General features: G+C 40.2%; 2 protein-coding genes across 2 annotated transcripts; one reads left to right on the top strand and one right to left on the bottom strand.

The window, feature by feature from the left end:
* Window positions 1-7,626: 7,626 nt before the first annotated feature.
* htra4 (HtrA serine peptidase 4) lies at window positions 7,627-36,075 on the top strand. Its single transcript, XM_033620341.2, has 8 exons — window positions 7,627-8,065; window positions 22,116-22,215; window positions 22,316-22,520; window positions 26,276-26,470; window positions 26,585-26,617; window positions 28,630-28,744; window positions 28,861-28,918; window positions 35,017-36,075. Exons 1-8 carry the CDS (start codon window positions 7,642-7,644, stop codon window positions 35,174-35,176), a joined length of 1,290 nt encoding a protein of 429 aa, XP_033476232.2. The 5' UTR covers window positions 7,627-7,641; the 3' UTR covers window positions 35,177-36,075.
* An 11,551-nt stretch (window positions 36,076-47,626) lies between these two features.
* tm2d2 (TM2 domain containing 2) lies at window positions 47,627-55,031 on the bottom strand. The gene is made up of 4 exons (XM_033618548.2): window positions 54,663-55,031; window positions 54,076-54,163; window positions 53,874-53,989; window positions 47,627-48,732 (listed from the first exon to the last, which is right to left on the bottom strand). The coding sequence occupies exons 1-4, from the start codon at window positions 54,926-54,928 to the stop codon at window positions 48,519-48,521; spliced, it is 684 nt and encodes a 227-aa protein (XP_033474439.1). The 5' UTR covers window positions 54,929-55,031; the 3' UTR covers window positions 47,627-48,518.
* Between the last annotated feature and the right edge of the window lie 17,058 nt (window positions 55,032-72,089).

Genomic DNA, 72,089 nt, shown 5'->3' on the forward strand with positions numbered 1-72,089 from the left:
TGGCATCCATTGAAGGCGATTTACAAGGGGGAGGGAATTTGATTTTTTCCCTAACCAATCAGTAGAGATCAACGACTCACCCAGAATCTGACGTCATTAGTATCCATGCCTCGGGGGTGCCGAAAACAAGCGAGCATTGCCCGCTTAAAATGTCTCCGTCGTCCTGCACGCCCAGCTGCATCGCCATTAAATCCAGTTTAGCAGCTTCCTTAATTTGGTCCTCCATTAACGCGAGTAGTGGCGAAATACCTCGATAGCATCGTTAATGTGGTCTGTAGGATCTGTAGCGGTCACCATTGTTGCTATCCTCACCAGTTACCCACCGGCGTACAGCTTGACATCAGCATGGCGCTGACTGGCTAATCGCTAGACCCCCGGCATTCATTGGTCCGTCCAGCGTTTGGACGAGATAAATCGCAAATTCATTGCAGTATGCCAGACCAGTAATGCAAGCCTACTCAGTTGAGTGGGCGGGGTCTATGGTCTGGAACCAGTCTACAGGTTCTCTGCTGGTACACTGGAGACGGGGATCAAGCAGTTTGTCTCACTTGGGATAGATTGTGCTTTTTTGGTTCATAGTTTTTGATTAACGTGTGATTTATTCGACTTTCCTTCCTTTCCTTCCAGGGTTCCTTACAGGAATCATCAAATATGCAATATATAAAAGTAAATAGGTGTATTAGTTACATCAAAGAATAAGTACAGTACACAGTATTCACTGTAGTTAAGCACAGAAGTTAAATTGGGTTGGTTATGACCTTCATCTCCAATTCAACTCTTTTAAATCATATTTTATTGATTTAAATTAAGGAGTTTTCTGCCATTTGTCAAATTGAATTTCAGACATCCACGGACTTGCAGACAAATTTAAAGGTAGTAGCAACAGTAACTCATTTCTACTGTAGCAGTTGTTGTCATAGCATTGGTTTTGGTAATATTTCAGTCGATACATGCTGTAGTATTTATTGACACCATCGTGCATACACCTTACTAAATCATTAGGCAAAATAATTTTATGGCCCACATTTCATTTCTTTCTTTTCTACTTTAAGATCACAGTGAGTGGAATCAAAGAGCCTGCACTGAATATATTACAGTATGTGTCAAACAGACGTTAACACTGCTATACTAAACCTGGCTGCTTGTCAGAGACTATTGAGCTATTATTCAAGATCTCTCTTACCGAGCAGAATGAGCAGACTCACACTGCGTGCAATCACAGTGTCACTGACCACAGTGATGAGAAAGTAAACACACAGATGGACAATCTATGTGTTTTCCAATCAACACAAAATAAATAGAGTCATCTTAAAACCATTGAGTGGCCACCACTGCCACAGTGACTCATATCTTTGCCATCACGACTAAGGATAATGTCAAGGGCTTAAAAGTTGACTTCACTTTAACAAGAGGTGAAAAGTAATAAATGTCATTTCAACATCCACTAGCTTTAAGGACAGTGTAGGAGACAAAACATTTCCTGAGTGATTGTCCATATTATCAGAAACTGATCTACACATCATGTCAGCAGACAGACATAACTTCAAGTATACTGTAGAGTGGGGTTTTTTAATAGTTATTCAAATTCACCCGAGGGAAGAGTAGCCATTTCGAGCAGTGCACTCATTTATTTATTTATTTATTATAATTATGTCACATAAGGAAGTCGTTTCCCTGATCATTGCCTCAGTGCAAAATGTGGTAACAGTTGGTAGTGAGCCTGTCTGTTTGAGACCAAAATGAGGGCAGAGTTTGAAGATGGGTGTGGTCTGAGGAAAGCGGCCAGTAGTAGGGGGATAAGAAGTAGGCAAGGAGATGGCCATTCCCCCCAAGCCCCAGTTTTTACCCCTGGCCAACATTCACTTTACAGGTCCCATATTATGTTCACATTCAGGTTCATGCTTGTAGTTTGGGTTCCTACTAGAATATTTTTTGATGCTTAAATGTTCAAAAAAATACACGATTCTTCTCATACTGTCTGCCTGAATATACCAGAAATCACGCCCTGTCCGAAACATTCAATTTTTCTATCTTTATAGTCCGCATCATTGTGACATCACACTTCCGGTTGGAAAAATGGCAGTTGATTTGAATTGTGGAGATATGTAAAACTGGCAGACTTGTTGATATCTGTTGTCTCTTTTCAGCCATAACTGTGATGTTTAAAGATACATAGTTAAACACAGTGGCCTGACCTATCTGATGTTTCTGATGTTGTTATCTCTGCCTCTGACTCTCCTTCTTTGCCTGCTCCCTGGTAAACCACTCAGCCTTCTGTCCTCGACCAAGAGTTCTGCTTTTACGTTGCTGGTTTCTGTTTGCCTGTTTGCCTGTTCCCCGTGGCTGTGTGGAGGCACTGCCAGTCAGCTCTACGCTGTGACTTTACCTGTTTTGTGTCTGTGCTGCAGGATCCACTCGTCATCACCGCTGGTCCCTTGACTCCTTGCCAGTTCCAACCTACCTACAGTGCACACAGGTGTGTTGGCTTCCCTTGTGTGTTCACTTGATGTTGGACCCTCTGCTCAGCTGACTTCGTCTCCGTCTGCTCCCTCACCACTTAACACATTGGAATTGTTTGCTGTTAGTGTGCATTCAGCAAACGTCACTGACTCACCTGCTCTCTGCTTCAGTGTATCACAACTTGTGCTTGGGACTGAACACGTGTCTTGGAAGGCTCCAAGTCACAACTTGGACTTTCACTGTTGTTTCACCTGCCTGCTTATTCTGTATTTGACAAGCAAGATATTAAAGGACATTATGAACTTTCCTGTCTGCCTGTGGTGCAGCAATTGGGTTCTTTCCATACCCGTGACACTCCCAGCCCTCCCATTTACTGATGGAAGCTGACACAGACCCTCAATTGTACTACAGAGAGAGCCACATGTGTGTCCATGTGATCATGGTTGTCCCCGGATGAGCCTTAAAGCATCGCACATGCGCAGCACACCATGGCGTGCAACCTTACTTGTTTAATTCAACACATAATACCAGTGATGGCTTGATGAAAGAGTAAAAACAAATTACAGCTGCTGCGCAGCAATGGCACACACACTAAAACAAAGCATATCACAACATAGAAGTTACACAATAGATTTAAATGTACAAAAGTTTCGTCAGTATTGGAACTACATTTTAGTGAAAGTTGCAAATCTGTAGCACATATGGTTGATTTGTTGTGAATTTTCAAAATTTTGAACTTTAGAGGCTTGCTGTAGCGCCACCATCAGAACTATTGGCCTGTTTTTGCAGCTGAGGCAATCTGGCATGAGACTGGACCTTTGTGCAAAGTTTGGTGATTTTTCACGCATGGGAAGTAGGATTTCCTTGGAAGAAGAAGAAAGAAGAAGAACATGCAGGATAACAATAATAAAGAAGAAGAACATGCAGGATAACAATAACATAAAAGAGAAGTTGGACCTGCAACAAAAGAGACGAGAGGAGGAGAGAAATGCCTCAGCATCCAGACCTCTGATACAGAAATAGAGCTCACTGACAGAGTCTGTTCAGAGAGGCTCAGACAAGCAATATCCTGATAGTAGTCTTGTAAATTAATATTTTAGTCAGATCAGATCCTCAGCATTGGTTAATGTTGCATTTTTAAAATCGCTATCGCTATTGGTGAAATCTGGCCATGAAATACTTGGTATCAGATTGAAACTTAATTCTGTGATATTACCCAAGCCTAAACCATTCTGTTTTGTTCTCTTTATCAGTCTCGAGTTGGTGCCGCTCCAAACACTTTCAATGAGCGGGATACTTGCCTTGACAGACAAACTCCTTCGGTCAATCAGCGTAACACCTGGAACAACTGTATCACCAATGGAGCCGGTTGATAGCTTTTGCCAAATCCAGCTGGAAGAACGTCAAAAGCATCTTTTCCCCTGAGAAACTCTGCCAGCGCTTAGTCTTGTTCTTGTTTAATTGTTGTTATTGACTCAATTTTCAATAACTTCACTTATTGCTGTGTCAACTCTAACATTAGAGTTATTGCTTGTTGCTTCAAAAGCCGCCATTACTTTTCTGCAAACTGCAGCATGCATCTTATATCATCAACTACAACATTGTCCCTGATTGGTTGCTTACGTTGTCAACTACGGTGTGAATCCCTAATTAGCCCCAACTGGATTTTGATTTCTGGAAAGTGTTTGGGGCAGCATCGAATCCAGACTGATATGGAGAGCCAGAGTTAGTAAATACTTTCCATCAGTGGATCAAACGAAGGCAATACCCTCCAACAGGTGTAATTAAGGTGAGAGAGATACCAGCCTCTGATCAATAGATAGCTATTCTCTCAGTCATAACAAGAGCAGACAGTTAATTATAACATCTAAAAGCCCAAACAAAGACAATCAGGGGCTGAGTAGAGTAGAATGAAGCTGGCATCTTTTGAAGAAGCTAACTTATATCTCAAGTGCAAGCAAAGTACAAAAAAGAAAAATAAAGTGTGAGAGAGAAAGGTTTGAGGAAACCCTGTTGACAACTACAACTGACCATTTTCAAAACATGAAAATTCCAAAAACTAATAAGTACTTAAGGTTTCACAAAAAAGGCTTTAGAAAGGACCCTCCGTCATTTGAAGATCTCAGATCTTAAGTAAATGTAAAGTACAAAGAAGAATTGAGAGTGTACCTGAATAAATGGGTTATAAGTTGTGACAGAAAACCAATGGAGGAAAAAAAAAATCCATGTAAGGCATCATCATAATTGGGTAATTAGCAATTATAAATATATGCTCCAATGCTTGTTTGATATTACATTCAGTTAGATGCTAATTATCAGTAGGATATATTCTTGAAAGAAAAAAAAAACAGTATTTCTGAAATTCAGCCCCATTCTTTATTTAATCCAAATGTAAAATAATTCATCACATTCTCGTCTGGTGATATGTATTTCAATTCAATTTCAATTTCAATTTTATTTATAAAGCCCAATATCACAAATCACAATTTGCCTCACAGGGCTTTACAGCATACGACATCCCTCTGTCCTTAGGACCCTCACAGCGGATAAGGAAAAACTCCCCAAAAAAAAACCCCTTTAACGGGGGAAAAAAAAACGGTAGAAACCTCAGGAAGAGCAACTGAGGAGGGATCCCTCTTCCAGGACGGACAGACGTGCAATAGATGTCGTACAGAACAGATCAGCATAATAAATTAACAGTAATCCATATGACACAATGAGACAGAGAGAGAGAGAGAGAGAGAGAGAGAGAGAGAGAGAGAGAGAGAGAGATGCAGGTAATGACAGTAGCTTACAACAACATTAATGAAAGTAATAATATTATAGTTATAGTTCTGGCTACTGTGGTACAATATGTTGAAAGTATGTATTAATATCAGACAGCATACTTGTGTGACAATAGTCATATGTGTATAATAACAGTAGAAGTATGACTAATGACTAATGATGGCAGCAGCAGCAGGAGGCATCTGGCAGGACCACGGCAGCAGCACAACCACACACGTCACACTGTCCAGGCACCGCTGCGATATGAGTTAATCTGAGAGACAGTGGAGCACAAAGGCTCCGAAGAAGAAGCCGAGTTAGTGACATCCAGAATGGCCGAGTTAGCAAGATGCAGTAATAGGATGAGAGTGAGAGAGAGAGAGAGAGAGAGAGAGAGAGAGAGAGAGAGAGAGAGAGAGAGAGGGAGAGAGAGGGAGCCCGGTGTATTATAGGAGGTCCCCCTGCAGACTAGGCCTAAGTCAGCCTAACTAGGGGCTGGTACAGGGCAAGCCTGAGCCAGCCCTAACTATAAGCTTTATCAAAGAGGAAAGTCTTAAGTCTAGTCTTAAATGTGGAGACGGTGTCTGCCTCCCGGACCGTAACAGGAAGATGATTCCACAGGAGAGGAGCCTGATAGCTGAAGGCTCTGGCTCCTGATCTGCTTTTGGAGACTTTAGGGACCACGAGTAACCCTGCGTTCTCAGAGCGCAGTGTTCTGGTGGGATAATATGGCACTATGAGCTCTCTAAGATATGACGGAGCTTGACCATTTAGAGCTTTATAAGTTAACAGTAGGATTTTAAATTCAATTCTGGATTTTACAGGGAGCCAGTGCAGAGAAGCTAAAACAGGAGAAATATGATCTCGTTTCTTAGTTCCTGTTAGTACACGAGCTGCTGCATTCTGAATTAGCTGGAGAGTTTTTAAGGACTTACTAGAGCTACCTGATAATAGAGAGTTACAGTAATCCAGCCTTGAGGTAACAAAAGCGTGGACCAACATATGAGACTTTTTCCTGTTGTTAATGTGACCACAACATGACAACTACAGCTATGGCTTCATGTCAAGATTTTATTAGCATATGTTTGAAGCTGTGTTTCTGGCAACCTGATGAGTGTAAAACTGATATTCTCTCTCTTCTAGCTCATTTTTGTTTTCCATCAACTCCTGAGGGAAATATCTGGCTCTTTAGCAGCAAAATGCTCTACTGTGTTCACCAGCTAGTCCCTACCTGTGTCTGTCTGTTGTGTGATGCTGAGTAGGTAGCGTACAATGGGTCAGTCACAATCTTTGGGGTAAAAACAGCAGCATGCCATGGCTGGAAACGATGTTGAAGAGAGTGGTGAAAGTGAAGTTGTGAGCTGCAAAACCAAAACAATGAGCTGACAGAGGAAAAAACGCTCTGCAGAACTGGCAGGAAATGCAGAGCCAGGTCAGGTGATAATTCTTATGGTTTGCCATTACAAGTGACCACTTTTACATTTGATTCATGGTTATTATGAGAAATAATAATCAATTAAGCTCTGAAGTATCTTGAAATGGTATAATATGGATTTTTACCATTGTATGGTGTGTGTGTGTGTGTGTGTGTGTGTGTGTGTGTGTGTGTTTGGTAGCTTAGTTGTTCTATATGATTTGTCTGTAATTCACTTGTATTCAGGTGTTAATTGCTGTGCCAGGAGAGGTATACTCATTTATGTTTATAATATGCATTGTTATAAAGTTTCAATAGGAGAAAAGTAGAAAAACTAATACTAATTGAACCTGTCCAGTGTAAGTACAGCACAGGGTTGATGGGAAATGTGATATAAGCCTACATAATATTGTATTCTATGGTTATAAATAAAGTGATTTTAAGTGACATGCCATGACAACTCCAAAAATATGTTTTTCACATATTTATGAAGAATACAATAAAACACCATCTGCACTGGGACCATAAATGTCAATTAGGCATACTGAGAATGTGACAGTGTTGGCCCCCAGGTTCACCTCAGCACTTAAAGCCAGTTCTTCGATTGTAAACCACACAGTAAAAAGAAAACCTAGGCTCCACCTATCATCACATATCATTTTGTCTCCATTTTGTCTCCATGACAAACATGTTCGAGGAGACAGTTCATACCCTTTGGGTCTCAACATAAAAATGTATCATAAATTCTGATGCAATTGCATTCCATACAGCATACAGGAACATGGCAGAGAATCCATCCAGGACCGGCATGTTGCTACTAGAAGATAATTTATTGCACTTAACCTGTTCTATAGGTTGTGAGATGTTATTGCGTGGAGATGGAAGTGGTGTGGGTTGTACCTGGAAGAACTTGATCAGTATGGACACGTGTAGAGGGACACCATAGCTACACCTACAGATTTGACAAGAGGAAGCCTGCTGTGAATAGATTTTCTGCCAGGATGAAGGTCGTGGTTTATTTCACTCTCCTCACCTCTGCAGTTCATGCTGTTGTGCTGAGAAAAAGACAAAGTTGCCCGCAGGTTTGCGATACCTCTCAGTGCCCAGCCCCGCCGCAGGCCTGTTACTACGGCCAGGTGAAGGATGGATGCAGCTGCTGCTTGGTGTGCGCAGCCGGGGAGGGGGACGCCTGCGGGGATCTGAGCGGTGGCGGCCTCTCCTGCGGTGACGGGCTGCTGTGCGAGTCTGTCCCGGGGAAGCTCGATAGGATCCACAGCTCCTGCGTGTGCGCCTCCTCCGGCCCGGTGTGCGGCAGCGATGGCAGGACTTACCCCAGCATCTGCCGTCTGAGAGCCGAGAACAGGAGAGCCGAGCTCGATGAGGCCCCCACGGTCATTTTGATCCAGAGAGGTTGGTGTGACTCAGGTGAGTGGTTTAACTTCTTTCCTTTGAATAATATGAATGTTTTTACCTGTTCTGAGTTATTTAAGATGACATTATCAATTTGCTGTTTGAATCAGTAGGCTGTTTGATTAGTTTATGATCAATATAGGTATAGGTATAGGTATATAGCCTAGCTACATATAAAATGTTACAATTATGTAAGGGTACTGTTGCTTTTGCTTCTACTAGCCTACTTCTACAAATAATTGGCCCAATGTAATAATAATAATAATAATAATAATAATGATAATGATGATAATAATAATGATAACTGAGGATAAGGTTATTATAGCAACGTATCAAACCTCGGTAGGCTACCAAAGCACATTTTAAGTGTCAGATAGTGAGCTTTAAAGGTGTTGTTATGTGGATTTTGGTACCCTAGGACTGAGTCAGGAAAGCTGTTCCCAGTCCAGGCTGTAGTCTTACTACACAGATAATTAAAGTAGTATCAAACTTCTCATCTAACTCACAGCAGGAAAGCAGAGCTGTTTTCACCTGTCAGTGGCACACCCAGAAGGTGGCCAGGGGGGCCATTGCCACCTGATACAATTGCTTGGCCCCCACTGGCCCCCTTCATGAAAATAATTGAAAATAATTGGAGGCAGAAATTGCTGCCTTTAAAGCTGTAATTAGTAACTTTTATAAAAAAATTTTTAAAAAAATCATATATTTGTTGAAACTGTCATCATATTCACACAGCACTGAATGAGATGGATAACATGTAAAAAATAAATAAAAAGTCATATTCCTCTGCCTACTCTTGCCTTGTAATGCTTCTAAAGCCCAGTTCAGACCAGAGATTCGTGACAAGACGAAACCATTTTAGAACGTTGCACAGAAAAGTTGCAGAGGCGTGAACTGGCCGGTCTGAGCTTAACTCAGGCCTCCCCACACACACACACACACACACACACACACACATTCTCACTGACTGATTAACTGACTGGATTTTGATATCACTGTGGTGTATCTATGAAAACAGTCTATCTGATGGTTCATCACTACTACACATTAAACTGTAGCCAGTATAGAATCCTTAATAATATTTTAAGAAGCTACTAATTATATTCAGTCACAAAATAAGCCTGTGAAAAGCTGGAAATCAGAAGGGGAGTTCAAGGGCTTGTTACATAGAGATGATACACCGTCTCATCTAGTTGCATTGGTGTTAGTCTGTATATACAGACTCTACATTCAATGAATGTAGAGTCTGTAGGCAAGTCAGTCAGACGCCGAATGCAGCCGATGGGTTCCGAGAATGCATTGGTGTGAACTGTCAGCTGGTAAACTGCAGTCAAACTGTCAAACTAGGCAGCACTGATCCAATATGAATCAATATTCTGTTACTGCATTGCCTATTTCTCACCTCAAATGTGTTCAGAAACATATCGTAGTGTACTGTTTAGCCGTACTGGGCAGTGCTTGGTACTCTGGTCGACTATTTCCAACATTTCGGTTGGGTCACAAACTTCCTCATTTTTTTTGTGTACTAAACAGTACACTACAATATGTTTCTGAAAACATTTTCAAATATGCAAATCAGTAACAGAATCTTGATTCATATCTACGAGTTCCCACTAGTGGGTGTACCGAGCCCAAGCCTGACAGGAGCCAATGGGAGCATTAACTGTAAAATAAGAAAATAAAGTATATCAAGTGTGTGATTTCTTGACTCTCATATTGACATAGCTTTCAACCTGCCTTTATAATATAGCAGCATAATAGAATTTCTGAAGTTCAGTAATGGCTTTTGGTTTTGGTGTGCCACCCTAAGATTTTTGGTGACTCCATCTGGCCACCCCTATAAAAAAAATTCTGAGGGTGCCACTGGGTACAGAAGCTGAATAGATCCAGAGCCACTGATATAAATCCCAAATATCCCACATTCAGGACAGAAGCAACTATGTTGCTAAAAAGAGAGTCACTGTGCTCCATATACATTTACTGAACAAATTAAGGTTTAAAATATAGTCAGGTTTTGTTTTTATTTCCCTGGCGTGTGTCACTCCAAAAACCCCACTCATCATCACCATTCTTCTTTAATATGACTTTAGAGGCTCCATTCTTCATTCTGGAGACTGCACAAGACTCTTGAAAAGGAAACATATCTGGAAATATCTTCCCAAAAATCTATCTATCCATTTTTATAATGTGCACTTTCTTATCATAGTTGTCCACAGAGGAGAGAATACTCATTACCCATCAGATCTCCCAATGCTTTCCTATACAAACATCTATGCAAAAGCTCACAGACATATAATGTAGAGGCGGCCATAAAATATAGAATAAATAAGAAACAGAAAAATGTTGTTTTAATAAATCCTGGTTACAAGTCGTAGCAGTCTATCTGAAAAGAAATTTTGTGATGTGATCAAAGTGAACTGAGATAGCCAATGGATAAAGCTGTAAGGGATGTATGTAAAAATCCACATTTCTTTTTCTAGTTGGGAAGAGTGGGACATCTCGTCACAGAGGTTCTCCTGAGCTTAAGGCCTAAGCACTCACAGAACATTTGTGCACAGTAACAGGTAGTGCAATTTCTGTCTAGCTTATGTATAAGGTGTCTAAATATCTATACTTTAAACACTAAGCAGCTGCTACACATACCCATTCACATTTTACATTAATTATTTATTTAAATCAGGCAACAACAAAGAAAACAGTGCCACATTGTGCACGCTTTAGGGCTCTATAAAATAAATAATCATCACAATCAACAAATCTTTACACAAAATTGAAACATGCTGTTCTCTGAATTAATAAAATAATAAACCAACCAACCAATCTACCCTCCAAACTGCATGGTAGGCTTATGTTCATCTGCAGCAATTAGGCTAAGTGCTCTCCTCTCCTCTCCTCTCCTCTCCTCTCTTTATTCTCCAATCCTTTCTCAATTTGTTCCCTTCTCTCCTCACTCTCTTCTCCTCCTTTCTTTTAAAAACAGTCACGTACTAAATCTTATTATTATCCTCTAAAACAGATTTAAATATTGTTTAAGAATCCCAGAGAACAGAACCGAGCAGCCCTGCACTCCTTGGCACTCTTTACACAGCGCAGCCCCAAACTGCATGTCATTTTTGTTTAAATTAATTATCAGAGACACGACGTGGGAGACATAAACTTTTTTATCAAGTTGAATTTTGGTTTAAAAAGATGTGTAAGTGGGAAAGCAATTCACCATCTGTCTCTGCTCGCACTGGGCAGTTGGTGAAAACAAATCTGGCAGAGCTGTAGGGAGATGCTGTTGTTTTACGCCAGGCTTGCTTGTTGTCAATGGTGGGTAATTGCCTAAGTTAGACTGGCTGTATTGAGACATTTTGATAGTGGTTTCATTTCACAGCAGTGACAACCAATGCCGAGACTTAGGGCAAACACTATTGTTACCTGTCTGTCCATGACAGCAGATGAGGGAGACGCGATGCTGCTCTGCAGTGATTTGCATGCGGCTGGCACAAGTGAAGTTGAAGAGGAAGGGGCAGGGACTTGACTCAAATGCAGTTGTCGGGCATACAGCACACTTTTAATTAGGAATTGATGTCATGGGCCAAATTTAAAAACTAAACTATAAAATTGTTGGGTTTTTTTAAAAGGCACTTATCTAGTCAGAGGGCAAAAGGGCAGGTGCTTGAGCACCACTTGGGGTCTATCTGTGCACGTGCCTGGTGCTATCTACAAAAAAATCTAACAGTTGCATGAGCAACTTACTGTTCATAAGTAATTTTGCTCTTGACATGCAGTATGTCACTGTAATCTGAGGTGTGAACAATCTTTATATTTTTCAACCATGAAAGTAAAAAAACTGAACTGCACTATTTATGTTCTAAAACACTGATAAGTATGTTGCATTATATTATTTTTGGATAGAATAGAGGAGGAAAAAAGCTGTATTATGATACCTAAACCAAAGTCCTGTACTGAAGCTATCAGCCTTTATGCTAAAATAAGCCAGACACAACCTTGTATTCAGAGATGGGGTGTTGTAGTCCCAAATCAGCAGCACCAGACTATGGTGCGTACAGCAGAGTTGCTCAGCATGCTCACCAATGCAAAAACAAACTAGGATGGGGAAAAAAGAAATGATCTTGCTTGTGTGGCAAATAGCCTGAAGTGTCCTTCATTCTGTGTACACCACTGGAGTTGATCCCTCTTGCGTCTGTCGTTCAGCGACTGAGATACAGCTGTAACTCATCTTTAAGGGGGGTGTTGGGTCCTAGCTAGACTCACAAGTCAGTCTTTAGACGCTTTGCTTAACTAAAGATTGATAACTTTCTCCCTGATTTTGTGTTTAGATGGGCGGATACAATTTCAGAGTTTAAAAAAACTCCCTACGTTGCAGAACCAATAGTAAATCTGCAGGGTGGTCCTTCGGTGGCTCGCTGAACTCTTGTGCTTGTAAACATAGTCCCACTAGAAACACGTGTAGTGGTACAAAATGGCTCAGCCGTGCTCGCAGAAAACTCCGTCAAAGTTAGTGGATGTGTGTCGCGTTTGCGGCGACACATTCTCGCCAACTAAAAGAAACAAACATAATCTTTTACAAGGCCATGACTCATCCGTCTATAGAGGGAATCGCCTTGTTATTTACAAATACTTCCGGGTAGAAAACCAGCAGAGCTTTTAGATATATATATATATATATATACATATATATATGCGTATGTTAATTACATTTTTCACATCACTGTATCACCGTTTAGACTAATCCGATGTTTGTAAAGTCTATAAACACAATGATTGAACAAACATTACTAATTCTTAGCTGTTAGCGGTGTCTGTAATAGGTAATAACTCAACAAACGGTCCGTGAAAAAAATATTTTTTCCAGCAGATGTCTTAGTTACAACATGATTGAGCTAGCAAAGCAGTTTTGTGTTGCTATGTGTGGTATTTATTTTTAGTTTTGGGAAATCACGATGTCTAGAAAGCATCAGTGGCTGCAGCTGACAGGGACAGCTAACAGCAGCAGCAAAGCTAACATCAGGATGTCATCTGTTAAAAGCCTCCTGTTGTCGGATACGACATGAAACTACTCCAGTTAGCTCAATCATGTTGTAACTAAGACATCCGCTGGAAAAAATATTTTCTTTATGGATGAGCACACGTTTGATAAAACGGAGTTTAATCACTCGGCATCAATTTTCAAGCTCTCTGTGTGTTTGTTTCCTTGCGGACAAGAAAAGGGGGAGTGCACATTTACGAGAAGGCGTGTCCTTTTCAAAAATGCAAGAGGCGTTGCTTTGTTGCCGGCCGTTTTCGCCAGTGTGTTAAACACACTTTAGAAAGGAGTGTCCCCAGACTATCAGAAGGCGGAGATCTCTGATTGTCTGGTGGCGAGACTAGGTCCTAGCAGAACACTGAACATCTCATCAGTACAGCCATGACAAGATGTTTGTTCTGTTGCCTTTTGGGGTTTCTGTCTTTTTTATGGGCCCATCTGTTGCAACCTGCTCTTCCTCAATGGCTCCCTCTGTAGCAGCATACTCATCTTGACTGGTCTCTTGTGTAGCACCTTCCTCATCCTCTTTCAGCCACAGGAGAATGCATGATTCTTATAATGACAATGACACATGCCAGCATCATTTTTTATTCCTTTAAGTTATGAGAAACATTTGATCAGGCTTTCCCTCATGATTTGCCTCAGCGTCCTTGTGTCGAGAGCCCTTCATCATCTTCAAGTCGCATCTACAGCACGGTCAATGATGCAGGATGCTAATGAATTGTTATGGCTGAATCAAGTGTTATATTTGGCTCATCAGTGACTCTGTTGATCCAGACCAACAGTCTGTAATGAATGAGAGTTAGTAGCCAGTGTTCTTTGGTTGGAACAAGGCTTTAATCTTGTCACCAACCTTGTGGTGACCATCATGCAGCATTTTGGTGTGGTAATACTTCTCACTTTTCAGTGGGTATGGTGGTTCAGCTGCAGCGACAAGGTGCCAAAGTCAACATCAGAGACCACTGTGAACAGCTGACTGTCATCTCTGTAATTAGTTTCTCTATTAATTTAGAGCTGTCGTTGTTGCCTGCTGAGATTCGGTGTCCTGTTTCTTCTGTGCAGCCCCTTTCCCACTGCATAAAACACCCGCTAACAATTGGCTTTTTAATGCAATGGGAATGGTTTTAATTGGCATTCACACCTGGGTCAAATAACTCTGCAGTAGTTATGGGTATTTATCCCCGATGGCCGGCTCCGGCGAGATGCAGTGACACGCCACCACAAACCAACCTCTGTCTCCACCCAAGCAGCACTCAAACTTTAAACCAAATTAGTCTGCACTGAGTTTGACAGAGAGACTGCATGAGTACAATTTATATAATATGAAGTAACCACCATAATCTTCTCATAGGCCTTCATGCTCCTCTCTACTGTTCACCTGTTTTCCAGCCTGACCAAAAAAAATGCCCCACACACAGAGAAAGGCATACACATCTACTGCAAAGCTGTGTACACAGCTCTGGTCTGCTGGCATTGGGAAAGGAGTCTTTCGCCTATTTTTAGCAGGTTTTTAAAAAACCTGTGTACACACTAATTTTGTTGATAATATATATATAAGTTTACTGTATATATACATATATACTATATATATATATATATATATATATATATATATATATATATATATATATATATATATTTTTTTTTTTTTTAAAATGCAGGAAAACCTCACAAGCACGCCAGAAAACAGGTTAGTATACAGTAGTATGCATACCAAGATACATATCGTAGTCTGTCAATTTACTCTAATTTTAGCTAACACTAATGATATTTACAATCATTATGCCCAGTTGACTGTGTACGCTTAGGGTGAATGGAACATAAGCCAAACTAAAACTCACGGTTCACGTCAAATAAATTGATCCAAAAGATGGTTCTTGTCATTTACGGTAGTCCCTGATATTTGTTCAAGTGTTCGTTTTTCTGATAAGTTTGGTTTTAAGTAGTTACTTAAAGCTATAAAATGGGGATTTGATGACATGGTTGATACTTATGTGCCAATCAGTGTGCTCATATTCAATGGTGCTGCTCGCAGTTGGTCAGACGGGTGTTCGGGGGGGAACTCATCCACCGAGGAGATCACTGCTATGCAGATAAAAATATAAAAAAAGATTAAAAAAAATAGTTCCCATAAAACAGTTGACAGTGGGTTCTGTGATGGTGGCATTGTGTTTCCAAAGAGATGTTGATCTTTTTGTTTTAAGTATGTTTTTTAATGTTGTGAGCACCACAAATAATAAATTCTATTCACCTCCATTGTACTGGGACAGCAGCAGGGAAAATGAATAAGAAAACCCAAACCCATGTAAGCCATGTTACCAGCATAGTGAAGGTAAACTGAGGACAGTGTGGCCTTGTGACTCACAAAAAGCAACATGAAGAGGCCTGTCAGTACGTCTCATCACATTGCACTGCCACACAGTAACCAGGGTGATGAGGACCAGATGAGCCAAAAATGTTGGCATATAAGCCTATACAGCCACTCTGTGTGCTTGATGTAAGACGTGTGTGTGCGTGTGTGTGTGTGTGCAGGGGCGGACTGGGACTAAAAAACAGCTCTGGACTTTGACGCCCACAACAACCGGTGCGCATACGGTATGCGCTTCCTGCTTCTTCAATTTGATTGGCGGCCGGCCGGCTCATAGATATCTATGGGCCGGCTGGCATCCAATCTAAAGGCTGCCACCTAGTGGACTGGACGTGGAACAGTAGATTTTCAGGGAGAAAAAGGGTGATGACTGCGTGGTGACCGCTGGCCGTCCTGGAGTACCGGCCGTTCTGTGATTCTCCAGAACCTCCAGATGGCCAGTCCGCCCCTGTGTGTGTGTAAGAGAGGAGGGAGAGAGAGAGAGAGAGAAGGTAAATCCTCATGTGTCATGTCTTGTGTTATTTCCTGCCTTTGCGTGTTTTCCCGCCTTTCTGATTGTCTGCTCGGCCCTGATTTGTCTGTTCCTCCATTAGCCCTGACGTCACCTATCCCTCATTAACACTCTCCTCCCTGTGTGTATTTAGTCTGTTTGTTTTTTCCCTGTTTCATTGTCATGATGTTTGTGTTTCTGGCTTCATTCCCTGGTTTGTCATGCGTTCCTCGTGTCATACTGGCTAGTTCTTAATTTAGTTTTGCTTCTCCCCCTATGTGGTTCCTGGATTTACCTCTGCTGACTACCTCAGTATTTTGTTGCCCGCCTGGTTTTGATGACTGGAACCAGCTCTTGTTATTAAACCTTCCTGCCTTTTTGAACTGAAACATAACAAAGCATACCTGCTGATGTGCATTCAACCTGCACTGGACCTGTTGATGAGTCAGACCTCACTCTGTCACTGTTAAGAGAGTTCAGTCTGCAGTGTAGTTCACACCCTGATAAACCAAAGAATTAAAGAGTAACACTGGACTTTATGATCAAAGAAAGTCTCTCTCTCTTTCTGTGCAAATAGTTTTGTGTTTTGGTAAACTTTATTTTGAAGTTTACTTTATTTTATTTTGATTTTATAAGGGGAGACAGGGGATGATTGTAACACTTCATGTCCAAGCACTTGCTGAATTTTTGTTAGAACTCTCAAATTTTGACACAAAGTTCTCATACTTGTCTACTTCAAATAAAAATGTTTCCAACTTCTCTTATGCCGGGTTCAGATTACATGATATCAGCCTGATTATAGCCCAACGGTGTCTGTATAGATTGTGAGCAACAATAATAATCCATTGTTTTATCTTGTGTAGTGTGTCGTAATAGACGACAACCAACGCCATGTCTAGGATGCCTTATGACGTCCCCGACAGAAAGTCTAACATGTTTGATTTTCTTTTTGTCTTCCATGTCTTCTCCCGTCACAGCCATCATGATCTGCTGCCCCTGACAACTGGCAATAACGCCCCAGTCTTTTTGATATTTCTTCTAGGGATGTTACCACAATGGAGTAAAAGGGAAAAATGATGGTGTGAAACAGCAGAGGCACTTAAGCAACCTGCTGAATACTGTGATTAGCATCAAGCTAGCAAAGAATGTTATTTCTTCATAATGAAGAAGAATGTAAAGGAATAAAATTCACAAATAGTGGTGGGGCTTTACTTACCACAACTGCAGAGGCTACCAGCTTCATTTAAAACAGACCACATTAGAAACAGATCTCATTTTATGACACAGGCCTTTATTTCTCATTCCCTCTATGTTTTTCTATTTTTACTTTTGATCTGCTCCCATTCGGCCTGTTAAAGGAACTCTTATCTTTCTTGCATTTCACACAGCACTTAGAAAAACATTTGAACATCCACAACTCCACCTCCCTCCAAAGTCCCATCCCCCTCCTCCTGCAACTCCACCTCCTTCCAAAGGCCTACTCCCCCCTCCTCCATTACATTCTCATTACTTCCATGATAGACGTAGGTGTTGGCAAGGTAACGTTATTCGGAAGAGGAGAGCGAGTGTAACGTTACAACCAAGACAGTCAAACGCAACCCCAGAGTTTTAAAACTTAACTGCAGTCAGTGATGACTGATGAGTTTTAGAATAAGGTTACAGTGCTAACGTTAGATAGTAGCGTTAACGTTACTAGTAAGTGGAAACACACAAGGAAGATAACGTTAATGTTTCAGAGGCTATGCTACAGTAGGCTAACGTTAGCCATTAGCAACTGGATGCTGTGCTGTCATATAGAACGTTATGAACTGAACTGAACTTCTTTATTTGTCATTTTTATGTGCAGCACAAAATCAAAATGAGCATAAAGAAACAAAACATTTAAAAACAATTTGTGCAACATATAAGAAAGAACATATAGTGCAATAGTAAGATGAAGGGTCGACATTTCACAGTCAAAAACTCCACATCCTGAGAGCAGAACTGGGAGATTCTCTTCACATCACAGCACCATGAATTGTTTGTGTATATTGCCAGACCGCCCCCACGAAGCTCAGCAGACGATGCAGCCTCTCTGTCTGCTCTATGTAGTGTTAGCCCCATTAGCTCAACACCAGAGTCTGATATGTTACCATTCATCCATGTCTCAGTGAACACAAGGACGCAGCAGTCCCTCACTCCTTGGTGAGTGGACCTCCACATTTGGATGTAATCTATTTTCGTGTCTAGTGAGCGGACGTGTGCCAGAAGGCCGCTGGGAACAGCTGGTTTGATGGGGTTAGCTCTTAGCCTAGAGCTGCCTAGAGGTTAACTTTTAGCATAGAGCTAACCCCTCCGCGCTTCCCCCACTAAGCGTCCGTCACAGCCTTGCCGGCGTCTCCACGTCGGGGCAACTCCAGGCGAAACCACGGTCATCTCAGGGCTAGCTCGACGTAGAAGGCCAAGCTTGCTACACATCCTGAGCTCTCTCGGTTGTAGCGTTAGATCTCTCCAGCGGTTTCTAATGTCTGTTAGAAACTCGCGTATTGCACTGAAGAATTTACTTCGCCGGTGTACACAGAGGCTGCCGCAAGCATTGGTTGTGCCGCCATGTTGATTCAGACTTAGAGGCAAACTAAAAATACCTGTCCAGCAGAAACTCTGCGACCATCTCGTCCCTTTTTTATATCCACAAGCATCCCGTCACTAGTTTATATCCACAAGCGTTCTCGTTACTAGTTTATATCCACAAGCGTCCCTAATACTAGTTTATATCCACAAGCGTCCCCGTTACTAGTTTATATCCACAGGCGTCCCTAGTTTATATCCACAAGCGTCCCTGTTACTTGGTCGTGGACCATCGTGTAGTCTGTCGTGTCTGTTGGCCAAGTCATTTTATGTACACACGGAACACTATTTTGTAGAGCATCTTCATTTCGAACACAGTAAGGCGTCGCACAAGGTCAGTAAGTTGGCATTGGTGCAGGCTTGCTGTTGGAGGGTTTTATAGCCCACCTCTCCTCCCTGCTAGTTGGTTTGGGACGGCACTCAATGTGGCAGACCCTCTGCGTGAATGCGGAAACAGAGTGGAAGTAGGTAGTGACAGTGTGTAGGGGGTGGTTTGAGAAAGGACCTTAGTCTAAAGAATATTGCTCCATAGCACTAGTAGCCAGAAGCTCAACAGGTTACCTTTAAATACAACACGTTTCAACAAGATATCGCAACTAAAAATGTGCTCTATATGTTTGAGAAGACCATTAAATGTTAACACATGTAACACTGAAATGACCCACTGTGATGGAAATGCTGAATCCAGTGTGTGATCTGCACAGCATCCTACAAGCAAATCTACACTTGTTTTACAGTTTGGAAATTTGACAACAGATTGACGACATGTCAACTATAAGTTGTATTCATCTGATGGATGATTCACAATTGCACAAGTTGGCATAGCCGCACAGTGTAATTAAGAGGATAGGGAAAGCTACAGGATCTCGCTGCCAGCAGGGAGCATAGGCTACTGTTGATTTGTTGGTAGAGCTCTCTGACAGGCAAAAAAAGTTGGTGTTCTGCCAAAGTAGCTCTTGGCAATAGACACCCTGGCATTTGCATTTAAGGCTGTTTCTGCAGAGACAAGTTCATTTGTGCAACTCTGTAAACACAGCATCAGTCAGAATGCGGTGGCTTCAGGAGAGGGATTGCCTGTTTGCTTAGAGAGCAGAGAAGGAGAATTTTGAAGATATTATCAGGGAAGAGATTGCACTGCCCTTAGGTGACACAAACACAGGTGTCCACAGCAGATTGCATTTTAAATGAAACCCAACCCGTTACAAGCTTTAAACTGTTGAGGTTTGACCTTCCATTTTCCTCTTGTAGGCACTCAAGCCTTCAGCTCTATCAGATATAAAAACAGCTAATAAACCGTATAAGTAAAGTGGTGGCAAGGTAGCAGAGATGAATAGATGGCTTTGGCACAGGCTTGTCTATAATCTGATCTTTGTTTTTATGAAGAGATTTGTTTGTGCTGAAGTACATGATCTCAGTTAAATTAATACCAATAAAATCTGATGATAAAAACAGTAGACCAATGATATGCCATTACTTGCCTGAGAAATAAGATATGTGTGAAAATGCAACCTAGTATTTACTCATATGATAACAAATCAATGTCAAATCTGAATCTATCTAACCTCTTGCTGTTTTCTGTATATTTTATACATATGCTGGGGAGCTGATTGGGAGATTGGGAACAGCTGTACAGGTAGGGGTGGGACTAATGTCCAAAGGTGGGAAAAGGACAGATGCAGAGCAGCCAGGTAAGAGCAGGCTGAGAGATGAGGAGTAGAGGTAAACGCTCTTCTGTCCAACTCCACATGCCCAATTTAAAAAAAAAATTAACTTGTAGTCCTTAGACCCAAAAAACGCTAACTTAAGGTCCAGTGTGTATGATTTAAGGGCATCTCTTGGCAGAAATTGAATGTGATATTCTTAACTATGTTTTTATTAGTTTATAATCTTCTGAAAATAGAAAACCTCTGTGTTTTCATTGCCTTAGAATGAGCCATTTATATCTACATACAGAGTGGGTCCTCTTCCACTGAGTCAGCCATTTTCTTTCTACAGAAGCCCAAAACAGACAAACTGAACACCGGCTCTAGAGAGGGACATTTGCATTGTTGTTGGCCGCTGTAGTCTTACACTCTTGGAACTCGGGAGAAGTTGTAAGTTCTGCAACCTCAACACTAGATGCTACCGTTGTAACAGGAGTGGTTTGAGCCCAGTCGCAGCACCAAAAGCAGTGCTGCTTACAGTTTGTCCAACAACCTCAAAACTCTGCTGAGCAGACTTCAGTTGCATTAGAGTCTCCTTGAGGCGCCACCGACTTTTTTTGACTTTCACAGGAATTGCAATCATTCTTTGTCCACTCTTATACATTTACAAGGAGGCATAAGTGTGTCAGTTGGTGTTGTTGTTGGGCTGGATGAATGGTCAGAGAATGCTGTGACATTGCTACTATGTCTTGGTAGTGCCTGAGGTCCGCAAACCTCTAGCCCCTCTTATGTCCCAGTCACAGGGAAGACCACATCATGTTGCCTTTCTAGACGGTCATCTATCTCTGAATAAAACTGAAAGTATATTTCTAGATTCAGATTTTTTCCATCAATACCAATCATGTATGAGCAATATTGGATGATGCAAAGCCAATACCAAACATTTTTGTTGTTGTTTTGACTTGTTATAGCAGTTGATATAGTAGTTGGATTATGCTATGTGTCAGTTGGACTGCTTTGTAGTCAGTGTTGATAATAATGAGTGTTTTAGGGTGAATCTCACCAAAATATGTGCTTTTGTAGGCCTTGATGATCTCACCTATTTCTGTTCTCACCTATTTAAAAAAACAACAACTTATAACTTTTTTTTCTACTTCCAATTAGGGTTTTTTTTCTTCACAGGCTGAAGGAATTAACCCTTGTTAGCAAATTGGACAGTACTGTGTGTACAACCAATTTGATGAAACACAAATAAGACATAAATGGTAATTATCAGTTAATTACCATAGCTGTCACTTACTTTGATGCTTGGAGCAGCCTTCTCAGATTTTGAGGTCAGGGTTGGTGAGGCTCTTCCAACCTCCCGACTTGGAAATCCGATTCCGAAATTCCAACTTCCCAGTTTGAATGGAATGAACCATAATACTCTAAACCAAGAGGATACCATGGTGAACGCTACATATTAGTGTGTCACTATTTTTACTGTGAGCATGTTAGTATGCTGACATTAGCATTTAGCTCAGAAGAAAAAGAAAGCATCATGGAGCCGTTAGCATGGCTGCAGTACACTTTGTTGAATATGCCAACCTCAGTGGCCAAAGTTCTAAAATATTTCACTCAAAACCAAAACTTTCAACATCATAGTGGCACTACAGGAAAAGTCACAAGATCACCAAAGTCAGTAGGCCTAGGATTCATCCTCTGGGGACCATGAGGAAATCCATCAAAAACTTGAGACATTTTAGTCTGTTCCAATGGTGGGGGGGTGACCAACTAATAGACACCGCCATCTGTAGAGCCACACCGCTAGCATGGCTTAGAATAATTTGAATGATTTATTTATTGATTTATTTTAATTGAAGATTTAACCCATCACATTTTAGAGAAGCCGTGACCTAACCTGTTATCATCCTGCATCCTCAAAGGAATGCAACATCAAGGAAGTATGCGCTACAAGTTCAACTTCATTGCAGATGTGGTAGATAAGATTGTCCCAGCTGTGGTGCATCTGGAGCTTTTCCAAAGGTAAAACCAACCACAGCAAGAGCATTAAAATGATCACCTTTAACTATCATATACCTACAAATGGAAAATGAGGTTATGTCTTTGCCTTTTCTCTTGCCAGAGTGCCATTTTCCGGTGAGGAGATCTCTGTGTCAAGTGGGTCTGGGTTTGTAGTGTCAGAGGACGGCTGGACCGTCACTAACGCTCACATACTTACCAACAAACAGAGGATAAAAGTCGAGTTGAAAAGTGGTGTGCACTATGATGCTACAGTCAAGGATGTGGACCAGAAGATGGACATTGCACTCATCAAAATCGAACCAGATGTGAGTGCCCACTGTTTTCCCTCAACTCCCCAGAGGCCTTCGACTAAATTCTGTTTTGTGTTTTCCTCTGGCCTGGTTGCTTGTCATCGCTGGCTAACATCAAAGTGTATTAATCCTGCACACAAAGTTATTGCATGGATATTCTGTGGAGAAAGTCAACAGGGGCCTCTGCCCACCAAAATTAAACTCCATTTCTTAACATGGTCAATTTGTTGACTGGATTCCTCTGGGGTGGTATTTGGTCACGTCTCATAAATTCAAAGCCTCAGTATTTTTTGGCGAGTTCTGAATAAAACATGTCACTGCGCAGACATGCTCTAACACAACCAGCTGCTTTGTATGGTAGAGGGGACTCTACTCCCACCCTCTTCAGTCAGACTCCACTCAGCATGAAGCACATGATTAGCATTTTTAGTACTGATCTGAATACAAGAATACCTCAAGATCCAAATGAGTAAGCCAGAGTAATTTGACTGCTTTATAGGTGAAGGACTGTGTAGAAAACACAGCTGTACCATGCTGTAACTCTGTGTTACATTTTTGGGAGAGGGAGTTCTAAAGCTTGCCTAAAAGGCAAATTTGTCATGACATAACACTCGATGCCCCGGGAGATGTGGCTATAAATTCGACTGAGCATTACAAGCCCCCCGAGAGAAAAAAATGGCCTCATCCTGGAATAAGAGGAGGCAGGCAAAGACAAATCCGATGTTGAGATTGGTGGGGGTTTTTTTAAAAAAGAAAAACAAACACTTATTTCCAGTGTATTGCTTCATCTCAGGAGCATGGGCAAAGATTTAAGCAGAAGAGCTGTTATTACAAGGGGTAGATTCAGCTTGAAAAGAAGCATTGAAGACTTCTTGAAACTTAGTAATTTTAATTAATAATGTTAACAACATTGTTTAAAAAGCACAGAGCTTGTTTTGTTTTGATGCTAGAGATTTAGTGGCTACACATGTGTCCTAGAGACATGATGGAAAATTATGTAAGACTGAGGACCCTAAATTAGACTCACAGGTAAGATACAAGCACTTCTGAGAAAAACAAAAAGTACTATTGTCTGATTAAAATTCCAGTCCAATGTTCCACAATTCTTTCTCAGAGGCAGAGCTGCAGGCAGAAATAATTTCACAGATGGAAGACAAAACCTTATTTAAAAAGTACTCAACATTTTTAGCATGTGTCTGCAGCACTGTCGGACTCTAGATGGACCTCTCAAGATCAAAATAAATGCAGCATAACCAAGGATTTTTTTGTATTTTTTAATTCCATACATTCTTCTTTCTTGTCAAAACCTGCTGCCTACATTACTCCACTCTAGGATCACTGACAGTTCGGCTTTAGATTCAGGTGTGTTATGCTAGTAGCAGCTAATGTAGCCTTAAGCCACTAGCCTCAAGCAGAGATGAAGAGCCTGCTACAGAGGTCTGGTAAGCTCTCATCAAACTTGTAGTACCCAGATGCTTCAATGTCGACACAAGTGACATTATTGGAGGACATTTTAAGACACCACACAGCTCCCTCTGACACAAAAGACTTTATACTTTTTTTCCACATGTACAGTAGTCTAGTACTCCTCAACAAACACACTTTGATGTGTAAAACTGGTGGAGTGAGCCTTAAATGGGACAAACTGTTCCATTAAAATACTTCAGGATCAAAGTTATAAAGTATTTCGCTGCTGGAAAGATGGTCTTTCCGTAAAACTGGACTGTCTATGCAGTGGAAAGATGCAAATACTTTTGAAATTAATGCTACATTACCAGAGAGAAGGGCAGTGAGCTAAAATATGTTTATGAAAACATTTTAGGTGAGAAATAGGAAACTCAGCAACAGAATCTTGCTTCATATTTGATCAGCACTGCATTGTTTTACTGTTTGATTTCAGTTTATTCAGCCTCGTTTTTACAATATAGGTAATGGTATGGCGTCCACTTTTCTGTTAACAAACTCTGGTATTACAGCCAAACAGGGCACTAAAATCTGTTTCTGACAAAACAAACAAACAAACAAACAAACAAACAAAAAACATTTTAGGTGAGAAACAGGCAATACGGTAACATAATATTGGTTTGTATTTGATCAGCACTGTCCACTTTTACAGTGTGAACTGAGTTTGGTTTTGCAGTTTGATTGGAGTTTGGGCTGAGTTTGAGAGAGTGGGGTGGCGCTCTTTCTTGATCTGCTTCTATACCCTTTTGTGTCAGTGGTGGCAGGCATATGAGAATGCAGAAGTACAATCTGTAGTTCGAGCAACAGCCATGGATGTAGAAAGAGAAATACTTACAGTGTTGGAGGTGGGGCCCTTTTGATTCCTACGGGAGTTGCTCAGTGGCTCTTGACACCAAAAAAGCTCATTTCCAGGGTATGAAATTACCTGGATCTCCAGCTTTGAGGGGCCCATAGAACAAGGGCACTAGAGCCTTCGGCTGGCCTAGCTGGACCCACCCTCCATTTCCCTTCCCTTCATCCATTATCTTCCCTACCTCATCCCAACCCCATTCTTCCCTCTGCTTATCCCTACCAACATTCCTTTATCCCTTCTTCCCTTCTCCCCTCATCTCTTCTTATTCAATCTCATGCATACCTCTTCCATGTCTTATTTCAGGTACCATCTGGGGCGTGTAATCAGCTCGGGCAAAAAAATCCCCACACTGAGTCTCCCTCTGTCCGATCTTCAGTATATTCTCCCAGACCAACCTAACAGAAGACTTCCCTCTTCCATCTCCCCCCCTGCTACATCCATTCAACAGTCCTCAACAACTAACACCTACTAAATTACAATTAAACATTTTAATCTGTCTTTTAAAGGTTTACAATTAAACCTTTATATTGTTGTGGCAATATCCTTGCTAGTGAAAAATGCTTTAGTCATGCGACTAAATGTTATCGGACCGAATGGATCAAATCCTGATAGTGAAACTAATCATTTTGTGAGAGTTATGATGCTCAAAAAAAATCTAAAATCTATAAATCTACTGATTTACAGGCGTTGTTTTCACAATCGAAGTGTGTGGGAAAAAGTCTTTCTGGGCCCCATTGAATCACATGATGGACTTCGACGTTGTGATACCAGATTTGGCCACTATGTAAAATTGGCTTCAAAGCCCAGCACTGTTCCCGTGGGCTTGGCAACAGCTGGGGAAAGAGTGAAAATTTTAGATTTGAACAGGATAGATTTGAGCTGGGAGATGAGCAGGGAGATCTGGGTGAGGGAAATTTACCATAGTTCATTGACATGATACAAAGCTGGATGAACACTGGCAAAATATTCCTTTAAGTGTTCCAGTTTGTAGTCTTAAAACAGAATTTAATCTGCACATTTCTTTGCCCAATACTTTGTTTGTCACCACAAAGTTTTATCTAGAGGTGCTGAGTCAAAGGAAACTGTACTTGCTCTAGGTTCTTGCTTAGATTTGCCTCTCCTCCAAAAGCCCTCTTTCAGTTCTGGAAAAAACCAGAGAAATGTCTTCAAGAAGCTACATCAAGCAAGTCTATTGGAATTCTGTAGAAACTGTGAATAGACCAGAATCTTTTGGCTCTTAAGAAAATAAACAACAAAAACCTCACAGCTCTGATTGATAATCAAATCTTCCTTGACCATGACCTTCCAGTCAGTCTATACAAACCAGTAGTCCCTGTATCTTGGACCTTAAACTTGGTTAACCATGGTTAGCAAATTACTGAAATAATGACATTATTTTACCTAGCATATGTTCCTGTTCCATTCTTAAAATTGATTGCCTGCCTTGTTTCAGAGTCCCTTGCCTGTGCTCCATCTCGGCCAGTCCTCAGACCTGCGCCCCGGTGAGTTCGTGGTGGCTGTGGGAAGCCCTTTCTCCCTTCAGAACACCGTCACAACCGGCATTATCAGCACTGCCCAGCGCAATGGCCTGGAGCTGGGCTTTAAGGACTCGGACATGGACTACATCCAAACTGACGCCATCATTAATGTCAGTGAGACCACAGTTAGCCTTATAGACACCATCATTTTATTTCTTGCAGTTCTACATTTCCTTTAATCTGCCTTAACAATGTTTGTTCTACCGTTTTTGTTGCTCTCATAGTATGGCAATTCTGGTGGGCCGCTTGTCAACTTGGTAAGAGGATTTATGTGCTATATCGCATGAAAAGTGATAATACCATTATTCATCATTTGCATATTTGTTCTGCTTTCTACTCTGTATGAAATCTTTCTTGTTTTATTTATGACAGTAAGGACTAAGGTCATCATTTGTTTTATTTAATACCCAAAGTCTCTAGTCTGCTTCCTCAGGTTCAAGATTAAGCCTCCCTCACAGTATTTTAGGACACGACCTTATTATGGAGGCCTTTGTATTGCTACTATGAAATAAAATCATGCAGATGGTACATTCATTTATCGAGGCTGCTGCCTCAAGTTTCTATCCCTAAAAATGCAGTTCTTTCTTCAGGAGAACAATTGTCGTACAGAAGGTGCATTTTATAAAATTCCCTTCACTATGAAAACTCAGATAAGTCACTACATAACCAAGACTGATGTTTTTGTTGTTGTTGTTGTTATTGTTTGGTTTCTTTTTGCAAGTAAAAAAGAACACTTAATAGACTATGAACTATGATATGTGCATTGGAAGAAAAAGATACATAATACTCTCTATCACTTGTAAAGCTATGAAATCAGTGAAACTCTTAAAGGGACAGTCTGCCCCAAAATCAAAAATACATATTTTTCCTCTTACCTCTAGTGCTATTTATCAGTCTAAATTGTTTTGATTTGAGTTGCAGAGTGTTGGAGATATCAGCGGTAGAGATGTCTGCCTTCTCTCCACTATAATGGAACTAGATGGCACTCGGCTTGCAGTGCTCAAAGCACCAGAAATTACATTTGAAAAATTCAACCGCAGTTTCTCTTTCCAGAAATCATGACCCAGTTACACAAGATAACCCACAGACGTTGTGAATATGCATAAACTGTATTCTTTGTACCGAACTACACCTGCTAACTGTTATCACCACACAGAAAGAAGCATACATCTCCTCATGGACGAGAGGCGAGTGCTCATGACAGTGCAAGATGTAAACATTAATGGCGTCCTTGTCAGCAGAGCTGGAACATTAGCTAGTTCAGTGGTGCTAGGTGAGCTAGCAGTAGATGCACACTTTCTTCTGCGTGGTGATACAGTTGGTGGGTGTAGTTCAGTACAAAGAAATTACTTCTTACATGAAACTGCTCACAACAAGCTCTGTGGATTATCTTGAGAAACTGTGTCATGATTTCTGGAAAGAGACACTGCTGCTGAGATTTTCAAATGCAAACATCTCCAGCACTCAACAACTCACACCAAAACAATCTAGGGTGTATTTAGTAAATCAACCACGATGCTCTAATAAGAGCGCTGTGGTTTGGAGAAATGGAGCATTTTATTTCTACAGAAATTAACAAAGCATTAATCACACATTCACTCCGCTTGGCACTCTGCTGCTCCAAGAGTGGGGTGTTCTGAGCAACCAAACAATACATTCCAGCAGCGTTTCAAATTTATGTATGGTCCAGTTTGTGCCAATGTGCGCCCTGATGTTTTGAAATGTGTTTATGCCGTCATATAGTTTTCCCCCCTTGTTAGTGTGTAGTGCTAGGGTTACTGGGAATGGGAAACAGAAATAGACTTCGACACAAAATCGGCACTCGGAGTGAGTATTTCAGAATGCATCCCCTGTTTAAGATAGTTTATGTCAAACTTGGCCTTGGGTGCCTTCGTAAATCCAATCTGACACTAAAAGGAGAGTGCTGTTGTTTAAAGTAACAGAGCGTTCCATTTCTACAGGAGTTAGCAAACCATTAAGTTAATCACACATTCACACTCTGCTGCTCTGTTTCCCCAGACAGAGTGCCCAGTTTACACTGTTGCACCGATAGAGTGGTGTTCTGAATGACTGAATGGTGCATTCTAACTGAACTACGAATTTACGAACAGTCCAGTTTGTGCCAGAGTGTGCTCCAGCACTCAGAGTATTTCCGAACACACCCCTAGATTGATAAATAGCACTACAGGTAAGACTATGCTTTTTGATTTGAGGGTGAACTGGCCCTTTAGGACCACAATCTCATGGCTCTCCATTCTATGTTTAACAGGATGGGGATGTAATAGGTATTAATACTCTGAAAGTGGCAGCAGGAATCTCTTTCGCCATCCCTGTGGACAGAGTACGTCAATTCCTTGCTGATTCCTACATCAGACAAGTCAATGGTGAGCGGGAGCTAATGTTGGTGTAGTGGATATAATCAGTCTCTAGGAATTTCTCAATGAGCTCATTCACTTATTAAAAAATCCATTTATTCATTTGTTCATGTATTTGCCTCTAGGAAATACAGGACAAAAAAAGAAACACATAGGTGTCCGGATGCTGCAGCTCTCACCAGCGTAAGTAAACCCTAAAAGACCTCATTTCCAAAATACTACATATTCATTTCAGGTAGACATCCATTTTAAGGAAGTCTCAAGAGTCTCTGGCGACTCTAACAGCACTGTGAGGTTATACCATGGATGTATAAGAACTGGATATCGAACTTTAAGATGCCATATGTTTATGTCAATTGAGAGTGCTTGCAAGCACATAGGCCAAAAAGTGTGAAGCTTCCAGATTTGCTTCTGCATTGTGTGGCCCACTGCAAATGTGCATTACTTTTACTTAGTAGAAGTGCATGGTAGGGGTGAGTAATATAGATAATATAGACATTTAATCACAGCATGAGTAATTTTATATCACAATATCAATTAATGCTATAATTTTGCACATTTTATCAAAATTAAGTTAAAAAACAGTTAATGTTTGGGAACATCTGCTTTTGGCTAATCTAGGAAATACCTGTAAAATCGACCTATTCTCACTCCCAACTTGTCAAATACCGACGCTTGGTCAGTGGCCTTCGGCATCAGATGGCTTTTAGCTGTGGTATAAGCCGCACTGGGCAGTGGCATTTTTTGGCACTCAGAGCAACTGTCATAGTATAAAGAACAAGACAGGTCTCATAGGGTTGGTGGGTTCCATGTGAAAACAAAAGTCAATCAAATTATTTTGATAGTAACGTGTGCTCGTATCTGTGCTATGTGTCACATGATGTTATATTGCGTTAGTAACAATTGTAGCCTACTTATTTTATGCCAAATCATGTTTGTTGTTCTAAACCTAACCACATGCTTTTGTTGCCTAAACCCGAGGAAGTAAAACTAAAAACGTTTTTTACTTACGCTTTAAGTTTATTTTGAAAAGAGAATGTATGCATCTAACAAAGGGAAACTGTACATTTCTAGTGAAAATGGAATTTTTTTTTTTTTTTTGAAAAGCGACAATGCATAGAATGAGCTTAAGATGCAGTTCCTTAATGTCCAAAACTGACACTGGAAGAGTACCTTGATGGTGGTACCCTGCCATGGTTTCATCATGGCAACGGCCCGTGACAAGTTGGGAGTGAGAATCAAGCTACCTCATCATATTGATGAATAAATCTATGCTGTATATATATATACAGTACAGGCCAAAAGTTTGGACACACCTTCTCATTCAATGCGTTTTCTTTATTTTCATGACTATTTACATTGTAGATTCTCACTGAAGGCATCAAAACTATGAATGAACACATGTGGAGTTATGTACTTAACAAAAAAAGGTGAAATAACTGAAAACATGTTTTATATTCTAGTTTCTTCAAAATAGCCACCCTTTGCTCTGATTACTGCTTTGCACACTCTTGGCATTCTCTCCATGAGCTTCAAGAGGTAGTCACCTGAAATGGTTTCCACTTCACAGGTGTGCCTTATCAGGGTTAATTAGTGGAATTTCTTGCTTTATCAATGGGGTTGGGACCATCAGTTGTGTTGTGCAGAAGTCAGGTTAATACACAGCCGACAGCCCTATTGGACAACTGTTAAAATTCATTTTATGGCAAGAACCAATCAGCTAACTAAAGAAAAACGAGTGGCCATCATTACTTTAAGAAATGAAGGTCAGTCAGTCCGGAAAATTGCAAAAACTTTAAATGTGTCCCCAAGTGGAGTCGCAAAAACCATCAAGCGCTACAACCAAACTGGCACACATGAGGACCGACCCAGGAAAGGAAGACCAAGAGTCACCTCTGCTTCTGAGGATAAGTTCATCCGAGTCACCAGCCTCAGAAATCGCAAGTTAACAGCAGCTCAGATCAGAGACCAGATGAATGCCACACAGAGTTCTAGCAGCAGACCCATCTCTAGAACAACTGTTAAGAGGAGACTGCGCCAATCAGGCCTTCATGGTCAAATAGCTGCTAGGAAACCACTGCTAAGGAGAGGCAACAAGCAGAAGAGATTTGTTTGGGCCAAGAAACACAAGGAATGGACATTAGACCAGTGGAAATCTGTGCTTTGGTCTGATGAGTCCAAATTTGAGATCTTTGGTTCCAACCGCCGTGTCTTTGTGAGACGCAGAAAAGGTGAACGGATGGATTCCACATGCCTGGTTCCCACTGTGAAGCATGGAGGAGGAGGTGTGATGGTGTGGGGGTGTTTTGCTGGTGACACTGTTGGGGATTTATTCAAAATTGAAGGCACACTGAACCAGCATGGCTACCACAGCATCCTGCAGCGACATGCCATCCCATCCGGTTTGTGTTTAGTTGGACGATCATTTATTTTTCAACAGGACAATGACCCCAAACACACCTCCAGGCTGTGTAAGGGCTATTTGACCAAGAAGGAGAGTGATGGAGTGCTGCGGCAGATGACCTGGCCTCCACAGTCACCGGACCTGAACCCAATCCAGATGGTTTGGGGTGAGCTGGACCGCAGAGTGAAGGCAAAGGGGCCAACAAGTGCTAAACACTTCTGGGAACTCCTTCAAGACTGTTGGAAAACCATTTCAGGTGACTACCTCTTGAAGCTCATCGAGAGAATGCCAAGAGTGTGCAAAGCGGTAATCAGAGCAAAGGGTGGCTATTTTGAAGAAACTAGAATATAAAACATGTTTTCAGTTATTTCACCTTTTTTTGTTAAGTACATAACTCCACATGTGTTCATTCATAGTTTTGATGCCTTCAGTGAGAATCTACAATGTAAATAGTCATGAAAATAAAGAAAACGCATTGAATGAGAAGGTGTGTCCAAACTTTTGGCCTGTACTGTATGAATTTTGAAAATAAGCGTAGTTTACCTTTCAATAGTAAAGTGCACTTGTATAGCATCTTTTTCATCTTCCAAACACTGCTTTTACACTACATGCTACATTCACACACTGGTGACTGAGGCTACCATAAATGCCACCTGCTCACCTAGACATCAGTTGCAATTTGGGGTTCATTATTTTGCCCATTTATTTTGCACTTTGACATGCAGACTTGAGGAGACAGGGAACGAACTTTCAGCCTTCCAATTAGTGGAGAACAGAGGAGGATTAGAGGAGGACTTTGACAATGTTTTCATGAGTTTGCCACTCTATGGCAATGTGAAAGACTGAGAAGACAACACTGACATCACTGTAACAACTTGTTATGGTGAATGTGTTAGCAAACCATTGCTTAAATGCACATTCAGCAGTCACAGAGTAACTTTAACATTCATTTGTAGGTGTGTATGGCAATGTTAGTCCAGTATTACGCTATTTCTTTGGTCTCCAGCAACTCCTTAGAAAGTTTCTGGCTCTTCAGCTGCCAAATGCTCCCCTATGTTCACCAGCTAGTTGCTACCGTTGTCTCATTGGTGCCGGACAGGTTGTGTACAATGTTTTTTTTTTTTAATAAGTTTTAGCCGTCTGCTGTGACTGTAGACGAGATGAGTGAGAATGAAATTTTGGGGGGTTGGCAAACTATACCAAATGAGCCAAAAGACACTCTGTAGAACTGAGGGAAATTGCCGAGATGGTTGATAATTCTATGTGGGTTCATCACTCAGCCCGACAGCTTTCACATGACATATTTGTTATTGATTCATTGGTAATATGAGAATGCTGATGAGTGCAACTTTCATATCAGTTTTTACACTGGAGTTCAGTAGTCTATGTGGTACAGACAATGGAATATTTAGAATGAACAATGCATCTGTGTAGGTTTTTGAATTTCTTTTTACCGAGTATTCATGCTAAATCATATCAGCATCACCATTAAAAAAATAAGAATCTCTAATTGGCACATGAACATGACAGTGACAACCTAACCAATGTATGGTCATACAATTGTTTGTATGATATCTTACAAATATGTACACACAAGGTTTGTATGATATCTAATGAATTAGCCAACCACAGATAGCATCATCACGTTACAGCAGTAGCAAAGTTATGCAGGTTAGGTTCAGCCAAGTAAAGTTACGTAGATTAAGTTTGGGTAAAGAAAAACAGTTGAGCATTGTCACAACTGTGACAAGTTTTGTACTTAATGTAAAGTTATGTAGGTTTAGCAAATAAAGTTACATAGATGAGGTTCAGGAAAAGAAACATGTCGGCCATCGTCACATTACATACTTACTGTAAAGTTGTATATTTGACGCAAAGTTAAATAGGTTAGGTTTAGGCAATTTAAGTTATGAAAGTTATGCTCAGGACAAGAAACACTGTTAGGCATTGTCATGTTACGTACTTAACCTTAAGTTGTGTACGTAACATAAAGTTATGTTGGTTATAGGGCTGGGCGGTATGACCTAAAATTTATATCACGATATAAATCGAATCCCTTCACGGTAACGGTATATATCGCGGTATAAATTTAAGTGTAAAAGTTATAATAGAAGTGTTTCTGAATGGGTTTTGTAGTCCCTTAGCAAAGCTAAATTGATAAAAAAAACAACAACAAAAGCAAAGATATAATGTATTTTTTAGAGCATTTATTGTGCAGAATGCAGATCTCAAAACTCAAAATTAAAAACCAGTACTATATGGTGCAAAATGTCCCCTGGGATCTATATCAAAAGGTAATTTCCTTCTTTTAGCAAAATCCTAAATGACTGAGTTGTGTTTTTTCAACCTGGACCTTTATGCTCTGCCATTTCTCCTCTAATCATCACGCTGTAACCTGTGACAGGCTGCTATGATACCACAACTATCACACATTCACATATGGAGTTTTTTGTGGAGCCCCTAGCGTCACATAGGTTTACATTACCAAAGGTTTATGACAAACTCTCTTGCCGAAAACCAACTCCCGTGCGCGCACGGCGAGAGAGGAGAGGGAGAGACGCTGTGCTGCTGCCAGAGGAGACACTGAATGAGTTCCCGCTGAGCGGTAAGTCGCTAAAAGAGTCTGAGAAGTCCGGGGCTGTTCATAAGACATTAACTCACTCACTCACAAGTTCTCCAGCAACACATGTTGCACGTGCTACGCTAAATCACGGACGTGAACCAGCTCCTCTTGCTCCGCTGTCTCTGTGCTTGCAGCCATTTTCACACTGAGGCAGGTGCAATGATGTCATCGACGATAGGACGGTAGAGTGCAAATCTCTACCGTGGGCCAAATTTATATCATTTCTACCGTCTACCGCATATACCGCGCAGCCCTAGTTGGTTAGGTTGAGGAAAAGAAACGTGGTGATGACGTAACTTAAAACTCAAAGTTCATGTGGTTTCACATGGGACATGAACAACAGTGTCCTGGGGGAATGTCCTGTGTAGTTTGACCCTTCCACCACCCCAAGCTTCCTACTTATGTGGACTTTTACTCTTTATACTACTTCTTTGTTTAGTCCTGTTGGTGCATTGGTGACATGATCGCAGTACAAACAGTGCATGGGAACAGCCTGACCTAACATGTTAGTTCTTGCATAAAAGATGCAAGTTTCAAAGTAATATACCACATCAGTGAGTTTTCTTCAACAGAAAGCATTACCTGGAGCAGATCAGTATGATGGACAGTGGGAGCTTGGTGCAACATCAAATGCAACATCAGTGCTGTGAACTGGCATTTGAAGGCCTCCGGATATTTTTCGAGCTGTACAATAAGAGCATCCCTGCATTTCTCAAGGCCATAGACTGAACTGTGATCCAGTTGCTCATTATAATAAGCTCTGACATCTTTCTCTTGGTGGAGACAGGATCTCTCTCCCTGATTCTTTAGACTCTCTATATTCCTAATTGTCCAATGCCCCCTCCCGTGACATGAAGCCAGAAGCTTTAAACAGCATACAGCAGAAGTCTACACACAGCCAGTACAGCAAAACCTGTCCATTTACCTTGATGATGCAGAATTGTCCACTATACTGCTCCTTGCATCCCTCACTATTATCTTGCGACATTATAATCTTTAATCTTTTTCTGCAGTAAAGTGTATCCTGTCAATCAGTCTGCATAGGCTAATAAGCCTGAGACTAAATAATAAGACTAAATGCCTTAGATGTAAATGTTAACTTTGTCTCTTGAGTGGTGAGGAACCTGACACAGGAGAAGACTTGTCTAAAGGTCAAAGATATTTTCTTGAGGGTGTGTGATGTACCCAGCTGTGTTGAGTCTGTTTTCGTAAGGCTTTATGTGTGAGTGATGAATGCCGTTGTTTTCTCTACAGCGCTGGCATAATCAATCACGACGTCATCATCGGCATCAATGGGCAGCCCATCCACACCATAGAGGAAGTGAGGGAAGCTGTCCAGAATGGTCGTGAACTTTCAGTGATGTTGAGACGAAAGGATAAGGATGTCGTGCTAACTATCATTCCTGAGGACTGACTGATACCACTGCCTATACATGTCAGCAATTAAAGACAAAACGTACTTTAACATACTGTACCGCTGGTAATACAGCTGTCGGGGATGTACCCTGCGTTAATTGGTCTATTTTGTGGTCACGAGTGAGAACATTTTATCAGTTCCTCAGAATGAAGGCGCAAGGGCTCCTTTTTAGAGCTGCCATTTTACACAGAAGTTCAATGATCTTAAGGAAGAAATCGTCAAAGGATAGACAAGGTTCTACACCTATGACACGAAGCAACTAAACACAATTGTATTACAGCCCAGTCTTAAAATGCAGAAACATTCCAATGCCCATACACCCTATTTTGAAGCAGTAAGATGGAAATTAATGACTGAAGTATAATTAGACAGAAAACAGGTTTGTACACCAAAGAAATGAACTATCTGTGGTCACGAAATGACTTGTGGAATACAATGAACGTGAAAAACTGGTGGATAGAGGGTGAGTCCACCCAAAGCCATGCAGATACTTTTGATTTTATTTGCCCAAGTTTTAAAAAGTCCATCTCTGAGATTTATGCCTCCACCCTGATTTGTGGTGCTCACACCATTAGAAAATGTCATTTTTGCTCCAGATTGTGTATAAAGTGCTCATCTGAGTATTCGGCTGAACCCTAGTACATTGTCTATAAAAACACAAATATGACACTGTTTAAATTTTAAAAGGTAAATAAAAAAAATCAGTACATCAGAAAGTTATATTGGGTATGACAACTCAAGTTTATAGTTTTTACTTCATACTTAATGATACAGCACTGTGTTCATCCACTGACTTAAGTTTATTCATTCAGGTTTATAAAAACTTGATCTGTAAATAAATCATGCAGTAACTCTTGCCACCAAAAACATTGATCTGAAGCTCAATTCTGAGTTAGTTCTGTAGTTTGTATTAATAAAGGCTGTCAGGGCTGACACATAGAGACAGACAACCATTCACGTTCACAAGCAGTTTAGAGTCACAAATTAACCTAACCTGCTTGCTTTGGACTGTGGGAGGAAGCCGGAGAACCCAGAGAAAACCCATGCTGACACAGAGAGAACATGCAAACTCCACACAGAAGGGCTCCACCTACCCTGGGTTCAAACCAGGAACCGACTTGCAGTGGGGCAAAAATGCTAACCACTGCATCACCGTGCCACCTATTCCATGCTAGGTTTACTGAACTCTCTTAACTCGACATTGTTCAGAATCTTAGGGATTATGAGGTGTTCTTTCATGAGATTTTATTAATAGCATCATAAACAGCCCTAAAAATGTTGTATAAGGCTGTCTGACTGGCTCCACGAGTATGAAAAGATTGTTGAATTCCACAAATTTTCTTACATCATTCATATTCATTGGGACGGCAGCAGCTCAATCCATAGTGACTTGGCTTGGGAACCGAAGGGTCGCCGGTTCAAGTTCAAGTCCCCGCCCGGACCAGATATATGGTGCGTGGACTGGTAGCTGGAGAGGTGCCAGTTCACCTCCTGGGCACTGCCAAGGTGCCCTTGAGCAAGGCACCGAACCCCCCAACCACTCGGGGCGCCTGTCATGGGTGCCCCCTCACTCTGACATCTCTCCATTTAATGCATGTATAGGTCCCATTTCTGCATGCGTGTGTATTTTGGGCCTGTGTGTATATGAAAAACAGAGTGAAAATATTGAATTTCCCCATGGGGATTAAGAAAGTATATAAAATTAAAAAAAAAAAAAAAAGTGCCACTTAAGAATACATTTGCAACACAAGTGGTTCTTGATCAATTTATTACATAAATGGAGAAATACAATGTAATGACCTTTGAGAATTCAAATTTGGGCCTTGGGCCAGTTGCACAAAGCACCTTAAGTTTTCTCCTTAAGTGTGACACTCAAGATTTAGCTGAGGAAATGACTTAAGGGTGTTGCACAGTATCTCTTATAAGGCTTCCTTAATTGAGAAAAGACATTAAGGTATTTGCTGTTCTGGAAGAGATTTTACAGCAGTAAAATTCTACTGTTTCCATGCTTGAACATGCACTTGTGATAGTCTGGGCTACCTGTTGTCACACTTAAGTATCTTCTCAGAAAGTTGGCCTGATCATAAAAAATTGTCAGACGATAAGAAGACACGAAAACCAGATTGGTTTGATTGGTTGAGGAATTCAATAAAAGAAAGAACAAACTAAAAAGTACATTCACAATGTACAGCAAACATAAAGCAAGGAATGTGGGAGAAAACTGCAACGTTTGGATGGGAACTTAACTACAGTGTTCGCAGATGGGCTCACCGCTGACTTTCGTGCTGATTGGAAAGATCCTGATGCATAAAACCACAGAGCAATCATCATTGTAAAAGGGCTGGAAGAGCGCAGCTTCAGAAAGTCTAGTGATCCAACTCCAGGCATTGAGATAAATTATAACCTCTGGTCAAAGTGCAAAATTATTTGCTCATTATTAAGCGGGTCCATCAGGTTCACCCAGTCACTGGACATTTTTGTTTAGGGTGCCTTCATTTTCCTCATTAATCACCACAAACTCAGCCATGTTGTTGTTGTTGTTGTTGTTGTTAAGATGCAGTCAGAGGTACCTTAAGGTTGTTTCCTTACTTTGGCTGCTAAGGTCCTCTGTGCAACAGTTTAACAAACTTTAAGCAATTCCTTAAAGGGCCAGTGTGTAATATTTAGCATGGTTTATTGTCAATCTGAATCTGAATCTGAATCTTCTACCCATTAATATGTTTATACAGGTGTATAATTGCTATAAAATAAAATTCATTTGGTTTTCGTAGCCTTATAGTTATGCTTTTATATATATATATATATATAGCAAGGGCCTTGCTTTAGAGAGGTCGCCATCTTGAGCCGCCATGTATGTACGGCAGACCGAGCGGACAATCCAGCCAGCCAGAGAATGCGTTTCGCGTGTATAAATGAACCAACGAAGACAGCGGAAGGAAGGAAGAAGGAGGAGGAAACAGCAGAGAGTGTTAGTAGTTCGTCGATAGAGAGTAGTGAAAAGTTTTTTTAGTTACAAAGTTTGCGAATGGACCACACTTACCACGCAACAGGAGAGAATGAACCCGAACGTCATCTGTGAGGAAAAGAAGATGCAACTTCACTCCTTGTGATGCGCTCTCTGCGGCGCTTTTCCTCCTGATGATATATCTCCCCAATGATGGTAGCAGTAGCACCGAATCCCATTCTGTGCATTCAGCCTCTCTTCTCGCCCGCTCAGCATCAAACACATGGAGTTCCTCATCTGTATGCTCCGGCTCAAACAGGTATGGCTCTGGGTCTGTGTCCACTACAAGAAACTCTTCAAAAAGCGCGTTCAAAGTCGTCCATTGCAGCTGCTATAGTCCAGAGATGTTGCTGGGCTAAATAAACAGCTGAGCTCTGTTTACTGGCTACGCTGTCAGTCAGTGTGCGGGCTGGAGATTGGTGGAGCAGAGAGGGAGGGGGTCCCCACTTGTAATGGTAAACGAGTATGTGTGTATGAAGTGTGTGTGTGTTACGCTAGAAGAGTCAGAGTTTGGGACAGAGTCTTTTACCCCCTGGAGTGTTACCAGAGTTTCTGGAGTGCTCAAATAAACAGGCCTTTTTCCTGAACGCTCCTCTGGTCTCCTGCTCGTGAGGGATTCATTACAATATCGTAACATGGTTTAGATTTATAAATAAACATACACCTCGTTGCTAGATAGACCTACTCCTGAAAAACTTGCGCGCAAAGCTTTTTGTCCCTACGAGGCCGCCGTCATTTACCCGACGGGAGGGGTGAGCGAGTGAGCCCTGCAATCTAGAATTTGGCCACTGATGTCACTGTTTTCAACCCATTTTACACACTGGGCCTTTAAGTATAAGACCAAGATAAGGAGAAAAACTTGAGGAAACCTTATGGAGAATTAAGGAACCAATTTTATTTGAAGGGAACCTTCAGATTTAAAGGAAAACTTTTCACTTAAGTGCTTTGTGCAACCGGTCCTAGGTTTATACAATTTTAAACAGTTTGGCCTCTCTGCCTCTGTGTGACTTTGTGTGCATTCACTCAGGAAAATTCTATTAGGTCCCCAAGAACATCCTCTATACAAGACTGTACCATAGGCCATCTCAGTGTACTGCATCTGGGCCTGTACAGGCCACAAATAAGTGGAACACCCTGCCTGTTGATGTGAGGAGCTGCAGCTCTATCAGCACTTTCTGATAGTGTTATTTTCTGTACTTTGTTTTATGCCAAAGTTCTATGACATTAATTATGATTTTTCACAGAAGCATTTAGTTCTGTCTGTATGTTTTCCACTGCTGTTCAAAATGTTGATCATATGCTGCATCACTGGAGGAACACAAGTTGCTCAATCAATCCAGTCTTGTAACCTGCATCAATATCTTGAAGCACCGAGTAGAGACAACAATCTCTTGTATTGACATTCTACCCTTCCGCCAACCACAGTCCATTAAATCTAATCAGAAAACTAAGAACACACTGTACCAGATCCTTTTTATTGAGTCATAACGACTGTGAACAGTGATAAATACAACATCAGACACTTTTGATTGCCTCTCACCATCACAACAGGGGAAACTGGGTCTTCCAGGAACACATACTTAAAAAGTTTAAGAGCACAAGAAAGATCTACAATAAAACAGTCTGGGATAACTTGTACCCCTGTCCCTCAGTTTAATCTCAAATGGCTTCCATTTTCCTTTTTAAGTTTTTATTTTATTTCAGGAGAAACAAGCCAGTTAAGATCATTTGAAAAGGAAAAAAAACTGTCAAATCAACATGATACTCTGACTTAACATATTAAACAGAGGATTTAATAATATAAAACTTCTCGTGTGAAGCTTCTTTTGGGCAGATCAATATTTAATACAGTATCATACAAGACTAAAAGAACCCAGAACAGGGTCATAATCAACCATTTAATCATTTTAATGCCTCCTGCGACCCAACCCTCTAAAGGGGGTCTGAGAAGGAACTTTTAGAAACTCAACAGCTCAAAAACAACTATTTATAGTATTCTGTCATGGTTTCAAAGAAGGTGTCTATTCTCACTCACCTCCTCCAAGTGACCTGTACCCGTCATGTCTTCGCCTTCCTTATCTACCTCAGTCTTTAGGAGCAAATATGAGATTGTTAATGACTGTGTGTCTATTGATAGGATGGCCAAAAACAGTAACAGTTCTTTTACTCCACTGTATTTTATCATAGTTTCCCAAAATCACACTATTCTCACTCACTTCCTCCAAGTCACCTGTGTCTGTAACGTTAGTTGAATGTATGCTGTTGCCCTCTGAAGCTTTAAGTCGATCCTTTCTTATTTACCTCCATGCCTCCTCTGCTGTCATCTATCACAAAAACAAAGTGAACAGACCATAAGGAGTAGTATTTGGTTAATATAGGTCAAGTAAAGTCTTTTTTTTAAACATAGCACCAAATCAAAACAAAACGTATCTCAAGACATATAGAGCAGGTCTCAACCATACTCTCTTAATTTGCAAAAGTTTGGGCACCCCCTGCTTTTTTTACTGGTACTAGTTAAGTAAGTTGAAGATGATCTCCAAAAGCCATGAAATTGCAGATGAAACATGCTTTTCAACATTTTGAACAAGAATACCATTTTTTTGTTGTTGTTTTATACAATTTTAGAGTGGAAAAAAAGGAAAGGGGCACCATGCAAAAGTGAGGGCACCCAAAGAGAGTTCTCAGATAACTTTTACCAGGATCTCAGACCATAATTATCTTGTTAGGGCTATGGCTTGTTCACAATCATCATAAGGAAAGGCCCGGTGATTCAAATTTCAAAGATTTATAAACATCCCGACTCTTGAAATATTGTCCCAACAGTCAGCAGCCATGGGCTCCTCTAAACAGCTGCCTAGTACACTGAAAACTAAAATAACTGATGCCCACAAAGCAGGAGAAGGCTATAAGAAGATAGCAAAGTGTTTTCAGGTAGCTGTTTCCTCAGTTGGTAATTTAAGTAAGAAATGGCAGTTACCAGGAGCTGTGGAGGTCAAGTTGAGGTCTGGAAGACCAAGAAACTTTCTGAGAGAACTGCTCATAGGATTGTTAAAAAGGCAAATCAAACACCCATTTGACTGCAAAAGACCTGCAGGAAGATTTATCAGACTCTGGAGTGGTGGTGCACTGTTCTACTGTGCAGTGACACCTGTACAAATATGACTTTCATTAAAGAGTCATCAGAAGAAAACCTTTCCTGTGTCCTCACCACAAAATTCAGCATCAATAGTTTGCAAAGTAACATCTAAACAAGCCTGATGCTTTTTGGAAACAAGTCCTGTGGACTGATGAAGTTAAAATAGAAAAATGTGGACACAGTGAGCAAAGGCATGTTTGGGGAAAAGTTGGGAGATGCGGAATGCAGAATGCAGAATTTTATAAAACGAACTCTTGTCCAACTGTTAAACACAGGGTTGGATCAATCATTCTTTGGGCTTGTGTTGCAGCCAGTGGCACAGGGAACATTTCAAGGGTGGAGGGAAGAAAGGATTAAGCAGATTCTGGAAGCAAACATCACACCATCTGTAAAAAAAAAGCTGAAGATGAAGAGAGGATGGCTTCTACAACAGGACAATGATCCTTTACATGCCTCAAAGTCCACAATGGACTACGTCTAAGGAGTGAACTGAAGGCTTTGCCATGGCCCTCACAGTCCCCTGACCTAAACATTAGTGAAAATCTGTAGATAGACCTCAGAAGATCAGTGCATGCAAGACGGCCCAAGAATCTCACAGAACTAGAAGCCATTTGCAGGAAGAATGGGTGAAAATCCCCCAAATGAGAATTAAAAGACTTACCTGGTTACAAAAATCATTTGTGATAGTTGCCAAGGGGGGCGCTACTAAGTACAGACCATGCAGGATGCCCAAACTTATACTTCAGGCCCTTTTCCTTTTTTATTTTGAAAGTGTAAAAGATGAAATTAAAAAGTAATCTTGCTTAAAATGTTTAGGAAATGTTTCATCTTTAACTTCATGCCTTTTGGAGATCTACTTACTTAACTATTCACAGTAAACAAAATTTTGACCAGGGGTGCCCAAACTTTTGCATGCCACCATATAGAGACCCAACAATTCAAACTAATTGCCACCAAGAGCAAGCACATTGCGCAACAGTTCAAGAAAAACCTTCCTTTTAAGAGGCAGAAACCTCGCGTAAAACCCAGACTTTGTGGTGACCATCTGCCATCTGACTTCCATAGAAATACAGCTGTGCAACCACCTACTCATTTTCACTTTTTAACCTCACTCTTCTTGTGTTTTTCTAAAAAAAAAAAAAAAAAGCCTGATGTCCCTGTTCCTTTTCATGGGTGTTGTAACGACTCAAACACAGGTCTAACCATGGATGCACAACGAGAACTGGATACAGCTTTGAAGACGGGGTCCCAGTCATTCCTACGAAAGTTGCTCAGTGGCACATGAAGCCAAAAAAAGGTTGACTTCCGTGTGTAATATATATTAGCTAACTTGAGGTTTAGTGCTCTTTTAACTTGAATGAGGATAAAAAATGATTGAATCGTGGGACTCTTTAAGAATTTTGAAATGTTATTAGGCTGAATGGATCAAATAGTGACTCATTTCACGGGGGTTGTGAAACTTAAAAAATGTATCAAGATTTCTTTTTCACAATGTAAGTCTATTAGTCTTTTTGTGCCCAATGGCATCACATTACAGACGTGGATATTAACGTTACATGGTTTGGCGACTATGTCAAATTGTCTTCAAAGTCCATTGCACTTCCCGGAGACTCAGGTCAAATGGATAAATCATGAAAAATATGGTCTAAGGACTGTGAATATCTTGCTTGAGTTGCAAGACAGTTGGAAGCTAGCATCAGCTGTTTGCCTCCATCAGTATAGACCCCACCCACCCCAGCGTCACTTCACTGACCAGCTTTTAAATATTACAAAAATCCTAACTATGCACTACATACCCAATATGTGTGCTGTCGTTTATACTTTTGCGTGAATAAACAGTAGTATTTATCTTTTCTGAGCTGAGCTGTAGTTACCACTTCCTGAGAGTCACCCTGCCAGTTAGAGATGTGTAACCATGATAACCCATTATAGACTCAGCAGTAGCCTACAATGTTTTACACAGTAATGAATGACATTTTACTTTATTACACGGAGCCCCCAAAAGACCTGAGAGGTGATTAGTTTTTTATTTGGTGCACACAAGTTATCTTGGTGCACACAAGATAGTTATCTTAAAAATATTGCCTTTCTGCACTTTAGGGGCTCCGTATAAATAAGAAATCCAGCACAAACTTTGTCAGAGAAACTCTGTGACTGCGACGTTATTCTGTGCACAATATAATCCAAGGAGCCACTACCCGAACAAGCGGTGATTCTCTCTCCTTTTAACCCAGATTTGGAATCTCAATGTACTCTTGTTGAATGCACTCAAGGTTCACAGTTATGTTGGAGATTAATGTTGATTGGTGTCAAAGTTCCACATTATAAGAGCATGAAAAATAGTCGGAATCTTTACATTACTGGTGGGTGGAAAATTTGATACTTCCTGAATATTGGGGCATTTCCCTAAAAGTGTCCAGAGATTACGGCCCAGCTCCGGTCCATTGATGCTTTCACATAAGCATAAACACAGTATGTTTTCATATGGTTTGATACTAACTAGATTTTTTTACTACTGGATTTAGATTTGAGAATGAAATAAAGCACAAAAGTACATTTAGATTAAAGGAAAGATGTTTATTTTATTTTTATTTTTGATATACTTTATGTAAGAACAACTTTCTGTACATGTTTTTACAGGCGAATTAAAGGCTTTTAACACCAGAGATGAAAATACTGAATATTTGCTGACATTTTTTTTTACGTTCAAACCATTCACATCTAGGCCAACATGAATATTTGCATTCAGTGCATTCCACTGAAAATTAAAGATTTGCACTGTCACACAATCATCAGTTCATCGTTGTTTTTACAATAATAACCCAACAATTAACTCAACAAACTGGAGACAGGCTCGTGTTTTCAAGTTTGCAACACTGTGTATAAAAGTTACTATGTACAAATTGTGTGACAGTATGAAGAGATTTATGACGTTGACATTTGAGCAAACCTATAGCTTACGTAAGCAAAAGGCATTTTATCGGTTGCCTTGTTTTTAACTGGCATCTGAATTTCACAGAAATCAGAACAGCTGTGGGGGGAAAATGCACTGCCAAGAAGGTTTGGTTTTGGTGTGGATGGCTCATAAAGATAGATGGGTTCAAATTTTTAAATTGATGTGTGATTTATCTGCATGAATTATTCGCAGTTGGTCTAAAAAGACCTGAAGGCAGCATATAAATTGCCATTTTGTGAATTAAATGGAAAGTTGTAATATGTAAAGCAGTGTCTTAATGGTTACTCCCACAAAAGATGTTCAGCCAGCTGAAAATATATTGCCTGCTAAAAGCACATTGCTGCTGCTGGGTGAGAGGAGTCGACACATTGACGATCAAGTCTTCTTCAACTTTTTATGATCTTAAAGAGTTTTATGGGTTCTTACGTAATGAAACCTGCTCTATCTATGAAAGACCACATAAACCTTCAGTTCAGGTAAAGATGAGAAATTTAACAAAGTGGAAGAGGAAGGTTTTAATATTTAATGTGAGGCCTGAACCTGGCCAGAGAGAGACATGGATTTGTTTTAGTTTAAGACATCTGAACAGGGTCAAACAGGAAGGAAAGGCTCCCACACAGCACGTGTAGATTGTTCCAGCTAAAGGTATTTGCCTTGTCTTAAAATGTTCGTCAAGCCAACAATTAAAACCACTAAATCATCTCCTTGTCAATGTGAGTTATGCAAACACTGTCCATCTTGAGTTTTGTGTTCCTACTTGCTTGAGGCTTTAATGGTAATCAGTCTGAGTACAGTTACAACACATTAAAGCAGCAGAGAAAGTAAAAAAGTCACTACGCCCACAGTGGAAGAGGACAAGGTCACAGCTGAGCCGTCAAGTAATGAAGAAGAAGGAAAAAGCTATGATGATAACTGCATGTAAAACATCGCCTTCAGGAAATGACAGAGCATTTCTAACATCACTGCTTGGGGTTAAACTGGAACGGAGCCTTCTTGGTCAGTATACAGTATCATTATGTATGTGAATATTGACTGTCAACTAGGCTGTATCACAAAACAATTCCATTGTACATCAAGAGTGAATTACATTTTCTAAAACTCTACGCCAGACATTCATCAAATCCCATACTGGGGCCACTTTCAAAACCATATATCTGATTTCAGGTCACTTTCACTCCTGTAGTTCATTGTATTTGGACAAAAAAGGAATATTATTATATTATATTATTATTATATTACACTGGCTTTTTACAAATGAACCAAGAGCTGAAAACATGAAGTCAAATGGACTGAAAGGTGAACTCATTTTTAGTGATTTCATAGTGTCATCATTAGGCGTGTTTGGACAGGAGAATTTTTTTCATAGCTTTAAAGGTAGGGTCTGGAGGATTTTCCAGTTGCTGTTTGTAAACACACATTAAAATTCGGCCCCTCCTATCAGGCTCAACTCTCCCGGGTGTACGGAGCCCGGAGGTATGGAAGAAGGCTTCACAGAAGAGGTTCGGGCAAGGCTCGTGCTGGTGCACGCTCGGACACGCTCGGGCACGGCACCTGCGCTCTCTCATTGGCTGGGGAAATCTCCGCCCAGAAGCGGTCTGGGCTCACAAAAACATCAAAATACAGTTAAAGCACAGGAGCTCTGCAAACAGAGTCACCACCACACATGAGTAGAAGCCCATAGGTGATGATTAAGCAGGATTTCATTTGTATATGTCTATATTTTGTTTTGTTTGAAAATCCTCCAGATCCTACCTTTAAGAACAAACCTTTCTGCTTAGTCTGCACCACAAGAACTAGCAACGATCATAGTTCTTAGGATGCCATTTTGAGGGACGCGCTCTCCTGGCAGAAGAGGAACCAAAACTGACGTGAAGTGTATGGTGATTGATCCAGACAGCCTAAGTGTACATAGACTGGTCGAACACAGCAAATGCAGCACTGGCAAATTTGATTTTCAAAAACCTGTTAACTGTGTCAACAACAGACAACAATAATGGCAAACACCAGCAACAGTGAAGTCCCCACTTTAGAATCCAGAAGCATACTGCTGCCACGGGGGGGGGGGGGGGACGACAACGACGACTCAGTATCTGGTAATAATGTGAAAAGTTTCTTGTTACAACAAGATGTTTTTTTTCCAGTGTGAAATGTTTTATAACAAGATAAATATTATGTTATTATAACAAGTTTCTTTTTTAAAAAAAGACAAGAAAAGTTTCTTGTTATAACATTAAAAAATATCTTGTGAAAACATGAAAACCATCTTATTAGATAAAAAATATCGATACAGCATAGTATCGTGATATTTTTGTGTGCCAATACTCTGTTGTCACACAGACACCAAGTATCAATTTTTTTATTACATAAATTATTAATATAAAAAATATAAATTAAACGTTGGGTAACCTACTAGAATAATATAATCAGGTTTTTTTGTGTGTACTAGATACATTTGCTGCGATAAATTTCAATATATTTTATCGCAATACTCAGCATATCTTAGCACGTTTAAAATTGCAATAATATTGTACCGTGACTTCAGTATCGTGATAATATCGGATCGTGGGGCCTCTGGTGATTCCCAGCCCTACTTGTTATAACAAGAAACTTTTCACATCATTACCTGATATTCATCTTTTTTTTCCTGGAAGACTAGCAATATGCTTTTTTATTGCAGATCATATATCATCATTTATCATTTTTAATAATTCTTAAATTGTATTAATAATCTGTAGCACTTTGAGATTGCTAAAATGTAAAGTGTAATACAAATAAAATTTGTTATTATTATTACTATTATCATCATTATTATTAATATTATTATTATTATTATTATCATATATGCGATGCTGGAGATACAAAGCGATTTTGACTCACAAAAGTCATTGCAACATATCGTCGCTGTCTGATGAAGAACACGTATCTCCACTTTTGACGATTTTGACTTTCTATGCGCTTTGATGGACACTTCTGACAGTCAATGGAGATACATGTTGAATAGATGATGTAATAAAACGTATTTCCATTGGTCATTTGGATACCCAACACTAACAGTTGCTAGGGAATATTATGGACACTCCATGCACTGCAGGAAGTCAAAATCGGCAATTCCTCCCCAGTGGGCAGCTCTTCTCAATGAGCCCCCAGAACTGTCTGGTCTGAAAATGCCAACTGTTACGTGGGGAAAGATTTTAAAAAATGACAGTAAGTCAAGCTACACTGAGCCTTATGTATTTATCCTCTCTGGTGCACAAAGAAACCATACAGAAATAACAAATAATGACTATCACTAGTATAGACTGAAACTGGAGCGTGTATATCATAGTAACAAACACGTACAAAGGGAGAAAAATGGCTGTCCTACCATGTTTTTATTCAGGTTAAAAGTACATATTTACTATGACAAGGTACTGTGGTCGGTTGGATTGTTTTGTTTTCACACCATAAATTATTGATGCCAGTGTCCACTTGGACTTTCCTTTGGATTCTCTCTAGCACGGACAAAACAATTGGAGCGAGAGCTTCCTTTTTAAGTGGCCTCAGTCTGAACTCTGAAGCAGTTTGTTTGTGGTGTGACAGCCAAACAACCAACCACCTGATTTAATGATGGCTGATGTGGGATTTTAGCACAAACTACTATTAGATCCCTCCACTGCGTGTCAGCTGTCAAGGAGGCAATCTTGTGAGTAATGTACTGTATATATTCATGCAAATAATTTGGTAACCATGGTAACACAACATATGCATGCCACGATATGAGTGCGGTGATTTTCCCCAATACACCACTCAAAACACAGGTGTGTTGTACTTGTGTCCTCCTCCTATCAGTCAGTGACATCATGAAGCAGACCACAACTAATGGTAACAAATGACCATATGAGCTCGTCTACAGAGTGAAAGTGACCTTAGATGACATTTAGAACTAAAAAGTAGCACAGTCATCATTGTCGCTCTGGTGAAAGCTGTGAATACAATAGATATTCTTATGCATTCTGTGGGAAATTTCAAGTGGATTAAATTAGAATTAAATTAAATTACTCCTCATGAGCCCCACAGACCCTGTCAGGAGTCCTCAGGAGGTCCCTGAACTCCACTTTGCAAAGCAGAGCTGTAAATCCCTTTGGAGCAAGCCAGCCACAGACTAGTGTCTGGCTGTGGCCACATCACTGGAGTTCTCAATATTTAACTGATAATGTCTGGCTCAGAAACGGCCCGAGTCCTTGGTCACACTCTGCTGTGCGTCTCAGTAGTAGGTGCACCAGTTGCTGTAATCACTGGGCATCAGGCCGCCAGTGATGAGCAGGATCAAGTCCACGAACCACCAGATTCCCAGGCCTCCCAGGGTGAGCAGCTTCCCCACAGCAGTGCCAGTGTGGCCAAGGCAGAAACGATCAACCCCAAAACAACCCAGGAAGAAGGAGTACAGCAGCGTGGTGATGAAATAGTGTCCAGTGTATCTGTGCAAAAGAAAACATTTAAGGCAATTTAATATCCAAATATGTGCAAAAAATAGATCACCAATATTGAATGTTAGGTTTGATGTAAACACCATTTAAAGGAGTCCTGTTATCCTTTTCCAGACTTTGTGTCTTGTATAAAGTGCTACAGTGAAGCAAATTCATATTGAATGTGGCCAAAGTGTTAAATATTGAGGTGAACATTATGCAGAAGTAACCCCTGTGGGCAAAAACATCAACATTCCTATCCTTCTAATCCCGCTGTTTCCAACTGTTTTTTTCCAGACAATGGACTTGAGTCACATGACCTGAACTCAAGTTAGACTCGAGTCACAAATATGATAACTTTAGACTCGACTTGACAAAATCAAAAAGGCTTGGAACTCAACTCAGACTTTAACACTGATGACTCATGACTTCACTTGGACTCGAGCCTTTTAACTTGAAAATACCTGATACCTTCCCCCAAACCCAAAGGTTAAACATATGTGATGTAAAAATGCGACACAAATCAATTAATTTCTCTTCATTTCCTGAATCAGCTGACATTAATGCTATTCATTTCCAGCAAGTCCACACTTAATTCCTCTGATCCACTTTGTTTGAAAAAGCATCCAATCAAGTTGCAGGAGGGAATCATTAAGAACTAACATTACTGAGAACCAGTTGATAAAGAAATGATGCCAAAGATTATCTGTTTACGTACAAAAACTATGCAGTGGTTGACTAAAAACAAATTGCAGTGTGCAAAATGCGTAGGTCAAAAGTTACAGGAAGGGACACAAAAATTTCAACAAACTTATTTTAACTAATTTATTTTAACATTTTTTTAAAAGTAATAATGATTTTTTTAATGTAATATATAATCACTCTTTGTTAAAATGGTATTACACGGTGAAGAGTGCATGACTCTGGGACTTGTCAGTCTTGACATGTGACTTGACTCAGGACTTGCTTGTTTTGACTTGGGACTTGTGTGCCAAGACTTGATATTTACTTATGACTTGCAAAACAATGACTCGGTCCCACTTCTGTTTTTTTTTCTACTACTGGCTACAGTGTGACACTATTACATGATAAAAATAATTTAAAAAAATAAAAAAATGAGCTACATGTAGCCTACGCTGCTACATGTAGCTACATGTAGCCTACGCTGCTACATGTAGCTACATGTAGCCTACGCTGCTACATGTAGCTACATGTTAACACCAGGGAAACATGTAATCTTGGTTGCAGATGTTGTTAATTTCTTCCCAATTTCAGATCATACTCCTGCTGGAACTTGTCCAGTTGAGATTAGAAGCTTTTATTGGTGATATTAGCGTGCTATTCTCACTTACAGTCATTTTCCTGCTGCAATGATGGTGCAGAGACACTGAGATGAGACTCAGTGCTGACCAATCAGAGCAGACTGGGCTTTTTGTAAGGGGGTCTTCAGGAGACAGGCACTAAGCAGAGTGTTTCAGATAGAGGATGAATACAGGTGTTCCAGCAAAAACAGTATGAGGAAAATAAAGTTGCTTTTTTTTTTACATTAAAGCATGTAAACATGTTCTATTAGAAACTTTAAATACAATACTTAAAAAATGAGCTCAATACTGTAGGTCCTCTGTGATATCTTGACTCTCCATTGTTTGTGTATTTTCTGAAGCTGCAGATGTCCAGTGTTAAGTTATGTTACAAAGTAATTCTGCCAGTATTCAAGCAGAAATAAAGGAATTATATGATAATGATGAAACAAACAACACGACTTTATAAGAAGCCAGTTAAACACCTGCAGGTGTGATCTACAGCGAGCGGATACAATAAAAGCAGCACCTGTTCCATACAATATAATGGTTTGCACGCAGTCTGAACAGAAGTGAATAATATAATCTTCACTAAGGTAGCATTTATCCAAGTGCGAGATAGCAGCAATGTCTTTGTACAGGTGCAGCTTTGATTGTGTCCAGCCGCTGCACCTCTCTCATCTCTATGCAGATACTACGGAGATTAAGCTCATGCGCTGATGAATGCAGAGAGATGCTGGGAGAACATGGTGTACTGTGAAAACATGGCCCAAAAAAAACAGTAAAGTCATGGTTTTATACATTTGGAAACATTGCCCTCTGGTGGTGAGATCCTGATACCACAGATCTTCACCTGAATTAGCTGAATCACAATTTCTGAATGTCTTAACTGGATTTGTATTTCTGGAAGTATGTGTGGTGCATATTGCAAAGGTAGACACATCTCAAACAATGAACACTGCAGGTCATGTAAATCTGTGATCACGTCTGAGCTGTCCTACCAATTTTTCTTAGTGTATGTATGCGTTAGCCTCAGTGCTCAGTCTTATCTATACATACTGTATTCAGTCTCTGCTGCTGTCGTCGACGCATTTCAATGGATTTTAATTACACTGAGAGCTCACATTTATTGTTTACATGATGATCTCATTGATATGTATCATGTTTTTTTCAACAGCGTCTGTGCCATTACATTTCACCTAGTACTTGGTGTTGCATACAAGCATTCTTACACAAGGATCCTGTTTTATGGACTTCAGCTCGGCGTTCAACACCATCATCCCAGACATCCTTCACACTCAACTCACCTAGCTCACCATCCCCGCGCCCACATGTCAGTGGATCACAAAATGCTTGACAGTCGGGAGGCAGCAGGTGAGGCTGTGGAAAATCATATTCTGCACCCAGACCATCAGCACTGGTGCCAGGGATGGTGATCTCCCCTCCACTGTCCTACCTTTACAACAACTGCACCTTATGAAAACTGTCTGTTAAACCCCTGAAGTCTGCATGCTCAACAGCCTCATTTGGCACTGGCGTCTGCAGACAGGAGGTTGAATATCTGGCTCTCTGATGCAGTCAGAACAACCTGGAGCTGAATGCTCTAAAAACTAAAAAACATTTGCCACCATCACTGTACTGAATACCCCATGACTGCTATGGAAACCTTCAGGTTTCTGGGAGCCACCATCTCCCAGGACCTTGAGTGGACTTCAAACATCGACACCGTCAAAAAGAAGGCCCAGCAGAGGATGTACTCAACCTGCCAGACCAGACTACAATCGACAGTCAGAGCTGCAGAAAAAAATCATTGGTGCCAGCCTGCCCTTCATTCAGGACTTACACACCTCCAGAGTCAAAAGACAGGTGGGTAACATCACTGCAGACCCTTCAAACCCCAGACACAACCTGTTTCTGCTTCTCCCCTCTGACAGGTGCTACAGAGCAATGTAGGCCAAAACTAACAGACACAAGAACAACTTTCCACAGACCATCACTGTTATGACCAGGCAGGGCTCAACAATAAGGATTGCCCGATTGCCCGGGGCAAGTAAAACTCACGGTCGGGCATGTAAACTAACAACTCACTTGCCCGATCGGGCAAGTTGCTAAAAATAGTAAAAGTTAATAACTAATTGATAAAATAATGTATTTTAAAACGTGCTCTTCTGCTCTGATGCAGCAGTCTCTCTGCCTGAAGTCACAGGCACAGCTGTGTAACAATTACCTGCCCACAGCCCCCATTGATATTATTTTGCGCAACGGACGCTTCATATAATAACATAACAATATACTATTTATGATGTTATGCCATCGTGTCATTTCTGTCTCTTTCATGCGTGTGCTTCACCTCCGCTGCTACAACTCCATCTCAGAGGAAACACTGCTGTGTGCGTTTTGTGCAACAGGTGGATGTTGTAGTCTACTGGTAGAGTAGAGAGAGAGCTAAGTAGCGTTGAAGTAGAGTAGAGCAGGGCAGAGAGATGGAAGCAAAATATATTAAATCCAGTGTTAATACAGCAGAACTGGAGAGAGGGGTGAAAAATAAATAGAGGTGGGCATGGCTCAAGTAGGGCGCAAAATTATAGATGGAGAATGATTGACAAATTTTTCACTTTAAGCCTTGACACTGTCATTTTTGTGTAGGAATTAAGCTACAATACATGACATATGTTGTTTTAATTAATAAATACAGTGTGAATAAAGATTACATAACATAAAAATAACTGCAGTCTTTGTTATTTGATAGCCGCTTAAATTAAACAATTTTTATAGGGCAAGTAAAAACTGACTTCGGGCAAGTAGATCTCTGACCAACTTGCCCGACCGGGCAAGTGAAAAAAAACCTTAGCGTTGAACCCTGGACCACTTCATTTACATCAGCATATAGTGTCAGGAACAATCCCTGTGGAATAACCCTATTAACACCAAGCACCCACTTTACCAGTAATAATATGCATATATAATACATCACATGGGGACTAATTTGGTGCCAGTCTATTCACTGGGTATCACTAGAGGAAAGGTTGAGTGATCACTTAAGTCAGTGTGATCCACACCCATAGGGACCATTCATTTCTGTACAAATGTATTGGAAATCCATCAGCTGAGATATTCAGTTTGGCCTCAAACAGAAAATGTAAACCGACACAGCCATCCTAGATCCCTGTCACTAGCATGGCTAATAAAAACTGCTTCAGATACACTAGGTCATTAAAACAAACACAATTAAAAAAAGAATATGAACCAATGAGAGTTTCTGGAAGCATTTTAAGACAGATGATCAAGTGCCTCCTTCCCTGCTTCCTCTCTTACTATACTCTTGTTCAAATCACACCCATCTTAAATTTGACCCTTCCTTTTGATCTCAACTACACGTCTGTAAAGTTTCACGATTGCATTTTAAATGCTTACGACACTGTCGTGTTGACAAAATCTATCCACAGACTGAACACAGACAGACGTACTCACCTATTAAAAAAAAGACCCACAAAGTGTAAACACATCCAGCTGTCACAACATTGCCATGGCTTGTAAAAATGTTTGTGTATGCTGTCAATTATAGTTCTTAGTAAGAGAAAATGGGAATCAGCCAAAATCTGAATCACCAGGTCAAACTTTTAAAGAATCATAAATCAGAATTGCCGAGAAAAACTGCAATCTGTGAATCTCCAGTGATGTTTGAGAGGGATTACTTTTGTTTGCATCTATGCATTAGGGTATTTTTTTTTAGGAAAATCCTGGTTAGTAGGCCTATACCTTTAAATCAACACTATTTTACATGAAGGTTTGTGTGACAGTTTTGGCACATGTAGATTGCACAACTGCAACTGTCCAGCAGGGCTCCCTTACTTGATGCATGGCACACTTCCTCTGAGGAATTCTCTGGGTCCAGCACACTCTATATCATCGAGTGCAGTGCAGATAACCGGTGTGTGGTTCACTTCTTTTTGAGTCTGGCCACCCCACTAAAAACAGAAACAGTAAATGAATTAGTGCTGGGTGACTGACAACATAAGACTTTCTGACAAAACAAACAACCAAAAACACTTACCCCAACACAACCATGTCCCATCTCCAGAAAGGCACTGTGGTTGCCTGCATGATCTACAGGGTCTTGACAGTAGATGAACTCCTCTGGTCTTTAACACACATGTATAATGAAACACAAAGAGTGAGGGATGTAAGCTATTGTGCAACTGCTGTGAAAATGACTGATGACCAAAAACAGGAAGCTGTAGACTGCATTACGCCAAACTCCATTCATAGAATCTGACTATCTGTAATTATTAACAAAATGTATACAGGTAGAGCATGACTTCACATGACATTTTAATTACTATGACTTTACAGTAAAAATACAAGATGGTTTCAGTGCGGATCCCTGTTTTTATGTAGTGAAAAGACTGGTTCACAATAGCTCGTAACTGTTCAATAGAGAGTGATAGACGTTATATTCTGGATGTAGTATTGTGAAAGCTGACATTTTGGAAACTGGATCATGGATGTACAAAGGAACATGACTTGATAGATTGCTGAGAGCAGTTTGCTTTGACAGTCTCACATCAGCAGCTGCTCGTAGTTAGCATTAGCTACCGCTAGCATGCTAGCGAGACGACTGTAGCGTTACATGTTACTTACAGATAGCTGCAGAGGACGACCGGTGACGGGGGTCTGTACTCATATTGCTCTGTATAATTCGTACTTTCCACCGGTATTTCATTTTTCACCATTTCTGGCGGCTGGTCGCTGTACGGCAGTGTAGTAGCTCCCTGAACACCATTAGTAGTAGGAGTCTCGACTGTCGATGAGTTTTGGGAGTGAATTCCTTCCAGACATTGTAACAGAATCACCGTCAGTAGCAGCAGGAACTGTCCGCACAGCAGAATATAGCTGACTGAAATCATTGTCACCCTCAAAATACTACGTTAATTCTGATAGACTATCCATTCGTGGTTAACAGCGTCATTTAGCTAGTTACCGTTACCAGCAAAGGTTTGTTTGCGTCGCGTGGGTATGACGCCATCAAAAGCCGCGTGGATAGTGTTTGTTGTTTTTTCCCTTCACTTTCTTTTTTGTGCACAAATTCATTTACAAAAATACAAACAGATAAATAGACAACAAATTAAACAGTATGAGAGGACAAAAAGTAAAAAAGCAAACTACTACTACTAACAACAGCAATAATAATAATAATAATAATACATAGGCTATACATATACACAGGCTATAGCCTGCATATACACATACATTTAACAAAACCAGAGTTTTTGTTATATGCATTCTTGTTGAAATTCATTAATAAAGTGTGGAAATGTCAGTTTGGTTTCTGACCATTTGTGGGGTTTTTTTAAATAGGCCTATGGAATTTTCCAAAAATAATAAAGAGTTGCATAATATACAACATGTTTTTTCCCAATCTCATCTTGACTGAAATATATCATTACATTAGACTTATTAATTTTAACATTTATCTTAAGTTTTCTTTTTTTTTTCTTAGAAATTTGGCAACTCCAATCCAAAACATTCTGCAGTATATATAGGGAAAAGAACAACTTAGAAATACTCTCTTTTTCCAGTCCACAGAAATCACACTTATAATCAATATTCAGCTTGAGTCTTAATAACGAAATTTTGTTTACTGTGAATGATTAAGTAAATAGAAGATGAACTGATCATGAGGGTATGAAGCATGAAGGTAAAGATGAAACATTTCTTCAATATTTTAAGCAAGACTACGTTTTAATTTTAATCTTTTACAGTTTCAAAATAACAAAAAAGGAAAAGGGCCTGAAGCAAAGGTTTGGGCACCCTGCATGGTCAGCTCAAAGGACAAGGAAGAAAGTGAGGCGCATTTTGGCAGATTGCTCCCATCCTCTCTTTAGCCATTTTGAGCTCTTGAGGTCTGGGAGGTGCTATACAGTCCCTCTGTCAACTAAAAATGTATTTTAAAATGTACATTAATCTTTCAGTTTATCATAATTTACCAAGGCATAACAGTCAGAATGTGACTGACACATTCTCTAAATATATTCTCTAAAGGTCTTACTTTTCATAGACCTGATAGTTGTGGAGCTATTCTTGATTTATTTTGGGTATATCTATCTAAATGAACCACAAATTCTAGCATTCTATAGTTTAACAGGTTAAGTCACTGTTGTCCTTCATATTTATTCGGTTTTAAATGTTTCTTACATAGATTTTTTTTTTTTTTTTTGCTTCTGGGATGTAATGGCAGCTTCAGCTGTTGAAGTGATGCAAATAAGCTTTTTATTTCAAATGTAACTAAAATTGGAAATCAACTCTTTGGAGACATATTTGTAAAGAAAACATGATAAACAATGTTGTCTTTCAAATTTATCCGGTTTTCATGTTTTAGAAATTTGTCTTTAACAGCTTTTGGGAAAAAATGATAACTTAAGACCACTTTAGTCAAAGAAAATGTTATTTCCATTTGCAGTATTACATTTGGTGGTATGGCTCTGTTCTGGGGCCTCTCTGCTTTCCTAGGCCTCAAAAAGCCTAAGCTGGAGAGAGCGCACCGCTCTGCCCTTCCATGCACCTACATGGAAAGCCTTAGGCATTAGAGCAACAGCAAAGAGCCCCTGGGAACAGAACAGAGCAGCATCAATGACTAACAGAAATGAATTTGATAAATAATTTATTCATTCATTCATTTTCCATAACCCCTGATTGTGTTAGGGGTCGCGGGGGGTACTGGAGCCTGTCCCAGCTGGCCCTGGGGGCGAGAGGCGGGCTACACCCTTGACAGGCTGCCAGACTATCGCAGGGCTGACATATAGAGACAGGCTCACATTCACACCTTCAGGGCAATTTAGGGTCACCAATTAGCCTAACCTGCATGTGTTTGGGTTGTGGGAGGAAGCCAGAGTACCCTGAGAAAACCCACATGGGGAAAACATGCAAACTCCACACAGAAGTAAATAAATAATTCAGACACAGCATGAACAGGAGGAGCTGGGGTGAAGGCAGGTTGCAAAGTGGCTTGCAGAGGAAGCAGCAACAGTAGGCAGGCTAAAGTAGTTTAAATTGGGCGCCTTGAATGAGATTTGCCAATTGGTCATATAGAAAGGAATCATGTGATCTATCAGCTGACTCTCTTCCATCAATCAGCTGATCCATCAGTTGACTGGGCTGCCTGAGTTCAACTGGTGGAGTTGGGCTTGACATTGTGTCCTGCCTGAACTAACTCAACCAAGGAAACCAGAGGAAAAAAATGAATCTCGTAGAGCATAAATCCATTTTTGTATCTAACATTCTCCAACAGTTTTCACCATGCTGAAACCATAACACAACAAATGTTAATAATGATTTTTTTTCACCTCCTGCACCCAGGAAGCACCCTGATCAGATCCCTGAACCAGCTCAACTGAAACCTTTCGATGCAAAGGAGCAGCAGCTCTATTCTGAACTCCATACTTAAAAATGATAAAAATAATAAATCATTACTTTTTGAAGCAGTGAGAAATCATGCAGGGCTGGAACCCCAGAAGCCCCCTAAAACCTAATCAAACAATCCTTATTACTGTGATGATAGTTTATTTGCCCTTTTCCTATTTATACGTAAGCACAGGTGTAAATGAAGACAAGTGGTTGTATTTTGTTTAGGTCAGGCACTTCCAGGCTGGTAAGCCTGTTTTGCATGCTAGCAAGCCAAATATCTGCTGGGTGCCCTGTGTGAGTAATAAAAAGAAATTGCAAAGCATCAGCTTTAATGTGCTACCAATCAAGAGTTTAATGATTAGGCCATTCCTAGTGTTGTTAAGCCTAATTATCATAAATTTAAATGGGACATTATGGAAAAGAAGGTACATTGTAAACCTCAATCCACTCATGACAGAAAATATCTAAGTAACGTCTACACAAATGCCCCCAATTGTCAAAATGACATACAAGCTTTATATTCACTTGGCACAAAAAGTCATCCCTTGTGAGCTTGACATATTTTTTTTATTTATGTTAAGTCAATCGTTTTTGAGTTTTGAGTTAATTTGACTAAAAATTATCAAGCTGATTTTGCCAAATAAGTTTAAAACAACACTATTGTGCAGTTAACATATTGTGGCATGTTGGGGCTAAATGGGGAGTTTCCCAGCATGTGGAGAGACAATGTGTTTTAGGCCATAAACTGCAGAAAACTGTGTTTAAATGTGTTCTTAATCACTCACGTTACCCATTATGCAGTGTTCAATGTTAATGTATTTCACAGTGGTTCTAATGGGTTACACAATGTTGTGGTAATTTTTGCACCATGAGTTAAGTTGAATACACACTTAAGACCAAAACTCACTGCCAGTTATAGTGAACATCAAAAATCTGCTCCTAATACTTTAAGTGTACAACTCCACACCAGTGGTGGCAAGACGCATTTTGGCACTTGTGGACAGGTTGCCTCGCAGCACCTCATGCCACTGTCCTATGTAAATGTAAATGTAAGTGTAGTAGGAGAGGCCAGAGCCTTATTTTCCAGTTTTCAGTATTCATATGTGACTTTAAAAGAAAAAAGGAAATCTTAACTGCATCTTTTCAAAGCCAGTCTAGCAGTGAGGGGTCAGGAGTGCACCAGGTGAGAATCATTTAAAAAATAAGCTCAGGTGCGAGAGGAAGGATAAAACGGAAGTACAATAAAATAAAAGCATACACCTCATGCTGCTAAAGCCTTCATTCATGTTTGCATACAAAGTAAGCGTGTCGCCTATATATGCTTGATTAGTGCTTATCATATTTCGCCTCTTTGCAATTTTTGAATTTTACATCACTAAAGGAGACATAGTACAACTTTTATTGAGAAACTCTTGACCGGAAGTCACTCTGTAAAGTCTTGCTCGCTTGACTCGCGACAAAAAGAGTCAGTTCATCACCTGGTGATGCGAGAGAAAGAGTCGAGTCGTCCATAACCAACAATGAAACGTTTAGTAGCAAAGAATATTTTAAGGAGACAATTTTAACGTCCGTCCGCCGTCAGACGTCACAGAGACGGAGCAGTAATGTTGTCACTCGGCAAAGTGCAGTTTTTCTTAGTTTATTTTGACATGACATTACTCGGATATGCTGTGGACGTGATGCATTTACATGGAGACACATGGAGTTTCCAGCGCACAGGTAAGATACGCCTTCATAAAAAATAATGATATATTAATATTATTATATAGTTAATTAAGACTGAAGGGTATTCAAATACAGTACAGTAGTACCGAAGGGAAGAGCTTTATAAAGTTTATGGTGGTCACTGACGTTAGCTTACTATTTACTAAGCTCCCCTCAGATTTATCACAGTAAAATTATTTGTTTGTTCAGGAAAAATAGATGGAATGTTGGCCAAAATGAGCTAACAAGTCACATTATAACTTTATTTATGATGATAGCCAAATTATTTCCATTTTTATCTGAGCTCTTTCAATTTATTGATTCTTGCAAATCAACTGAAATCTTTTTTTTTTTTGTTCTTGTCCAAAACACCTTTTATATCAAAGAGGTGTAGGGTTGCAGCGATATACTGGTTTTTTAGCTATATCGTGATGTGAACGTCGATGGTTATCATATCGTGTACATTTGCTTATCTATGGTATTGAAAACAAAATGCAACCTCCCATTCATTTCAATTATTTTGAGACTATTTACACACACTTCCATTAACAAAATGGTTTCAAGTTTCAGTAATAGTAATTAAACGTTTGCTCAACCAAAAAAACCTTTTCATTTTCATCCCTTTAAGAGTCCCTCTGACTGGCAACAATATGAATTTTGTGATACCACAATACCGTGAAACCGCAATATTTTGTGAGACGGTAACCATACCATGAAAATCTCATACCTTTGCAAACCTAAAGAGGTGTACAACAATTTCCTCACAAGAAAAAACAACATCATGCCAGAGGTTTCATATCCTGTCATTTCAGTGTTCAAAGAAAGTGCATGTCCTTTAAAATATTAAAAGTCTTTGTAGATTCCTTGTTCCTCACATCTTCAAGTAAGATGCCACACTGCTTGAGTGAAACGATAAATTTAAAGGAGGGTTTGGAGTCAGACTATTTCAATTTATGGATATGGAATTTACCAAGAATTATCAGAAGCTGAATTAACATAGCTTTGTGGTCCATCCTATAGAACACAAAACATTACATCAAATACATTAATCTGGATATTATTGCCCATTTTTCTGTTTATAAAGTATTGCAGATCTGTCCAAAATAAACTTGGCTTTTTATCAATAAGAAGTGGATTTTGCAGATGTGAGATGGCCCGGAATTGTGACACTGAGTTGTAGTACCAGGTTCTTCCACTGTGGGCAGCTGTTGCAGTACTAAACCTCCATCTGCTCGTGTTGTAACTTACCATGAAAGTTTGTGTGATGTGTGTTGAGACTAAAGTTGGTAAAGCTGCAGCTCTGTGTCACTGGAGAAGTTTTCTCCAAAACATAATTTTATAGTACACAATTTGTCTTTCTGCTTCTTCTTGTCTCTGAATAAGCTGCATACTGTGACTGCTCCTCTCACTTTGCACATGCCCCCCTGTCATCATCTTGGTCCTTAGGTGACATCAAGAGCACACATTCCTGTCAATATGTGCATATAAAGAATGTCCTCTGTGAGCTGGGCAGTCTTTTGAAAGCACATGTAGTTATGTTGAATCAACCAACAACACACTGGGGGTGGGCGATATGGCCCTAAGATAGTATGACAAATTAATAAAGAAAATGTCTTATTAATTTAAGAACATCGAATTGCAACAAAATAAGTGATATAGTCTTACATGTAAACTTAACAGTTTGCCTTCAAATATTCAGTAAATAAAGCAAATAGCCTAGTCATTTTGTAAACAACAACAGTAAGTCAGAGTGAGATTCAGATTCTGTTTACAATATTAATAGTACAACAAAATAAAATCTACCACAAATTACACATTTAAACAATTCCCAAATACCCAAAAAAGTACCCTGGCATCTACATATATAAATCAACAGGTGATAACCTTCTCATTTAGCAAAAAATGATTGAGTTGTTTCTTTTTCCACCCGGACCTTTATGCTCTGCCATTTCTCCTCAAATCATCACGCTGTAGCCTGTGACAGGCTGTTATGATACCATAATTACTGCACATTCAAATATGTGTTATTTTTTTTGTTGAGCCGCGAGCGTCACCTAGGTTTACATAACCAAAGGTTTATTACAATATCACCTGATGACACCAAACCCCATGTGTGCATGACTAGAGAGGAGAGGAGAGGGAGAGCTGCTGTGCTGCTGCCAGAGGAGCTGCTGAATGCTTCCCTCTGAGTAGTAACAGAGTCTGAGAAGTCCGAGGCTGTTCATAAAACATTCAGGATGCTGAGGCCTGATGACCGCACAGTTTATTCCGCACTACTGAAGCTGCTCCTCTTTTTGGAACCACCGCAGAGTCACTAATAATTTCGCTCTCAGCCATGCTTGTTGTTGCCATGGGTAACAGTATGACTCAATATGCCAACAAGTCAAAATATTGGGAGTATCACAATATGAATTTTACATATCATATTTAAAATTATACCGGTATTATAGTCAACAGGATGATATGGCACACCCCTACAGCACACCCACTGTACGTCCACAGAGCACAGAGGCAATTTTATTAGACCTTGTCTCAGGACTGTGTGGACATGTATAGGCTGTGCTTAATTAACAGGTTGGAACAGGTTGGACAGCATGGAATTATTTTTAATTTTACATTATTAGCACTGTATATGTAAATCTTTACCACTGGTGAGTAAATAGTTTGACAGACTTTTTGTTGGCAACAAGCTGATCTCACAAATTGGCTACTAATAATAAATTCAGGTGGCAGTTACCCTGAAAGGAAATTTACGACACATATCAAGTAGTCTGTTTTATTGTATGTGTCTACCTGTTGATTGAGTATTTTCTTCAGGCTTGACAATGGATGTATTAAAAGTATACATTTCCAATTTTCAACCAGCTTTGTATCATAACAATGTGGGTATGTGTAAATGAACTATGTCACACTTCTCTTCATCTTGCAAACACCTAGATCTCCCTGCTCATTTTCACTGGCTCTTGAGTTGTTGCTACAGATTGTCCTGTGGTGGTCTCCCCCACTCTCAAACTCAGACCAAACTCAGATGAAACTGTAAAACTAGGCAGTGCTCATCAAATCTGAACCAAGATTCTGCTACTGTATTGTCTAATCCTCACCTAAAATGTCTTCAGCAACATATTTTATGGGCAGCAAGGTGGAGCAGTGGTTAGCATTGTCGCCTCACGGCAAGAGGGTTTCTGGTTTGAAGCTGGGGTGGGGGAGCCCCTCTGCGGAGCCAGCATGTTCCCCCCTATTAGTGTGGGCTTGGGTTAGGTTGATTGGTGACTCTACATTGGCTGTAAGTGTGAATGTGTGTGTGAATGGTTGACTGTCTCTGTGTGTCAGCCCTGTGATAGTCTGGCGACCTGTCCAGGGTGTAACCTGCCTCTCACCCAGCGTCAGCTGGGGTAGGGTCCAACCAGAGTCCTGCACAGGTCCATTTTTGAAAACCTGCACAGGCCCATACCCGTAAAGCTCAGTACTGGAAGTTACCTGTCATTATGTTCAAGTCAAAACCGCGCCCGCCCGCACCCTTGGCCTTCAAAATAAAAGACAATGTGGCTTGATAATAGTGATTAAATATCAAAATGTTACACATATACTGCACATATTTTTCATATGTTTTATTCTGAAAAATAAAAAATAAGTTTAAATATTTTTGTTCTCACCTGCTGTCTGCCTGTGTGTAGTTCATTTTTACCAATGCCAGTACCCGTGAATTACTGGTTCAGGATCAGGCTCCTAACAGGATAAGTGGATATGGAAAATGAATGAATTAATGAACCTATTTTAGTGTACTGTTTAGCTGTATTATGACAGTTTATGAACAGTGGGAACCATTATGTTTGCTATACTGTGTAAATGGAGACTGGAAATACTGAGATCAAATGGTAAAACTTAGATCAAATACAAACCCAGATTCTGTTACTGTATTACCTATTTCACACCTAGTGTGTGATGTGAGGAAACCAAGTCGCATTACCTCACCCATCAGCAAAAGTGTTTATTGGTCCAGTGAGTCGCAGTGCATTCTGGTATTCTTTCCAGCAGTGAATTATTTCTTAAAGTGGAAGGAAGCCCAGGCTGCACTGGTACATGCAAGAACACCCAAGAGCCACGGCTCTGCTCTTAGTAGGGGCCACACTGTCAGCCTCTGTGGTGGCCAGCTCTCAGGGAGCAAAACCTCAAAATATGTGCGAACGACAAACTGTTGCCACTTCTTTGCTTTATTTGACACTGAGCCATGTCAGCTTAAAAGTTTCTATTTATGAGGGTAGAAACAGAACGTGGCGAGGCATTTAGGAGCTGCTGACACTTCCACTTTCAGCCAGCTGTGGTCCGATTCATTGTGCTGTTGGTCCAAATGCAGTTTACTGTTGCTTTCATCTTTGTATTTCTTCTGGCTCATAATAATCTATAGCTATCTTTAAGTGCTGTGTTGCTAATTACTTTTAGTTACAAGTATGACAGATGTCAGATGTGGTTGGGTCCAGCGTTGATCCTTCCCAGTCACAATTCTGTTTTTTAAGCTCCGCCCTCTGTACCACCATCTCGTTCTGTTCTTGCGAGAGACTTTGCGCTTCCTGTAGAAGGTGAATGAGAGCTGGCAGCTCTCCCAGCTCATGTTAATAGAACTGGTGTTTTAATCCTGTGGTTCTTTGATTGGTAACAGTATCTGTGATGACAAAGTCATATTATACTGTAAGTCTTATTCAGCAGCCTAAGGTCCTAAACTGTAGCCAAAATATATAGTAACAATAATGAATATTGTTTTTCTAAAGCTTCATAACTTTTGTTCCTGGTTTTTATTAGTTAGTGTACGGTCTAGTAGTATGTCTGGCACTATGGCCATCCTGTATACAGTTGAATATGAGTACTGTATTCCTCTGAAGCTTATTAAAGATGAAGCAGTGGTATCACTCTTGAGGAAATTCCTACTTCGGATGTGTGACAGACAGCGTGGCGTTATCAGCTCTGTTGTATCTGATGTAATGTTTGAGCAGCACACTGGGCAGAAAGTTGATCTGTGAGCTCTGTGTTCTCTCATGTCACATCAAAGTGCCTGCCATCCAGCTCACTGACAGCCAGTCAGGGCACTTGTCCAAGTCTGTGTCTGAGTGAGTGTTGACGAGCAGACGACCAGTAATTAATGTCACTCACCTTACAGAGTTGAGCCAGTAGTGGAGAGAGCAGCTCTGTATACATCTGCCAGCTGGTTGTGTGTGTTTGGACGAATCAGCATCACATAAAAATGGCTAAATGAAGCTAGGGAAACTTTCTCTTGAATTGACAGAATATAATGATTGAAGTACTGCAAATACATTTTTTGTAAGGATTTCAATATTGCATTATTGCAATGCAAAACATAACAAGTGTGAGTGTTGTCTTTCATGGACTGTAAGAACCCAACACTGGATGAACATTAAAGCATCTGTTTTTATGGTTAGCAATACAGCAATTTCAAAACATATTTCAAGGAAAATTAAAAGGATTTAAATGTACAGAGATTAAAATTTGATAGCATAGAGGCGCCCCCCTTGGCAAAAATCACAGCTTTGGAACCCTGTGGCAGCCAGCTAAGCGTCATTCAATTCTTGCTTAGGTGATTTTCACCCATTCTTCATTGCAAAAGGCTTCTAGTTCTGTGAGATTCTTGGGCCGTCTTACATGCACGGCTCTTTTGAGGTCTATCCACAGATTTTCAATGATGTTTAGGTCAGGGGACTGTGAGGGCCATGGCAAACCTTCAGATTGCTCCTCTTGAGGTAGTCCAATGGGGATTTTGAGTTGTGTTTAAGATCATTGTCCTGTTGTAGAAGCCTTGCTACAACATCTTTATCTTTAGCTTTCTTGCAGATGCTGTGATGTTTGCTTCCAGATTTTGCTGAAATTTAACTGAATCCACTCTTCCTCCTACTTGTGAAATGTTCCCTGTGCCACTGGCTGCAACACAAGCCCAAAGCATGATTTGACCTTTTTTCTCCAAACAAACCTTTGCTCATTGAACACAAAAAAAGTTCTAATTTGACTTCATCAGTCCACAGGACTGGTGAGGACACAGGAAAGGTTTTCTTCTGATGACTCTTCCATGAGGGTCATATTTGTACAGGTGTCACTGCACAGTAGAACAGTGCACCACCACTCCAGAGTCTGATAAATCTCCCTGCAGGTCTTTTGCAGTCAAATTAAGGTTTTGATTTGCCTTTCTAACAATTCTACAAGCAGCTCTCTAAGGAAGGTTTCTTGGTTTTCAAGACTGTAATATTTGCCCATCTGAACCAAATGTGTTCATTATTCGGCAATGATCGTGGTTGTATTTCAAAAAATGAAAACAGTGTTGGCTGAAACAGGAACCAGATTGTTATCCCATGCTAAAGTTAATGATGCTTGAGTCCTCCCTCAGTCACTTCATAATGACATCACCTGACTTCCTCTTTTGCAATTGTCAACATTGCTATGACAGCTAGAGGGCTTTTCCCCTTGAATATAAACAGGTGTCATCTTTGGGCACTTGCTGAAATGACCAATGCTGTTGTTCCTCATAGGAGGACATTCTCTGTTAAACACACCCACAAGCTTCATGCTCATTAAAAGGCTAGAGAGAATGTGCCACTCTTAGGCCACATGTGTGAACAACGGATAAATGTAAAGTTTATTCTATTATGATACTGACTGCAGTGCTTAGCAATTTTTTACATGATAAGACATCTCGTTTGCAAAATCAATAGATTAGCCTGAGGGTGGCACAACAAAATGCTCATTGGCCAGTTCCAAAAGGAAAAGGGTTTATCCTCTGGGGAACATGACTGTGCTCAATATGTATCGTATCTGCTCATTTGAGCAGACTTTGATACTTTCTGTGTGTTGTGTGTTCACAATAAAGACCTGATACATTAAGGCATTTTGGTAAGTTTATTTTCACCCTAGAAGAAAATGTTGGCATTGAAAGTTTCTGCAAACCATCTGTATCATATAAGCATTTCTAAAGTGACGAGTTGACTTTTTCATTTGGAGGTGGATGGTGTGACACCTAGACAAGATGCCTGTCAAGCTGCAAACCACTACAGACTACTGTTCGAGACCCACAAACAACAAAAAAGGTTGATTTAAGTGAGACTTTGCTGTATTTCCACCAGGTTTTTAGGCACCAAATGTCTGTGTTTTATAGGGTTCCATTGCTGTTTTTTTCCAGACAGGATTGTGTCCCCAAAACTGGTTATTTTCTGTTAAAACATGATCTTTTTCTAACCATAACCAAATGGGGTTTTTTTGCCTAAATTTAACTATATGTTAACTACAACATTGTTGAAGCTTATGTAACATACCTGTGGTTTGCAGGAACTTACAATGCCAACATCGTTCCTGGCCATTGGGTGGGTATTTTAGCACAAAAAGTTCTCCCTCAGCAACGGCATGTAGAGGAGTCAGGATACTTAACCAGAAATGCTTGTCAGATGTTCAGTAAAGAGGCTGTTTTAGGAGGCATATGTTGTTCATGTGAAGTAGCCTTTATGTCCATCCTGTCTGACCTGCAGCTTATTTGAAGCAAGGCATGGATAAACCACACATGAGTATGGATGAGGACATCAGTATGAGTAGTAATATCTTATAATTTGCTCCTCATGAGCTTTTGAGACAGGGTGTATAATGAATATCCACAGTAACTGTTGTGGAATTACACTAGTTTTAGTGACAAAATGACCAACTACCACTGCCATGCTTCGGCCCCATTACTAGCTTGGCAAATATATTAGTAAATATGTTAATTATTTACATCTATTTAAGAAAACTTACAGAACAAAGTAAGAAAAGACTTAATGATGTGGTGAAGAAATCAGGTACAATTTATGAGAACATAACAAAGAGAAAATCATTTTTTTGTGACAATTACTTGAGTCATTAGATGTAGGCTATCATATGGAGTAGGGATGCACAATATCAGAAATTGATATGAGCCGGTGTTTGCGCTGTAGTAGTAGGTATATATAGGGCTAGTACATCTTTTTCCTCACTAATAATAGCCTACTGGTTCTCTGTTGGAAACAGCCGATGAAGTTTTCGTTAGCCGTTGCTATCCTGCGCACCTGCACGGCGTGGTGATGAACTGTCTAATTGATTTCTGTTGCCGTGCTGTCTTGCGGGCCTGCACAGCGGAGTGATACTGGCCAGAAAATAGTCCCAATTGATAGGAATGTCTGACGTAATGCGGGGATGTTTTAAAATTATTGAAATAGTCTAACAAAACACATGCATACTTTTTTGTAGCTTAAAACCTTTTGGTTACGTGTCCCCCGTACATCTTCAGAACTACTTTTTCTCCGGTAAGCTAGGGGCGATTTCTCAGAGCAGGAGGCTCGTTGAGAGTAGTGACACTGTCACATCAGAGCTACAGATGGTCAGCGTTTCACACAACTTCATGTCCAAAAACCTGAACTATCACTTTAAGTCTCAGTTGTTGTTTTCTTTTTCAAAATAAATTTAAATTAATAAAATGAATTGATTTAAAGGTTAAACTAAGCAGTGCTGATTAAGTATAAACCAATACCCTGTCACTGTATATCACCTAAAATGTTTTCAGAAACATATTTTAACTTGCTGTTCATCAGTAATTTGAGATTGTTATCAGCTGGTTGCCATATTGTTTCCCGTTGAAGACCAGCCAAGCTTGCATAACATCACCCTCCAACGGAGGCGTTTGTAGGTCTGGTGCAGTGCAGTGCATTCAGTCTGCACTCTAGTAGCAAGCAAGTTGTAGGGTTTCTTTTACCTCTTGAGCAAAAGTGAATGCCATAGACCCTTTTCTCTGTTTTCTCTGGTCATGTAGCTCCAATTTCAAAAGTATTTGCATCTTTCTACAGCATCGACAGCCTGGTTTATGAAAAGACTTCTTATAACTGATAAAAGTAGGTTTTGACTGTAGTGGTACTCTATCTTGATCACCCAGCTTTACGTGAAGCTGACCCTGACAGCCAGTCCTGTGTGAGAAGTTCTTTGTTTCGTGCCAGTCTTAATGTAAACCTTCCTGACTTGAATTCTATCAGTGTGACTTGGTTTTTTGGTCTCCATCCTGACGTCACTGAATTGGCTTTCTAAACACAGGGTGGGAAACGCTTGACTAAAAGCTGCTGTATCTTTTCAGTTAAAGCCCACAGGCCAAGGTTTGTAGACATCCAAGAACAACAGAGGGCTGAACCGAGGTGCTGAATGGGGCTTTAAGTTGACAGAGATCTCTTGTGTTTAATAATACCATATGACTGAGCCTTGGCACCAGCTGCCCCTCAGGAAACACCAACATCCTAAGCAGGCTACCTCCGATGGAGCAATTTATGCAGCTCACTTGAGGTGGACAGAAGTAACAACTGTGCCAACTCGTTCTTGCTGCTTTGTTAAGACAACAAAATGTCACTGTGTGCAGGTGAGCGCAGACCACCTATGACCTCTGATATCCTAACATATAGTGCCAGGTGAAAATTAAAATGTCACCATCTCTGGCAGGGGAGCTCACATAGCTTTAGATCTCTCTTGGGTAATCCCTTAGCTGGGGTGAAAGGCATATTGCTTTACTGTACAAACACAGAGGGTCAATGAGAGTGTGACAGTTTTGGCACTGGGAGGAAAAAAGCCCTCTTCTGTGTCCTTATGTTGAGAACAAGACTTAGGGTTTGTCACTACAGTAATGTGGACAGTGGACGTGCACATGCTTGTATGCATACAACAGTTGGGGGTCATTAAATGCAGATACGTTCCACACATGCACACTGCAAAAAAAAGATAGTGACCTCATGACAGTGAGAAGAAGAGCTCCTTTATTTGTTGTATTTGTGTGTCTTTATGTACAGTTGGTGTGCTAGCACTTTATACAGTGCATACAGATGAAGAAATTTAGGGAGTCCTTCACCAAAAAAATGACCATTTGTATATCTGTTAGTCATTCTGTATACCTTGAATTTGTGAAGAAAACTTTTTTTTTTCACATATTGATTAAATAATAAATATGTGACCACATAGAGACCACATAAATCAACAGCAGCACTAAATCAAAACACATGCATTTTCACTAGAAATTTTAGTATTGGGGTAGCCTATGTAGGGATGCACGATAATATCAGCATGTCATCGGTTTCAGCCAATATCAGCTTTAAAATCAACTATCAGAATCGACCAACAATGAATGAATATTACATCCATTGAAAAGCATTCTATTTCATGTCTCCATCCAATCCAATATCATGCATCCCTAGGAGTGTGCCTTTGAAGAGAGTATAGATAAGTTTCACTTTCAGTTAAGTTTTAAATACTAACAGTCTGGCAAAAGTAGATGCACCTTGAATTAGTTTTCTTCATCTTCTCTCATTCACATATGTCATGTTTAGCGTAGGGCAGCATGTTTCCACATGAAGCCCATGGGGCCAGTTGCTTCTGACCTATTTTCTGTGTTTGCGTTCTTTTACATTACAGTATCAGTTTGCATGTTATTAATCATTCAGCCCTACTGCAAAGACAACAAATATCACACAAACGTGGAAAATGAGTCAGCATTTTTGCACTCTTGGTTCCCTCGTCTTGAAGTCACTGGGAATTTAGAATGAGTTTTTGCTTAGACGTTTGAAATAATGTCTCTGGTGAACACAAGCTTAAGAGACTTTAACATTTTGTTCTATGTCAGTAAATACCCCACTCATGAGTTTTGAAGCTTTTATGTGTCTTTAAAAAGGCAGTTGCCAACAAGTGGCTAAATGATTCAACAGAACGTCATCAGGCTAAACATGGCTTCACAGTCTTATTGTAGCAGCGACGTTAAGGTGTGACTGCAGTGTAGTCCATTTATAGCCTAGCGTTAGCTTTTGACTTGTAGTGATTGCATCTACACTTCGAAATCATAAAAGTGGTGTTAACTGAAGATTATTTTGCTAAACCAAATGTTTAAGTACCATAAATTTTTGCCACAGAGCTTATTCTGCAGCAATCCAAAAGCCAGTGGATAAATCCCATCGCCTTTTGATGAGGGAACCAGGGTGATGCTAACTTGCATGTCAGCATACAGAAAAACGTTATTCCCGGAGCACTCTATTGGCTTAAAACTAAACAAACAATTTAGTGAATTACTTAGATTTTATCTTTTGGCTTATTGTACATCTCCACCTTATATCACCTGTGGGTGGCTTTAGAAAATCATGTAGATGCAAGTATGTATCTTGTATGAATACTGGTTAATGTGTGAGAACTGGTGCATTCATTGTTTTTGTGATTATACGTGAAGGATGCATGATAATATTCGCATGTCATCGGTATCGGCCAACATTGGCTTTAAACTGAAATATTGTAAGTGGTCAACATGCTGTATTTTTGGTATATTGTCGGTATCGGCCAATATTGGCTTAAAAGAACTATTAGCATCGGCCAACATTCTTTTTCTTATTTTGCACAATGCATGAATATTACATACATTGAAAAGCATTTCATCAGCAGTTCAAGCCAAAAATTATTAAGCAGTTATCAGCTGAATGAGTTGTCATTAGATATATCGGATAGCAGCAAAAAATCCAATCATGCATTCCTAGTATGCTTTGTTAATACATCCAGCCCCCAGTCTTCCTTGAGGTAGATAGGTCAACGTGTCAGCTCAGGAATGAGACACATTTATGTATTACTATGCCTGACTACTTATGGCTATGCCTGTGTACCAGATTGGCTGCCAGGTGCATTAAGTAGTAAATGCTCAGAAGTTTGAAGATGAATCAAATAAGAATTAAGACATCAAAATGTTGCTCTCATGGGTCAGACTCCCGGTCCTGTGCAAACCTCACAACTGCCTTTGGGGAACCTGAACAGGAACGTGATTATGCAAACTGCTATATCTATTTCTGAAATGTGCAGGTGATTTAGAATGTTAACAGGTTCTTGAAAGCATTCTTGTGCTACTACAGTTTGTGACATTAGTTGTTTATAACTCCAAAGTTATGTAAAGTCATATCTGATGTTTCAGGCTAATGCTGTGGAGGTGTTGGGTTACTGTAACTGTGGGTCACCCCTTCATGCCTCAATATTATTCTTCTGGGAGAGGAAATGAGGAAATATTTTAGGGTCAGTCTCACCGAAGGCAGGGAATGTGGAGAATTTGGAAGTGAATGCTCTGATTTTGGGCCATTAGGTTAAAGGTCATTGATCTGAGTGAATGGTGGTGAGTGCAAAATCATGCATGGTGAGATAATAAAGCCTAATGACCCTTTACAAAGTTGACAACTATTTTCAGACACAATGCATCAGTAAAGTTCCTGCTGATTGTGACCTATGATAATTTGATACTACATGTTCTTTGATCATAGAGTATGTTACTGAGTGCAGCTGTGTAATTGACCGCCATCTCGAATATGATGACCTTTTACTGTTACCTGTAGTTCAACAGAGAGATTAATGTGTACAAGATGTTTTCTCTGAGCACTGATGAGTCACAGTGATGCCAGATAAGATTAAACCCATTTTTAAATTTTGGATGGATGCTCTCAGTATTAACTTGAAGTCATAATTAGATGTAGTAAAAAGTGGGGAGTTGTATTCCCCTTTATTAGTCAGCTGTAGTACGTTAAAGGGACAGTTCACCCCAAACTACATATTTTACCTGTAATACTCTTTATCCGTCTACATTGGTGTGAGTTGCAGTGTTGGATTTTTTGGCTGTAAGGATAGCTGCTTTCCCTCGTGAAGTACAGTCCAGTCCAGTCTCCTGTGGACTTTGTAGCTCTGTACCCTACGTCATTTTACTTCCCTCTTTGGTACTGCCAGCCTCCCGGCACAAAATTACAGGGATTATATGCAAATTAGTGCATTACTAGGTATATAAGAACAGTGAACAAGAAAATCATGCTGTCTAAATGTTCATTACGCTGCCAGTGTAGACAAGGTCCCTTCAGAACAAGCTGTCATTTCAGTGGTACAACAACAGCCAGCCTAATATCATTAAATTAAGTGAAGTAC

Source organism: Epinephelus lanceolatus, chromosome 9, assembly GCF_041903045.1.
Source record: "Epinephelus lanceolatus isolate andai-2023 chromosome 9, ASM4190304v1, whole genome shotgun sequence".
Classification (NCBI taxonomy): domain Eukaryota; kingdom Metazoa; phylum Chordata; class Actinopteri; order Perciformes; family Serranidae; genus Epinephelus; species Epinephelus lanceolatus.

Bases quoted from the DNA above. Each gene is read 5' to 3' on its own strand.
- htra4 (XM_033620341.2), top strand. From the start codon at position 7,642: ATGAAGGTCGTGGTTTATTTCACTCTCCTCACCTCTGCAGTTCATGCT. The intron at 22,521-26,275 runs GTGAGTGCCCAC...GCCTTGTTTCAG, and splicing joins TCATCAAAATCGAACCAGAT to AGTCCCTTGCCTGTGCTCCA. The intron at 28,745-28,860 runs GTGAGCGGGAGC...ATTTGCCTCTAG, and splicing joins CTACATCAGACAAGTCAATG to GAAATACAGGACAAAAAAAG.
- tm2d2 (XM_033618548.2), bottom strand. From the start codon at position 54,928: ATGATTTCAGTCAGCTATATTCTGCTGTGCGGACAGTTCCTGCTGCTA. The intron at 53,990-54,075 runs GTAAGTGTTTTT...TTCTGTTTTTAG, and splicing joins TGGGACATGGTTGTGTTGGG to TGGGGTGGCCAGACTCAAAA. The intron at 48,733-53,873 runs GTAAGGGAGCCC...TCTTTTGCACAG, and splicing joins GGAAGTGTGCCATGCATCAA to ATACACTGGACACTATTTCA.